Source organism: Gossypium arboreum, chromosome 7 (assembly GCF_025698485.1).
Source record: "Gossypium arboreum isolate Shixiya-1 chromosome 7, ASM2569848v2, whole genome shotgun sequence".
NCBI classification, from domain to species: Eukaryota; Viridiplantae; Streptophyta; class Magnoliopsida; order Malvales; family Malvaceae; genus Gossypium; species Gossypium arboreum.
The window spans coordinates 5,759,682-5,831,770 of record NC_069076.1 but is presented as its reverse complement, the minus strand read 5'-3'; the positions used below and the strand labels follow the sequence as shown (position 1 = coordinate 5,831,770).

Genomic DNA, 72,089 nt, shown 5'->3' with positions numbered 1-72,089 from the left:
AAACTCTTATGAAATACGGTTTTATATAAATTCAAATCATGTAACTTTATCCCACTCTAATATTGTATAAAAAAATGTGATTTCCTAGACTACCTCTAAAATAATTTTGTATCCAACATTATATTGGAAATGCCAAGAAATCAATATTTTAATAATTGGGTTTATTTTTTATTGATTTGATTGTATAAAATAAAAACTTTTATAACTTTAAACTAAATTTTGTAAAGACATCATAATTAACAAATACTAGTATGATTTCAAGAGATTATAATTTTGTAAAGACATTATAATTGAAAACTAACAATGTTAATTATTTAGACGGACTAAAAACATTACAAAAATATAAGAGTCAAATATTAAAAATTAAAATATAAGAATTAAATTTTAAATTTTGGTAAAAGAAAAACAACTATTATGATAGTAGCATGCATGCCAACAAAAAATAAATAAATGTCGATAGAATTTTAGTTTGATTGACATAGATATTGTTGTCAATATAGGAGGACGTGAGTTCGAGTGTGCTAAAATGCATTATGTTTCTATTTATGAGTTTGGGATGAATTATAGATAGGTTAAGGTCTTATGTCAAAAAAACAATTACAACCAGAATTTATACTGAAATTGTTAAAAAAACCTTGAAGTTGGTACTTTTGCTTGGATGACCCTCTGAATTTGATGAGGATTGCCATAAATGAACCGACCTTAGCAAAATCTTGGATCAAACCTAGCGTTTGGTCTCAACAAAAGAAAGTAATATGTTTAATCACATTAAATATTTGCCAATCTCCATGCAATTACCTACCCAACCAAACCCCATAATGTTGAGAAAATCTACTTAACCAAAAGCCCACATAGCCCCCACACCCACCCCCCAAAAACTATTTCTACAAAAGCCCACAAATCCCAAAATCACCGCAAGTTCCATCAAAACCCCGCCAATTACGCACCTTGTCCGTCGCCTACCATTTTTATACACTCCCCCTGCTTTAAAGTTAAATCCCATTTCACACATCTCAGACAAGAAATACAAATACCCATTTTCACCACCATCAAACCACATCCCACAGACATGGGTGCCTACGAAGAAGAAGCCGGAGGTGAAGAGTACTTGTTTAAGATCGTGCTGATCGGTGACTCAGCTGTGGGAAAATCGAACCTTTTGTCACGTTTTGCTAGGAACGAGTTCGACAATAACTCAAAGGCAACTATTGGAGTAGAGTTCCAAACGCAATGCGTGGAAATTGATGGGAAAGAAGTTAAAGCACAGATCTGGGACACTGCTGGTCAAGAAAGGTTTCGAGCTGTTACTTCTGCTTACTATAGAGGAGCTGTTGGTGCTCTTATTGTTTATGATATTACTAGGAGGAGTAGCTTTGACAGCATTAAACGTTGGCTTGATGAACTTACCAGTAAGTTTCAATCTTTATCTTCTTTCCCCCTTTTTTTGTAATCTTTATTGTTTTTTATTGAATCATTGTTTCTGCCGTAGCAAGAATGTAGAATTGAATTATAGTAATCATAGAGAGACTCTGCTTCAGTCAATAAAATTCAGATCTTTTTTCTCTGGAATGGATGTTTGCAGTCATATAGGAAGGCTCCATTAGAGAAAATTTCTAAAATTTCAGATCCAAGTGGGGATGGATGACCAAACCCAAATTTCCATGAAGTGTTCAGAATGACATAAAGTTCTTAGGGTTGTCAGTGTTTTTGAGTTCTGACTGTTACAAACTTTTTCTTAATGTCTAACTTACTTTTCTTTTGATTGGGAAAATCCGTTATAGTCACCATTGTTTCTTTTTTGAGTGATTGTGCCTTTGCATTTTGGTGGGGTCTGTTTGTCTAAATGCCCTTTTCTCAGTTTACAGACTTTTAATTCAGTTGGTTCCTGCAATCATCCCTAAAATGTAAAAATTTTAGCATTTACATTTTCTTTGTCTATTCTTAGATTTATGATCTTTATACCAAAAAGCTCTTTTTTTAGATTCTGTGCAAAAAGTTAGTACTTGCCCATGGTTCTTCTTGGTCTAGGGAAAAGAGGAATTGTTTAACTATGAGAAAAAAATTTATTCCTAGAAAAGTTTTCACTTTCTAGGAAACTAAATTAAATGGCATTCATTTGTTTAATTCAAGTAAAAAAAATTGAACCTTATTGTAATTAATCCTTGCAGCTCATTGTGATACTACATTGACAAGAATGCTGGTGGGGAACAAATGTGATTTGGAGAACATAAGAGATGTAAGTGTGGAGGAAGGCAAAAGCCTCGCAGAGGAAGAAGGCTTGTTCTTCCTGGAAACGTCTGCCCTCGAATCTACTAACGTTCAGACTGCTTTCGAGATCGTTATCCGGGAAATCTACAACAATGTAAGCCGAAAAGCCCTAAACTCTGATTCATATAAAGGTGAGTTGTCTGGGAATAAAGTCACCCTAGTCAAGGATGGGGCAAATGCTTCCAAGACGGGTTTCTCCTGCTGTGCCAGATGATCTCTGGTCCTCCATATTGCAGAGAAGCCACCTGTTTCCACTCTTCTAATCCTGGTGTGTCAATTTTGGAGCTTTCTCAATTTTATTTTTTTTAAGGTTTGTTATAGTTAAAAAATAAGACTGCATTTATGTTCCTATATATATACTCTTTTACAAGCCAAAAGATTTCCATGAAGTAGACCCAGGTTGCCCAGACATTGATGACATATATTTGAAGGATTATATTTTTCTATCTGAATTCGAATGTGTTTAGACACAAATGTTCTAAAGAACACCAAAACTGCATACTAAAACAGAAGCAGGCTTGAAGTCTGCATCAGTCCTGAACACAGTCGATTTCTTAAATTCACATCCATAACATTTCACGGTAGGAATTTATATAACAATTCTTAAATTCAGTTCTGGGCGGCCGTACTCCCAAACTATCCTCAGCTATTTATATGACCTATCTGTAGGAAGATCAGTATGTTCAAATTAAATAATATTTAAAGGATTAATTTTAGTTTTAATTAGGTCAAAAGAAAGATAATTTAAAATTTTAATTCCCATTGTAAAACAATAATAACAAATATTAATTAAAGAAAACAATGTTCTAAATGAACTTCATGGAGTTTTACTATGTAACCAATGATAAATTAAACACTCCAAATGTCAACTTTTTTAAAAAAAAAATTATCTACCGATTGAGTTTTAGGGTTCGTTTATTTGTATGTAAAATATTTTCTGTGAAATATTTTTATAATATTTCACTGTATTTGTTTGGTGGAAAATGAATTATCAAATGAAATCATTCTCCAAAAGATAAAAAGAGTAAAACTAAATTTTTTTTTAAGGAAAATGTCTTACCAATTTTGTTTCCTAAAACATTTTTCAAACCGACAAAGCTTTGTTCACCATTTTCATTTTTTTTTTTTTTTAGAATTCACTGTCTTCATTATTTTTTTTTTAGAAAATGAAAACACCAGTAAACATTAAAAAAGCTCTCCACAAACTACAATTTATCTCCAAAATCAAGATCAAATCAAAAGATACCATCCAAATGATGTTCTGAAGGAAAAATAAAAATAAACAAAATCTTGATCCAGCAAACTATATGAGTCCCATGCAGAGAAACACAATGACTAAAATGTGAGTTCCTAAACAAAGGCATTAGCTGCACTTGCAATCCTTGGCCATAGATCAGCACACTCTTTTCCAATTGGACCAGTTATAGCAGAACCTTTCATTTCTCCCTTTGGGTTCACAATGACACCAGCATTATCTTCAAAGTACATGTAAACACCATATCCTTTCTGCGCCAGGGCTTGCGCTGTCTCACAATGACAGCAGGCAAGACCTTCTTCCTAAGATCAGGCTTCCCTTTCTTGACAGTAGCCATTACCATATCTCCAACACAAGCTGATGGCAATCGGTTAAGACGGCCCTTGATTCCCTTCACCGAAATGATGTATAAGTTCTTAGCGCCAGTCTTATCAGCACAGTTCACTGTAGCTGCCACTGGCAGACCCAGTGACATCCTAAACTTGTTACCAGCTGAACCTCCACGCCCTCGCTTCGACATTTTCGACGGCTGAAGAGAAAACCACTGTTTTCATTGTTGAATAAATAAAAAAGGGAAATTTTTAGAGTAATAAAGGTGAAGCTCTCTTCATTGTCGAATGAAACAATCCATTATATTATAATTTTATATTATTTTAAAATTTAGTCCCTAAAATTTAAATTTTTATTATTCTACAATTTAATTCCTCAAAAAAATAGATTTTCTTATTCTATAGTTCAGTCTTAAACCTTGTTCTGTATAGTTTTTCAAAACAACCCATTTTCTAAAATTTTCAGATTTTATATTTTAGTCCTTACAACTAAAATTGTCAAAATTTCCAAAAATTAGTCCTTGATTTTTGAACAGTTAAACTTTCATATTTTATTTTTTAGAATTGTAAATTTTAGATAATGTAAATTAGTCTTAAAACTCAAGTTTTCACATCTTTACAATTTAACTCTTATAGTTTCAAACTTTACTATTTTATACTCAACTTTCCAAATTTTCATATTTCATAATCATATAATTTTGTTACTACATCAATGTTTCGTATTTCACTACTCAAACCCTTAGAATTCAAAATTTTATAAATTTTACAATTTGGTCCTTACTTCAATTTTTATTAAATTAAATCATTTTCAACTTATTCATCCAAATAATATTCAAAATAAATATTTACCACTTTCAACTTAATTAAACATAAATTTATATATATATAATTATATTCCCCAATGTACGAAATTAATAATTAAGCTTAATTAAGTAGATTAAGATTTATTAGAACTAAAACATGATTAATTAAAATATAAATAAACTTTATGAAATAAATTCAATTAAACAATGAAAAGATAATAAAATCTTAAATGTATGTTTGTTTCATTGAAAATAATTTTATGAAACATTTTAAGGAAATCAAAACAATGGAAAATATTTTATACAGATTCATTTAAACACTGTTTTTCTAGAAATTATTTTCTGGAAATCATTTGCAGTAAAACAAATGGAGCCTAAGCTCAATTGGCATGACATTATTTTCAATGCAGGAGGACTTGAGTTTGAGTGCGTTAAAACATATTATCCTTATATTTATGGGTTGAGGAGGGACTATGGTAGCTCTAGGCATGTTGAAGGAGCAAATATGATCAGAATCTATAATGAATTCTTAATTCATATGATATTTTTTTAAAAAATAAAATAAAAGTATAAACACAGTTAATATAATTGTAAATTGTATTTTAAATTTTGTTTCTTTAAATTGATTATTATTTTTATTTATTGTTAGTGGTCACTTTCATATGGAGTACAAAAAATTATTTTCGGTTTCAATATAAATTGGTCCACTGACCACAAGCATGGATTCATGACTGGATAGGATAGCAACATCATTTTGGCGAAATGGGGAAAACAGAGCATGATTCTTTTAGAGCTCATCTGCCTGGCGTGCCCCCAAAACACATGATCTTATATATAAACTTGAGTGCTTCTTCGGGTTGGCTTCCCACTATGCCTCTGCCCGGTTCGCATGTTTTGCAGTACCTAATCGCAAACCCTATGTTCAATGGTTGCCTTGAATTCTGCAATGGGCATCGATGAATGCTTTTGTAGTTTTACTCCTTTTCCTTTTTGTCTGTTTTCATTAAGAAAATGAAAGAAAGAATAAACTGTCAATTTCTTGAATTAAATTATAAAATACGCTAAAATTTATTATGAATCTTGTAGACCTTTCATTGGACTAGTTTGCAAACAATCCGCAACTCACATCTTGTGATGCACCCTTCGAGGGACCAGCAAAGTTTTATTGTTTATACAATCTCAAGGACAAAGATGTCAAAGAAGGATAATTTACGACATAGATAGGAGCACACAATGCATACCATGGTGACAATTGATCTATAACAATATTACTCGTTGGGCACCTGACCATTGACACTTGGTCAACCCGTACAACCATATAGAGATCACTATATAGGCTGTCCCACAGCACTATAACACAGGAAGCAACCTAATATTTAAGTTTGGGTATAGGTTCTTATAATTATTTATAGCCTCTTCTCAACCCTTAAATAGGAGGATAATGTACTCTAGCGCACTCAAATCAACATTTTTTACACTGGCAACAATATCGGTACCAATGAGTTAAAACTCAATCGACAAACATAATAGTAGTAATAGAAAGAAAAAAAATTAGTATTTTTCGTTGTTGCAAAAAATTTATGGTTGAAAATTAAAATGTCCTTTTAGACATAATAATAACAATAGAAAGTAAAAAATTATGGTTGAAAATTATATAATTTTTAAATAATTTAACATAATTATACATTAAATATAAAATTTAAATATTTTTAAGTAATTAATATGAATTATTTGTAAAATTGATGATATATAAAATATTTTAAAAATTAAATATAATAATAAATAATATTTAAATAATGATATATAAAATATAAATTAATCTAATTTTTATATACCTTTTAAATAGTTAGTATAAATAAAGGTTTTATTTATTTATAATTTTCACTTCTAAAATTCAAGTTTTTACATTTGGATAGAAAAACACTTTTTAACCGCATTTTTTGTGGTGGAAAAACAATTTTAGGTAAAAAGTGATTTTTCACCTCAACGAACAATGCTTCCTAAGAGATGTTTGCCAAGAATTTCCTATTGTTATGATGTAGTGCCAATTTTTTTAAAAAGAAATTATGAACAAATTACAAACTAACTAAATAACTCAATTAATAATTGAGATAATAATAAAATGAACACATTTTCTTCAGTAAATAAATCTAGATCCAGCCCAAATTATTTCAATGTCCTTTCACCTCCACCACCAGTAGCTTGAGCAGGCCGAATCAATTGAACAAACAACAAGTTGGGTGGGGGAAATCAGCATACAAATGTTGGCTTTGTGAAGAGTAAATTGGATCTTGGATTTTGGGCAATGATGAACCCTTTGCTTTAGCCTTATCTACTGATTATATTACAAAATCGTGACCAAGAAGTTAGAGAATTAGTTGAAAGATGAGAAGTTGTGAGGAGCTCCCACGAAGGTTAATTGAGAGAAGGGTCAAAAGTTTTGCCTTTTTTCGTGTCTTTCAAAGTGTAAGTAAAAGGGTTCTCGGTAAAATCATGTGAATGTAAAAGAGAGATATATTTTTCAAATATTTTATAGTGTGAATCATCAAAATAGTCACTTTTATTTGTTTTAAGTTACGTTTCAATTACTTACATTGTCGTTTTATTATAAAATGGCCATTCTACTGTTAAAATATGTTATCTCCCAAACGACAATCTAGCATAACAGTTAAAATGGGTTTTGAAATCATGTAAATGTAATAGGGATAAATATTTATATGCAATGATACCAATCAAATATTTTATTTGATCCAATGTGTTCACAATTAAAAGAACAAAAAAAAAGTAGGAAGTGGGTCAAAAGAATCTAATGCCAACCATCATGTGTTTTTGGTGGATTAGATAGAAAGAAAGAAGTCATTGAATGGTAAGTGTAAAACACACTTACATTATAGTAGTCGCCATTGACATTGACTCTTAGTTTACGGCAAAATCAAATTAGAACATGGGAAGTTTCATGTTTGGTTCTAGATGTACACTCGCACTCCCACCAACCTCCAACAAATTACTTCTAATGACTTTAAAGTCTGAATTCCTTTTCCTTTTTCCTTTTGTTTTTCTGCGAGGTTGCCAAGACTTTAGCCTATACGAAGGGACAAAGTCAAGTATCATGTAATGGGGAGATTGAGAAAAAATAAAAAATTTTAGGAGTTAAAATTTTTGTAGTAAAATAGTTTAAACAAAGAGATATAAAATTAGATTATTAAAAAAAAAATTTGTCAAACAACAATTCATTCAAGGCAAATAACAGAAATTAGAAAACTTAAATGAGGCGAGAGTGATAGGTCATTCTTGTCTAGAATATAGACCAAAGAAGAGGGTGGTTGATGCAACCAATCAAAAATACACATTTCCTTCCTATAATAAGAAGTCACCCAATTAGCAACCAAATTAATAGATCTCCTTGCAAACTCAAAACACACATGGGGAATCCTAGCCAAGACAGAGTTCAATTACTGCAAGATAAGCTTGAGTTTCCAACGACTACGCTTATCCCTCTTTAAAATCTGCTTATACACAATCAATAAGTCCGTAGCCAAAATAATTCTTAGATATCCTTGCTTCAAATCAAGATCACTCCCAAGTTGATGGCCAAGACTTCCACCATTTCAGGAGAGTCAACAGGAATCTTTGAGCCTCTCCCATTAACAAGAAAACCCATTTTATCCCTAGCAACCACACTAATTCCAACAACATTTGTCAAGTAGTCAAAAGAGCTATCACAATTAATTTTGATAACTCAAATAGACAGATAAAAAAATTAACTAAATCCTTGAATAACAAATGACTCTCGTTACTTAAATCTTTACAGATATCATATCTCAAGTTCAAATATGGAGAATTTCATATTAATTTCTTAAAAAAGTTGAAAATTTTAGTAGATATTTTAGGTGAAAAAGATAGTAAATTTAATATATTACATTCCTTTAATTAAATAAAATAAACAAGATTTGAAAAAATAATATCGTAGTATTCATTGTAAGTTATTATCTTTTATTTACAATTCGTTTATTTCATGGTTATTTATCTTAAAACTCATATATCTGTTATTCGTCTTATTATTGCCTGTTTATATCTGTGTGAGACTTTAGGCCTTTGAGAGTAAAGACATAAAAAGATAACGGAAGGTTTTAGGTACCAAAGATAAATTTCATGGAAGAAATTGATTGCCTATATAAAGATAAAATTTGCAATCTTGCTATGCATATTGACTCTAAAAATGAAAATGATATTTTAGCTCTGAGTAAAGGTTTTAATAGTTTAATAAGAAATTTTTTTGTGATGAACACACAAGAAAACCTTCCTTCGATTTGCCTAAGATTTTTGAAATTCATTTATTTCTCTCAGGAGTGGCTTGCTTTGGGTTTGGCGTATTTCATGTAACAGGATTGTATAGTCCTGGAATATAGGTGTCAGACCCTTATGGACTAACTAGCAAGGTCCAACCTGTAAATTCGGCGTAAGGCGTGGAAGGTTTTGATCCTTTTGTTCCGGGAGGAATAGCCTCTCATCATATTGCAGTAGGGACACTGGGCATATTAATGGGCTTATTCCATCTCAGTGTCTGCCCGCCCCAACATTTATACAAAGGATTACGTATGGGAAATATTGAAACCGTCCTTTCCAAAGAGTATAGTCTGCTGTCTTTTTGCGACTTTTGTTGTTGCCGAACTATGTGGTATGGTTCAAGAACTACCCCATCGAATTATTTGATCCTACTCGTTGCCAGTGGGATCAAGGATACTTCCAGCAAGAAATATATCGAAGGTTTAGTGCTGGGTTAGCCGAAAATCAAAGTTTATCAGAAGCTTGGTCTAAAATTCCTAAAAAATTAGATTTTTATGATTACATTGGCAATAATCCCGCAAAAAGAGGATTATTCAGAGCGAGTTCAATGGACAACGGGGATGGAATAGCCATTGGGTGGTTAGGGCACCCTATCTTTAGAGATAAAGACGGGCATGAACTTTTTGTACGTTGTATGCCTACTTTTTTTGAATGAAGTGCAATTAGAGATCCATTTTATTTTTTTGAAGGGTATCCAGATTAATATTTTCAATTAGAATGATTTATGGTTGGCTTGGTTGGACCGAAAAAATGAAGCATCCAGGCTCCGTTTAGAAAAAACCCAATTGGTAATACATTTTTGATTACCACCTATATCATAATTATAAATCTTTTTTATTTACAAATTCGAAATGGAAATAAGAACGATTTCAAACTATTAATCAATCGAATAATATGAGAAATACGTTGAATATTTGGCGAAAAACATGAAAGAAAAAGGAATTAAAATAAAAAAGGAAATGAAATCATAGCAAAAAGATGTGGTATTGGGTCATTTGTCCGATATGCGCAAATCAAAATCGGGCGGATATTTACTCAGAGTAGAGCATAAACCTAAAAAAATGAATAAAAAATTAATGAAACCCATTCAGGAACAAGAAAATGACATCGTGATTTGGATTGAATCCCAATGGAAAAAATAGATCAAAATGAAAAGTTTGTGCGATAAGTTTAGCGAATTTTTTCTATATTATAGATTATAGGAAAACGGGACAAAACTTATCCATTAAACTATTAAAACATTTACTCAGAGCTGAAATATTATTTTCATTTTTAGAGTCAATATGCATAGCATGATTGCAAATTTTATCTTTATATAGACAATCAGTTTCTTCCATGAAATTTATCTTTAGTACCTAAAACCTTCCGTTATCTTTTTATGTCTTTACTCTCAAATGCTAAAGTCTCACACAAATATAAACAGGCAAATAATAAGACAGAATAACAAATAAATAGGTTTTAATATAAATAACCATGAAATAAACGAAATTGTAAATAAAGATAATAATTTAAAATGAATACTACGATATTATTTCTCCAAGTATCATTACATCGGAGCTCTGATACCAATTACAACTAAAGAGGATGCGGAAGACAGTAGATAATATTTAGTAAAGGAAAAGTTTTTTACAAGGAGGGGATGGTAAATGAAAAGTAAAAAGAAATATTTCTAACCTATTTTTCGATGCGTTTTTTAGGCTTTTTCCTTCCCATTTTATAGGAAAATTATTGAACTCTATTTTATTTTTTTTTCAATCCCGCACAGTTTTTTGATAAGGATTATGTCTCATCACATCATGGTTGCTTCCATGTTGCTTTTCTTTTTTTGTCTTGTCACATCATAGTTTTGTAATGATTTCCTCCACGTTATAATCTTTTTTGTTTGCATCTGGATGTCGTATCCTTTAAGTTATCTCCTTTTGTCCATTCTTGAGTATTTGTTTTCTCGAGTTCCTTTTTTAGATGTCATCTGTCCATGTGGCTTCCTTTATCATTCTTGAATATTATCTAGATTCATTTCTTCTATTTCATCTAAATGTAGTGAATCCATTGACAGTCTTGGTGAGTTTCAAGTATCCCACGTGTATTTGATTTCTTCTATGATATGTGATGGGAAATCATCAATCTCCATGTCAACTATCATTTTTAATAGTTGCACAGATTCTTTGTCTCCATCTTCTTGGATGTTTCCAATTCTAGTATCATATGCCAATATTCTTCTTCCATCAGTCCAAAATTTATAAGTTTTTTGTTGAAGTAAATATTGGGCTTTGGTCATTAGATCTATCCTTGCTTGGATTTGATAATAACTGGGATTATTATAACACTTAATGAGGCGGGATTGATAGGTCATTCTTGTCTAGAATATAGATTAAAGAAGATGGTGGTTGACGCAACCAGTCAAAAATATACATTTCCTTCCTATAATAAAAAGCCACCCAATCTGCAACCAAATTAATAGATCCCCTTGCAAACTCAAAACGCACATGAGAAATCCTGGCCAAGATAGAGTTCAATTATTGCAAGATAGGCTTGAGTTTCCAACGACTACGCTTATCCCTCTTTAAAATCTGCTTATACACAATCAATAAATAATTCTTAGATATCCTTGCTTCAAAGCAAGATCAGCTCCCAAGTTGATAGCCAAGACTTCTACCATTTCAGAAGAGTCAGCAAGAATCTTTGAACCCTCCCCCCACGTTAACAAGAAAACCTGTTTTATTCCTAGCAACCACACCAATTACAGTAAATTTTGTCAAGTAGTCAAAAGAGCCATCAAAATTAATTTCGATAATTCAAATAAACAGATAAAAAATGAACTCAATCTTTAAATAACAAATGACTTGCGTTACTTAAATCTTTAGTAAAATAATGTATGTTTGTCTCCCATCCCACACAGTAAGTTGTCCACTCTCCAATTCATTATTTAGTAAAGTAGCACAATTTTGTCCCCTTCGTTGCCATTCTATGACTAAAAAGAAAAAGCAGTACATCAAAAGAATTAATTTATTATTTTATTCATCCCAAATAAATCTCATGCATGGTCTGGTTGGTAGGTTTTAAAATTTTCCCATATTTCAAAAACATGTTAAATTCACTTTAATTATATACAAAATTATAACTTTCTCCTGCATCCAACTCATCAACCCTAAATTTGAAGAGTCAATTAAAGATGTAGTACTACAGAAATTTTCTTTTGAGGGTGATAAAATGTAGTCGTAGATGAGTTTTGGTGAGAATTTTAATTATAATTATGGAAAGAATTTTATACCCTTTTGAGAGAACTCTATGAGAGTTCAGGCTTCGTTTTCAAGATTTGAATTTGTACGTTTAGTACATTTAAATTTATTTTTTTTCCATATTATATTCTCGTTTGTGTCTAATTTTTTCTATTCATCATTTTTACTCGCTGCTTAATTCAAATTTATCCCCAACAGTTTGGTACATCCTAAAATATGTTGAAGTTAATTATTTAATGAATTAAGAATATATTTTCATCGATTAAACAATAATTAGAATAAAATATGCAATTTGACGTCAAATCCATCCTAAATTTAGCTGCATGAATACTTTTGAATAATCTCTTATATGCACTATTTCATAAAACATGCTACATTTATTATTATTATTATCAATTTTCTTAATTTCATGGCCTGTAAGTGGTCCATATGATTAATTAATGAGGCACCCCACCATGGACCCAATGTATCAAAAATAGGAATTTTTTTTTCCTTTAAGGATTATAATTGGCTAATATATTAGATAAGCCCTTGAACTTTGTTCCTTTATTTAAATAAGCTCTTGTACCTTTTTAAATCCAAAATATATCCTTAAACTTTAATTGATATTCAAATTAATCCTTAATCTTTCACCTATATTTTCATTGTCTAAAACTGAAATTGATGTTTCTTTCTCATATTTTTATTTATTATATACCTTTAATTTTGATCTTCATGAAACTTATATGAAATAATCATCAATTAGTAGCTCTATGAGTAATTAAAATAGATATGAATATAATTAATAAATATTTTATAAAATTTTAATTATTCATTAATACAATTTATTTATATTTAAATTTAATTTAATATCTTTAATGGTTATTTTTTTAATTATCATCTCATCGCTACCGTTATGATTGAATCCAAAAATATAAAAGAGAATAACCTACTTAAATATAGTGGCTTAGCAAAGTGTAAGTGAAATATTAAGGGTTTTCTTTTTAAGAGATAAATGTATTGTCAGAGCTGTGTGATCTGAATTCTTATTAAAAAAAGAAAATACAGTGGCAAAACAAGGGGATCTGTGTAGGGCTTAAGGCCGAGGGCCGAAACTCCTCTTGTATCATTCGTATAGATGTAGAATCCGTATAAAACTATACTTCTTCTGTTTGACATTGATTAGAATAGGTTTTTTAACCTTTTAAATAGATGTAGTTGAAACTCTTCTTGTATCATCCATTTTTCAACGTTAATGAATTTCTTTTCATTTGCCTGTGGTTTTTTTCAAAAGGATTTTCACGTAAAATATGTGTATTGTTATTTTTCTTTATTTTTGCGGTCATTCTATTGTCATTATCAACATCTATTATAACATGTACTTTAACATTACACCCGATACTTGTTAATAATTTTAATTATTAAATCAATAGAGTAGAATGATTAAATTTCTGGATTTAAAAGGAAAGAGATTAAATTTCAAACATTTGTAGAAGAAAGGGACTAAAAGCAGAAATAAACCTTACCAAATCAAATTTGAAAAAAAATAAGAAAAGAAAACACTCAAAATATAAAATATAAAAAGTAGATTAATGATTATGAAAATAAAGTGACGCTGCTATGATGTAATATTAAAATATTTTTGCCAATAAAAGTAGAAAAAAGGAATAATTTACGTAGTCATCCTGGCATCATTATGACATATGGCCCAATTCTCTTTTTCTTTTACTGGGTAAACTACACAAAGAGTCACCCAACTATAAAAAAGTTTCAACTTAGGCACCCAAAATAACAAAATTTGTAATTTAAGAACTCACATTACATAGCTCAACGATTTTGGTCACTCCCTATTTTTCAACTGCCATATCATATTGCCTTTTTTGATTTTAACGGGAGTGACCAAAATTACCAAACTATATAACGTGACTGTTTAAATTACTAACTTTTATTTTAAGTACCTAAAATGAAAAGTTTTGATAATTTAGTGACTATCTGTAGAATTTACCCTATTTTACTATACTTTTCTTGTTGGGCGTACAGATAATGACTTCACTTTCATTTAAGACTACAAACAGTAACGCTTTGGTTTTGAATTACCGTCGCGGTTCCTCCTCTCTCTTCAATCAATCAATTCGTAACGCCTAGGTTAGGTTTTACCTCTTTCTATATTTTATTCCCTTTTTTTTTTCTTTTCTTTTCACACTTGAGTTGTTTTCAAGGCTCGGGTTTACTTGAATTTTTATTTTGATAATTAAGTTTACTGTAACTTTTTTAATAAATTTTTCTTTTTATACTTTCAAATTTAAAATTATAAAAGTTTGATAATATAAAATAAGCTTAAATTGACATATCATCAACTTTTGATGAAATCTAAGTTAAAAGACCGAGATGAATCTCTAAACTTAACACTTTCAACGATCCACTAACACTAAAAATATTAAAATATGTTGTTAGATTTTGAATTTTGATAAAATTTGAGATTTGATCCTTATATTTTAAAAGTTATTTTATTTGACTTGAAATTTTAGTCTAAGTATCAACTTTGGTGAATATGTTGTGTTGGGGAGTTGAAACAAATACGTGAAAGTGTCTAATTAATTTTATACAAATAACTTTTTTAAAAAACATAATATCAAACAAGTTTGAAATTAGATTTTAGACTGTAATCTTTTAAGAAAATAATTACATTGTGAGAAATTTTTGGTTTACAAAAAATTTATTATTATTATTATAAAATTCATGGATGAAAGCAAAGTATTCCTCGCTAAAAATAGAAAAACAAAATGAAAGACGGGTTCGTTTCAATATATACAGCTAGTACCATGTGACTGAGTTGACTAGAAATAGCTAAGCAAGATTCACGTTTACACACCTTTCCCTAACTCGCTAACTCAGACCCTTTTAGTGACAAATTTAATTTTTGTTTCTTAGCCTTTGCTTAGTTGTACACGGCAAACATTTTCTAAATAACTTCAAAGAGGCGTTGTGCATTGTCAATTCGGTTCACATGCACGTCAACTCAGCTTTAGCGACGGCGGCATATACTTAATTCTTAATACAATGAACTTATTTTTTTTCTCTTTTTTTTTTTTTTTAGTTTTTATGTGCAAAGGAGAAAAGACGGGCCAAGTGTGGGTCAATAGTCATAATCAAAGAACATCTTTAGGGGGTTTATTTTGTCAGTTTAGCTAATCTTCCACTTTTAGCGTCGTCAATGATCCAAGCAATATCCTACCGACTCTTTTCAATTTCCCCACAGTGACCGTTGCATTAAGATTTTTTTAAATTTGAATGCAATCTTGATTCTTGGCGTCAAAATCACGTTGATTTTAGTTTTATTTTGGGTTATTATATCATATGAAAATATGTAGTTGAATAGTAAAGATTAAGGTTTTGAAGATGTCGACATCTTAAGTCGTTCGAGTCTTATTTAGGTCAGTTAGATAGATAGTCGGAATGATTGTATATTAAGGTTGTAAAGAAAAAATTTAAAACTTGGTCACTCCCATCCCATGGGTATCTCACAAAGCAAGCTACCAAATGACCAAAAAGCGAAAGCAGTAGAGTCCTATAATCATGGAATAAGAGGGGGTCCCCTGTCTAAAACCACTTTAAGTCAAAACAATCTTTCAATTCCAATTACAATGGGGTTTGGTGACTTGTAATTTGGTTAGGTGAACATGGTGCGTATTGGTGTCTGTGCGCATACTAGAAACACACAAAATGATGGCTGAAATATTCAGTGGTATACTACAACTATATAACATGTACTAAGGATCGAGTGCTAAAAAAAACCAACATTTGGAACCAAGCAATTATACAAGACACTGAAAATAGGAAATAGAACATCCCAACAAGGATGAGAAAGCACAAGGGTGTTACAAAATCTGCAATTGGAGGCTTGCTGATGCCATCAACTTTGGCCATTGTTGTATCCGTCGCAAGGTTTGGTGGACTTTCTAGATTTTCTCTTCAAAACGACAACCCAAGTAATGGCTTCCAACAGCAATGAAATACCACCCAAGGCAATAATCACAATCATATAAGCTGTTTTCCATTTGTCTTCAGGTTTCAAGATATTGATACCCTTGAATACATTGAAGATGCCAAGGACAAGGATGGCGTATCCAAAGCTGTGGTGGTAAACGTTCCAGTAGAATCTATACTTGTGATCTTTCTTGGGCCTTATAAACAAGGCAAAAATCTAACAAGTAAAGACACAATAAGTTCCCAAGTTTCAGTGTCACACCACCATAATTAAACTTGATTCGCACAATTCTAAGAATGACCCAAAATGTTAATAGGGCATGAAAGATTTAGTAATTGAAGAAATACCTGCACAGTAGCCAGAACGAAAAGGGCAATTCCAATATTTCTGTGAGTGGAATATGTGATGCCTGAGGATTCACTTCCGAGCTTAAGACCAGTTCCCCAGCCAGCAACTCCTATGGCATAAGCTGATACTTGACAGAAGGCGTGGAGATAAAACCAGGCTGGATCTGCAGATTCAAAGGTTCTTATGTAGCGTGCAATAATGGCCCCAAGTGGAAACAATATTCCCCAACTCACAGCATTCAAAATCCCATGAATCTGGAATCAGTGAAGTTTTTTTTATTGTCAAATTCATCAAAAACCCAAATCAATCTAAACAACAATTTCTGGGTTTTTTTTTGTGGTTGTTGTAAAGCTTTAAAAAGATGATGATAATTTATAGAAAAAGGAAACTCACATTTTTCTTCTTGAGCCTGTCGTCTCCTCCAGAACTAGTGCTACTCTGTCCACTTTTCAAATCCAAGGTTCCTTTAGATTGCAAATTAGAGACGGCGAAGGCATGTTTGTCCAACCTTGCATCAGTTCCGACGCTGGGACCCACTTGCCAAACCTGATTAATCTTCCCACTCGCCGCTAAATCCGCCGGAACCTTAATTTTAGCGAAAATCGCCAAACTCCCGTCCCTTCTACTCTCAGCCGTCTTATCCCAGACCTCGAAGGACAGATCCTTGGCAACAATTGAACTGTAGGAGCTGATGTCATAGGTATGAACCTGGACGGTGCCGGTGGTGGAGTTCTTGTAGCCAACGAGGGATTGTGAACCCGCCATGCCGGTGGCCTTTGGATTTATGGCCCATGCGATCCAACCACCCGATTTGGAAGGTGTGGCGATGAAGGCGATGGAGAGAGTGGTGTTGGAAGAATTGTAAGAGAAGTGAAGGTAAGAGGAAAGATAAGGGAGGTCCAGGCAGTTGGAATATACTTGGTTATGGGTAAACGTCTGGGAACTGCAAGTGAGAGCAGCCGAAGGTGAAATCATCAGTGCCAAAAAGCTTATACAAATAAAAACAGCCCACGACAACGGCGGGGGCGACGACGGAGACATTTTCTTCCTCCCCTTTTTTTCTCAGACAAAACACAAAAGGCAAAAGAATAAATAACGGCTAACTGGCAAAGTTAGTGAGGAGAGGGTTGAAAGTTGGCGGAATAAATAGAAGCCATAAAGGCTTAACTAATCATGGTTTGACACGTGTTGCCTCTTTTTAAGGGAGACCACGCGCTAAAGTAGAGGAAATTTACCAGAAATTAATGAAAAGAATAATTTTGGTGATCAGTGGATTATCGGATCTTATCTCTCTTGTTTTAGGGTTTGTTTTACTCTAAACCCTCAACTGAACATAAACTAATTTACTGTCTTAAATCATTTTTATAAATATATATATATATATATATATAATTTTGAGGGTATTTGTATTTTTGGTTTAATTTATAATTTTATATATGAAATTTTGATTTAATTAATTTCTCATAAATTATCGACACGATTATTGGTTTAACGTCATTTTATATTTATATATTGCATATACAAATAATTATATTTATTCGATATAAAAATAAATTGAAATATTTATTTCTTTAAATATGTATAATTGAATCAAAATGAAAGTTTCATTTAATATTTGAACACAATCAAAGTTTCATATTTATAATTGCATCAAATCAAAGTTTATGTATCAAATTACATATTGAATCAAAATTCACGTATAAATTTGATATTTATCCCTTTTAACTAAAGTCACATTTAATTTTCATATAAATTTTATTATTGTTTATAAACTATTAGGTTAATTCCAGAAATTACCCCTATACTTTATTAAAATTTTCAATATGATATTGTACTTTTAATTTGTCCAATATGATACCTATATTTTTCTGCTGTTTATCACTTTGGTACTTTGATCTAACAGTGTTAATTTTTTACACAAAATTACCATGTGGCCCACTAATAGAATGTCACATGGTAGAGTGAGCTAGTTAAACCAATAAACCATAGGGACTTGCTAAAAAGTTTGCCCTTTCTCTTTTTGAAAATAATAATATTACTTTTCTCTTTTCCTTCTTGAAAATCGTTTGCTTCTTCTCCCTCGTTTTGCCCAATAATAGTGGCGATGTTGGTCCGAGATTTGCCATTACCTCCCTCCCTCTAACCTCTTTTTCATTTTTTTTTTTGTTGTTCATTCAATCCCTGTATATTTTCTCTTTATAATTTGTTGGTATGTTTTATAGGTATATTTATTGTTTTTGCAAGTAGTGATGTACAGACAACAATATTCGTTATCATTGAACCTATACCGACCTTAAGCAGTTTCTTTTGGAAAGCGAATTAGACGTAGATACTCAAATGGCTCTTCGTCAGCTTCTAGGTTTGTTTTTGTTTTTAAGAGTATTTTAGAATAATAAATAGTTTCATAAGTTAATTTAAACTCATATTGTCTTAAGTTTATGTTTATTTTTTAAAATATTTTTCTATTGTTTCATAAGTCTTTTCTTTTGAAAATTCTTGTCTTGTCTTATATCGATTTTTAGTCTTACTTTTGCAAGTGCATTCCTCTCCGGTTTGATTGATACTCGATTCTTTTGTTGATTTTATCAACCACTTTAGACCATTTGGGGTTGGTTCCCTCCTAGCAAGATAGGTGCTTGCAATCATCCAAAACATATTATAATCTTCTACCGTTGTTAGAGCTGAAGCTTTTATCACGTTGATGAAGTTTATTTTTCACCGCCAACAATGGATAATTCATGAAATTAATTAATTTTTCTTTTAAAAAATGATAATACAATTTTTTTTTTTTGATTTCTTAGGAAATCTAGTAGATTAAAGATATAGTGCCAACAAGCAATTTCTAATGGTTAAAAAAAGACACCAATAATTTGAGGCTTTGGAACTTCTAAATTTTCCGGTCGGTTTTGTTGAAATTTATTTTATTCAGATTTGGATCTTTTTTATTTTAATTTATTTATGTATTATTAATTTGTGGTATATTTATTATGTGGGTTAAAATATGTAATAAATGTATAAAAAAATCAAGTGTAGCTTTTGTTGAAATGGTAAAATGAACCTGTAAAAATTATGATTTATTGGGTTCAAATCTCATGATTCCTATAATCTGTATGTGTTTTCCTTGATTTATCAAAATGTAAAAGATATAAATACTTTTAAAACAATATTTGTTGTAGGAGTGAAGTCATAAACTTTTTTGGGGGCAAAATTAAATTGTATATCTTTATGATAGTACAAATACAATTTTTCCGTTTTAATAGTTTATATCTTTATAATTTTTAAAGGATTAAATCAAATTTTTATCATTTTTGAGGGGCCAAAGTACAATTTTACTATTACTAATTTAAAATTTTATAAACTATAAAGGGGCTTAAATGGAAAATTTTCTACTTTAAAGAAGGCCAAGACCCCTTCCAACCTCCGGCTTTGTCACTAATTTGTTGCTTTATAAAAGGAATAGAGTTTTAGTAATTACACAACTAAATTAGGACTCCATTGATGAGTAACTCGAATTTAATGATTTGATTTTAGTTTATAACATTATTTATTATTGTACCTGTAATTATATTTTTAAGGTACTTGTAATTATACTAATAAATTGTTATTAAGGTTTTTTTTGAACTTTTAAGAGTTTGAATTAAATTATTAGGGAGAGGGATTAGGATAATGAAGTAAATAATTTATATTACTTCATTTTTAATGTTGTTGAACAAAAAGGAGTAATGTTAATGAATGTTGAACTTTGTGTGTTGACCTGATAGTTAGGGTATTTATCATCTTAGATGTGATCTAGGTTCGAGTCGTACTAATCGTATTACTGTTAGGGCTTCATCCTCCTTTTATAATTCACTATAAAAAAAAATTACCAGCAAAAAAGTAAGAAGTTGTAATAAATGATAAACCTAACAATAATTTATGTAGGTTTGTCATATTTCATATGTTTTTTTTTTCAAAAGTTAAAAAACTTTGAACAAGTACATCTATTAATTCCATCATGCTTTTTTACATTATTTTTATATTGATTAAACATATCATGTTAAAAAAAAGTGATTATTTAGAACAACTATAAAATTAAGGAAAAGAGTTCAATTAGGTTTATAATTTACTCAAATCAAGTATTAGAAATAATATAAAATTCAACTTCCTTGATAGTTTGAGTTGTATTTAAAAGAATCAAACTAAAATCAACTCAATAACAAAATTGAGTACTCGAGAATTTTGAAATTTCAAGTTTGAGTTTCATTATATATAAATGTGTGAATTCTTTCGAATAAAATTTTCTAGTTAGTTAGAGTTAAATTAGTCATTAAATTAATTATTTAGTTTAATACTTGTAGTGGAGAAATTATTTTATGAACTCTTCCCACCATATCATCCATAGTCCCTTTCCAATTATTTAATGATATTTCAACAATTTTCTTCATGTCATTAACATATAATTTTGGTATTTTTCTACTTTGAACCTTGAATTTCAAACCTCAAACCTCAAACCTCAAAACTTAAACGTCAAACCCAAACTGTGAACCCAAACCTTGAACCTCAAACCCCAAGTTTAAGGTTTAAAGTTCGAGTTCGGGGTTTAAGGTTCAAGGGTCAAGATTCAATGTTCAAGGTCCAGAGTAAAAAAAGTATCAAAATTATGTGTTAATGACATGGAAAAAATTGTTGAAATATTATTAAATAATTGAAAAGAAACCATAGATGATGTGGTTGGAAGGGTCCATAAAATAACCTCACTTGTAATGGGCATGGACATTGCTGCTAATGCAGGAAAACGTGAGTTCGAGTTGATTGAAGTGCATTATCCTTTTATTTATGAGTTGAAGAGGATCTATAGGTAATTTTAGGCATTGTGTAAAAAAAAAAGAACAAATATAATAAAAACTTAAAATGAGACGGTTAAAAAAAATTACTTATAATCATCGATTATATCAGAATTATTGTAAGTAAAAAACAAACAAATATTTTAGTTTTACACCTTAGTTTTCTCTTACCCAAGATGTACACATTAAACCCAAAACAAAATTAACCTAAGGAGGACATATTTGTTTTGTTTTAGGCAAGGAGTCATCTAATTAGGTGAAATCAGGTGGAGGATGATGACTGTAATTAAACAAAAATTTACCGTGAGTGAACCGGCCTCGGTAGCCAGAGCTGTTGAATAGCCCAAGGACAAAGGAATTTTATGTTGATTTCAAAAAAGGAATTACTGATAGTAATACATAAATGGAATTGGAAGGTAAATAGTCAAAAAGTGGACACATTAGATTTACCTTGCCTTTTCATTCAAGTTAAATATATTTTGCAATTGGAACTAATTTAAACTTTAGTGGCCTTGCTAGAAAAAGGTACAATGAACTTAGACCTCAAACTCCACTATTTTCAATTCATTCTATTTACAACTCCCTATATTTTTTTTTAAAAGTTGGTCAACTAATATATATAATAGGGTGTGGTGTTAAAAAGGATGATTTATTAAGTTGTGTTGTTAGATTTGTAAAATAAATCTAAAATAAAATTAAATAAATTAGGATTTATCATGTCAAATCATCAAGAATAAAATTGAATGCGGAAGTGTACTTGAATCCATGAGTTCCTTGAAGTTTTACTGGATTTTGGGGATTTGATCTTTCAAATTGGCACACAAGAAATTCAAAGAATATCTGCTCTCTCTTTTAATTTGGGCTAACCTATCATGATAGTAAATAATAACATGTAATTACCCTTATTATATATGTGATGTCTATATTTTCCAACATGTGTTACTTTTAAAATCTGATGTGCCAAACATATTATCATATGTGTAATGCTTCGTCAATTTGTTATTTTTTACAAATTACTTGCTAAAAATTCAATTAATGGATAAATGACTATCATTTGCGTTGAGACTTGGAATTTCAAAATTTGAAAAGTATAGGCACTTCGAATAATCCATTTGGAGAATATAGACCAAATATATAACTATATGCATAGTATAGTGCTAAAATTGAATATAATCAAATGGATTTAACTACTATTGTATGTGCCAATATCAAAATTTCAAAAATCTAAAAGTACAGTAATTAAAAATTGACCAATTCAAAAAGTACATAGAATAAAATTGATTAGATTAAAGATAGGGACTAAATCTACAACTTTAACAAAATATAAAGCCTAGTAACAAAATTTAGCCTCCTATTTAACATATTACTTTTATCAAATTCAAAAATATATATATTTTAGTAATTACTTTTCTTTAAAAATAAATACTATCTTACTTAATGTCTTTGGGTATTTTGTTAACATCTTACTTCGTAATAATAACAATTTTAGTGAAAAATTTAATTGTATAAATGGATATATTATTTAGTAAATATAATTTTTTTTTTTGACAAAATAAGTAAATGATTGCATCAAACTAACATAAAACAAAAGCATTTCTATCAATATAGAATTCCAAGAGATGTGAGAGTTTCTCGGGAACCTCCTCAAAAATCCAAATGTCTTCCTTATTGTCAGAGGCCATTTTAGCTAACCACTCCGCAACTCTATTTTCCTCCCTCGGAACATGCCTTATTCTCCAATATCTACCCAAACTTTAACAGTTGAATAATCCTCCTTACCAAAGCTGAATTCGCACTTACTGGTTGGCTTTCTTGAATAATTTTAATCACCTCTAAGTTATCAGTTTTGATCAATACACTATCAAGACCCAACTTTTATAAGAGAATTAAACCATCCAAAATCCCTCAAAGCTTAACACACTAGACATACCCTAAATAATGATTATATTCAACGATAAAACTGATCAAAAATGGGTTAGCAAAATCTTTCTTTCTTTCTTTTTCTTTTTGTTCAAAGTTAGCCAGATCTTTCTTTGATTAAAAGAAGTAATCTAATACTATAAAAATCCTTTTGATGAACACATTACCTTTAGAAAAAGTACCATTGAATATGGTAAGGATCCCAGCAACTTCATTTCCAATTAAATCTCATATATATATATATATATTTGTTGTGAATATCGAGGCATATCCTTTTCTCTTTTTTTCATAACTTAACATTCCTAGCAAGCAAAGTATAGAAAAGAAAAGATATCACAACTAAAACTATAATATCCATAAACCCATATATTTCTTCTTTCTATTAAAAAATTGCATTAAAAGATGTTTGAGTCTCATTCTGTATAAATTAATTATAATTGTATTCTATTTTTTTATATAATATTTAAAACTACCTATATTTCTTCTCTTACCTTTAAATAAATAATAATATGTTTCAACGCACTTAAATTTATATCTTTTTGCACTGTCAACAATATCAATATCAATAAAAACAGCGATTTGCTAACTTAATCTAGAAAGAAAGTAATATAATGAAAAGTTGAGTTAAACAGGGGATTTGGTTCACAAGCGCCGTACTTAATTCCAAAGCAAGTCCCTTAAGTCATGGGACTACTTAGAGCCGAGAAAGCAACATTAATGGCGTTATCCCCCCAAATTTTTAATGTTTTTTTAAAGATGTTCAAAGTCAAAGAGTTATGCTTCAGTTATTGCTCCAATATTTTAATTAAACATTGAAAATCGTTGTTGGCAAATTGGCAATTCGGCTTCTTCTTCTTTTTTTTTTTTTTTTTTTTTTTTGTTGTTGTTGGATAGACAAATTCTTAGTTTGGGGGCACACAAACCCCACAACCCCACAATCCATTCGTCCAGTGTCTGTGGTGTGTATGTAGCAACATGTTTACATTAATGTGTAGTCAAGCTGGGATTTTTAGTTTTTGTTCATACTTGAATTATTTCAGTAGATTGTATGGGTAAGACTATATTCCATTGTTCATATTATTTATTATATCCATATCTATTTCCAGAAAGGAATATGAAAATTTAAAAAGATGAATGAGTTGGAATACGAGAGCATCCATCTTTGTTCTGACCTCGAATCTTATTCATTGTAAAGTAGTAAATGGAAAGTGAACGTGGGGTTTGCGTTCTTGGGCTTAATGCTTCACGTAACCCTAAATGCCTACAGTTTTAACTTTTAGTGGTAAGATTTCATATAATAAGGCCATTTGTACGAAAAAAATCACATTATATTCTTCAAAAATAACCTCAAATTTATGAAGTAGTAAAAGGAAACGACAATTATTGCATTATGTAAGACGCTAATTTCAGGGTCTACCTACTAGTACCAGTGCTTCGTACATAATAAAGATGAAAATATTTTCATGAATATTACATGATATGAAACGTATTTTAACTTCAATCAAGACAAGGAACATGATTACAGTGGAAAAAATGTCATAATACAAGGGAAGATACAAAAAGGCAATTGATATTTCGTGCTAAAATCATTCATTATGCCCCCTCCCCCTAACCCTCCCCTTTTTTTTTATTACTGTACTCTGCTTAAAATCACATGAAAACTATGAAGTAAATCAAACCCAGGATCCAAAATCCTACATTTAATTGGGTAACCCTCAACCCATATCCTGAGTTAGCATTAGCAACCTGTGGAGATGGTGAAGGGGATGATGGAGTGAGTTTCTCCACCAGCTGCAACTCTCCCACGGAACCCAGATTGGCTTTATCAAACTCATGCTTCATCGGGTGACCATCAGCAATCCCTGGCCCAACTTGCCACACCTGGTTCAACTTCTCCGCACTTTCCTCGATTTTCAATGAACCATATAAAATCATCTTCCCATCGCTGCCGGCTTCGGCTTCCCAGTCCCAAACATCGAAAGAAAGCTTCCCTTCCACAATGGAACTGTAGGAGCTTATGTTGTAGGTTTTAACAACCATAGATCCATTGTTTTTGAAAGCCAGGAGGGTTTGTGAACCTGCCATGCCTGTCCCCGTGGGGTTGACGGCCCAAGCAATCCAACCGCCGGCTTTAGCCGGAGGTGCTGAGAAGGCTATGGAAAGGGAAGAATTGGTGGCATTGTAGGTGAAATGGAGGGTTGCGTTCAAGGTGGGGAGGTGGGTGCAATTGGAGTATTGTTTTTTGCCACCGGAGAGTTTGAGCGATGAACAATCCGTGGAATGTGTGGGTGAGAATAGGGTAAGGCAAAGACAAAAGAGTGGAAGGAGAAGAGGAGGAGTAAAAAGAGACCCCATTTTCATTTTGGGTTTAGTGCTAAAATGGTCTCCAATGAAGGAAGATATAAAGAGAGCCAAAAGGGCTTTTCATAGACAATGGGTCCAATAGATTGGTGCCACGTTGGATTCGTAGTTTGAGTGTTGAACTTGGAGGGTTTATTGAGTGGTTAACAGTTCATCTTGACGGATTATCAGGGGTAGATCTCATCTCGTCGGGACAAATACTGAAACCAAAACGATAAATTATAACAAGAGAGATGAAGGAGTGGGGGGTAAAGCACGTGGGTGTTCAATCGATCAATGTTAGAATAAATAGGGGAAATGATAGTGTGCGTAAGCTGTCACCGACGAGACTGCCACAAATTATGACATGTTTTGCAATGTAGGTAGATGATAAATGTGTTCATTTTTGTTTCTCTTCTTCATTCCCCTCCAACAATGCATCTTATATTCAATTCTTCCTCTTTCGGTTTTGGGTGGATTTGGATGAGTAGTATGTTTACCTGCGGTTAATATAAAAACAGAAGTAACGGTGAAATTAGATATTGTAGTGTAAAACAAAAAGTAAGCTAAATTTATAACACTGTCCATCCAACCCATCCTTAATCTAGTCTTAATTATTATTTATTAATTAAAATATATATTTTAAATTTAATTATAATATATAAATATTATAAAAATTAATGTTAAATGAGTATTATGTTTGAATTTTCAAATCATATCAAATCGAATCACAACACGACTTAATTCAACTCATAAATAAATTTAGTTAGATAATTTGTTTCCATAATCTTTTATTTATTGTTAAATCTAATTTGTGTGCTTATGTAACAATTAAATGTTCAAACACAACTTCAATATAATTGAGAAAATAGAATGTCGATAATGGCAATGTATCGCAAAGAAAAGAAAGAAAAAATAGAACACATAGATTTTACGTGAAAACTCTTTTGAGAAAAAACCACGGGTGGAGGAGAAGAAAATTTACTATGTTGAATTCGAATGATTACAAGGAGTATAGACGGCGTGTATTTATAAGTTTAGAAAACCTTATTCTAATTAACATCTAATAAAAATAATGCAGTAATGTTGAAACACCTTATTCAAATTAATATCAAACAGATGAAGTAAACTTCTATTTGGGCCTCCGGCCTTCGCCCTCGTGGATCCCCCTATCTTGCCACTTATATTTTATTTTAATAAGAATTTGGGTCACAACTCTAACAATAACAAATAAGAATGTGGTATGAATTTTTAAATGTTTTAAAATCCTAAAACTCTTTTCAAATAAAACAAGGAATTACATCATATTAATTGAAGTAAAAGAACCATTAGCTTTATTGTGATGTAAGGCTCCTAAGACTTTATTAAGGACGTCATCAAACACTTGTAGATTTGTCTTCTAGCCTAAAGTCAATTTAGCCAAGCAATCAGTGACTTAGTTATCTTCCCTAGGAACAAACCTAATCAACCACTATCCCTCAATTCACAAAATCTATTGAACCCGCCTAAGTACTATAATACCTAAATTCACAGGCACACTATCTTGTAAAGCTTTAACCATCTCCAAGCGGTTAGTATGGATCATAACTCTATTGAATCCTCTTCTAATTAGAAGAACATGCCATCCAAAATGTTACATAATTTAACCTCAAAGACTGAGCAGAATCCTAAAATTTTGAACATTATATTTTTCACTTGTAACGTAACACCGCCAACATTACATTATATGTTTAAATACTTAATTTAATCTTCAATTATTACTTAGTTTTAAGTTTAAAGTTTGGATAACTCTTCTTTTCCCCCTTTTTTTTTAACAATTACATTAAATAGGAGGGTAATGCGCTTTAACACATTCAAATGCACAACTTTCTGTATTGACAATAATATTTATATCAATTGAGTTAAGATTAAATTGACTTTTATTTTTTTAAAAAATATTTATAGCTGATTAGAGATTTGCTTAATTGCAAGGAGACCCAATATTTTATATTGAAATTATCCAATTCATATAATGCAATTATTTATGTGTATATAAGCTTCATGTATTAGCTAAGAACAATCATAATAGATGGGAAGCATGTTCTATCAACAATATATTCAACGCAAGGTATTAAGAAAATAATAAGCATTGTTTATCCAAAAAAATGAAAGCATTAAATGTGTTGAAATTGCATGCCACATTTCAAGCATGATTGGTGATCTCCATGTCTAAATATTGCTAGTCAACTATTTGTAAAGCTAAAACAATGAACTAACAAATTAGATCTAAATCAAGATTTTTAAATAAATTTCTAACAAGTCAAAGAATTTATTGATGATTTGTGGAGAGATGATGCATGAACTTCCATCTTTTTATCAAGGACTTGGGTGAAATTTAGGATTGATATAATAATAAATGTAATTTTTAAAGTTTACATCGTTTGTAAAATTTGTGTAAATATTGAGATTAAATTTGTTAAAATTTTTAGAATCAAGATCAAATAGACAAAATATATAAACATCAATCAAAATTATGTACAATTGAAGGAAGACATTGACACCATAATTAATTTTCCTTAGTTGCTCGTTTTTTAAAATTGACAATAATTAAATTGCTACAAATTTTTTAAGAGGGACCAATTTGTTTAATGTCAAAATTGAGAGGGATTGAAAAGGTTTTTTTTACCACAACTTTTAAATTATACCCTTTTTCAAGTTAGGTACTTAAATTTTTTTGTCAAACTTGGTACTTAAACATTATGGGTCTCTACTATTATCTCTATTAAAAAACAACTTTAACTAATAAAAACTTGTTGTGTGTCATTTTTATCAGCATCATCATTTACATGAAATAAAAATATATATTAAAATTAAATTAAATTAAATTATTTTTTTATTTTCATTTTCTCTCTCCACACTTCTTTTTCTTCTTTTTCAAACCACCCATGTTTTTCCCTTTCTTATTAAGTTCTTGTTTTTTTTTTTTTACTCTCTTCCCCATAATTTTTCACATTCTTCTTTTTTTCTTTTTCATTAAACCTAGGGTTTTTCATGTTGATATCCCCCTCCCCCACAATTTTTATTTGGTAAAATAACTATTTGAAACTTGAATTTGATAATTATTTCCACATTAGGACCTGAATTTTATGGTTTTCAAGGAAATATCAATGATTAACTTGGACCAAGAAAACGTTTAGGTCCCAATATGAGAACGATTTCCAAATTTAGAGGCTAACTTGGACGAAAAAAAATTAGGCCTCATTGTTGGACTAGTTGTCAAGTTTAGACCAAAAAAGTGATTTAACTCTTTTTTTTTCTTTTTCTTTTTCACTTTTTCACTTTTTCATTTACACTAAAATTGGATTTTTAATATAAATAACCCAAAAAAATTAATTAATTACTAAAATAGCCTAAAGGAAAAATTATATACGAAAATGACTTGTTTGCTACAGTACCAGTCAGTGTCCACACCCTTTTCCCCCTAATCATGACCCAGTTATTAGTGTTTAAAAAAAGAATTTTTTTTTGTGCCACCACTGTGTCAGACAGCATCCATATGTATTTTTTGAAATACTTGTGAAAAATATGAGTATTCATGGTGGAGAAAAAAAAAAGAAAATATATTTTTTTAATGGGTGCCATCGGTCTGGCAAGAGGTACTGACTAGTTTTTTTTTTTAATTTTCTATCAGTGAAAAAAAAGGAAAAAAATAATTTCTCTAATTGGTGTAGTCGATGTGTTAGAAGGCACCTGTGAGGGAATTTTTTTTAATGGGTGCCGCAGGTGTGTAACTTTACCTTTACTAATTTAAAATTTTAAAAATAATTTTTTTCCCATTTTATGGGGGGTCAGATCCCTACAAGCCCTCCTAGCTATGCCCCTGGCCGTTGGTATGTCAGGCGACATCGGTGGCAGGTGATCAAGAAAAAAAAATAATGGATGTCGCCTATGTGTCATGTCAGGCATTAGTAGTGTTTTTTTTGGAAAAAAAATAACTATGAAAGGGAAAAAATGAGATAAAAATAATAAGTGATGTCGTAGACGTGTTATTATAATAAGGTTGATCATTTAGTTGATGTCAAAGACATTTGAAATTTCATTTCTGATGACACATTTTTAATTAGAGATAGTAGTCAAGACTGATATTTCATATATTTTGATAGTGAAGATAAATTTTTTTAGCTTAACAACGATCATTCTTTTTTGAGTGAACTGGAAAGTTTTTTTTTTTATAGTTATAGTAATTCTAGTTACATGAATAATGAATTAAAAAATGATGATCCCTAATATCATTTTAACTTGCATGATAAGATACTAACTATAGTTGGAATAATCACATGAAACAGTGACAGTTATGGGCCCCCATATTTTCTTCTTCTTTTTTTCCAGTTCTTTTTTCAATTATTTTTTTGTCACTCTACCCTTCCTTTCATTCTTCACTTTAATAACTACAACCATTGTCACATTGAGTCGCATTTAAGCTTGTTTCCATCGTCACTGTCACTTCCCCCGTTGCCAGTCTTCTTACCCCCACCTTTGACATATGTTTTAGATAATAAGGTTAAGGGTACTACTTTGATGAGAAAATATTGATTAACCCCCTTTTTTTTCCCCTATGTTTATGATCTCAAACTTATGTATAGAGTTTATAAAGCATTCTCTTTTGGTAGCATGAAACTTGACTGCATAACCACCGTCAATTGGTGAGGCTTTCCATGCGCAAGTTTGAACACTATATTTGAACCCGTGACCATATATAACTGTCATCAACTGGGAGCCAAAGTTGTAGTGCGACATCTTCTAAAGTGATGGTGCACTCCCCAGACGATAAATGAAATGTGTGAGTCTCTGAGCGCCACCGCATCACCATGAACTCAAGTATACATTAAAATTATCACAATTTTTCCTTAAAACACCAACACAAATAAATCTTTTTACCCAAATTTTCAACACCCAACATTAAAAAAAAAACAATTTTTTTCTTTTCTCTCATTTTTATTGAACACTAATTTTTTTTCTTTTTTTCTGTTTTCTCCCTTACTTTTTTTTCTTCTTTCCAACAAAAAAAAAACAAAACAAAAACTTCAACAAATACAAATTTTGCACCAAGGATGGGGTATATGTAACACCCCAAACCTCACTTGATTCGTCGTGTTCGGATTTTGAGTGTTACCACATAGTATACTTAACATTTTAATAATATAGTTTACAATTTTTCATTTCTCTAATTATTTTATTTGACATGTTAATTAAAAAACTTACTATCTAAAAACAAATGTAGTAATTTTCAAGCTGGGTACAATTATCTACAAAATGGAAGTTTATTTAAAACAGACACGAAAGACATATTCTAAGACTACGCCACATGTCCACTATATGCATAATAGCTCACTCCACCACCACTTTGGCGAACTCCTGGCGTTGTCCCTTCAAGCAAAGTCTCATTTCAAGTACTTGAAAAGTGATAATAAATCTTGTAAGTATATGAGTACTTAGTGAGCTTATTACAACAATACATTGATAGGTTCTTTGCAATCTTAGAAGAACTTGTTGTTGATGCCTAACACGTGGGCGACACCACTAATACATTTATTTCTTTCGTTTTTCTCTTCACAACTAATATTTTTTTAAATAGTGGTGGCACCCAAGAACATTATTTTTTTCGGTTTTACTTTTAATTGAATTTTGTTAAAAAAAATTGACTTGTGCCACTAGTCAAATGATAACACCCATTAAAAAGATAATTTTCCCTTTTTTTTCTCCATTGTGAATACCCGTATTTTTCATGGGTATTTCGAAAAATATATAGGGTGCCGCTTGACATAGTGGTAGCACAAAAAAAATTCTATTTTTAAACACTGATGATTGGGTCATGATTACAGGAAAAAAGAGGGTAGTGTCGTTGGTTGGTTAAGCAGCATTGGATAATACTGTAGCAAATGAGTCATTTTCGTATATAATTTTTCCTAAAAACTATTTTTATTAGTAGTTAATATTTTTGAATTATTTATATAAAAGTCACACTAAAACCTCTCTTTTTCATTTTTTCTACATTGAATAAAGAGAGAGAAAGAGGAAATACTATAAAACATAAAATGTCAAATATCAAATCTTAATTAATTGAAATAAATTTTTAAACAAAAATAATTGTATCAGTCCATAATAGTTACAAAAGTATAGTTTAGATATCTAGTTCAACCAAAAGAAATTTAGATACATAATTAAAAATACTATATAATTTGAGGACCTCTTATTAAATTAAGCCAAATAATAATCATCATCCTCTAAAAAAAAATCATCATCTATACTCCAATCTATCAGAATGATCCCACAAAGTTTGACATGTTGACAGCTGCCCGAAGCTTTTACCTGGGTTATATTATGGGGCTAGGCGCACAAGCTTCTACGAAGGCTTTGAGGATTCCACCAGTGGTTAAAAACTATTCTCATTTTTATCAAATTTTCATATATATATATATATTATTTTATTTTTAATGAATTTTCCAATTTTTTTAATATTATTTTTGAATTTTAATATATTTTTAATTTTTTTAAATGTGTCCCGAGGATCGGATGGAAGATGGAAATAAAATTTTGAATTTTAAACTTTTGAAAACTTGAATTTTTGAAAGTTAGAAAATTTTTTTGGAGAAAGTTTGCTCAAAGATTTTTGGAGTCGAGTCTACCTTTCATTACAAAATTGAGAATATTTTTATAAAGAGTTTTTGCTTCTTTACAACGTTTTTCTTTGGGAATATAATCCTTACATTATTATAAAGATTATACAATTGTTATTTTCAAGACTATTATTACAATTTGTAGAGAATATATTCTCTTATTACAAAATTTTTGCAAGGTAACTCTATTGTGTATCTTTGTTTTTTCTTTGTAGAGAATATTTCGTATTCATCTTTGTTTTTTCTTTGCACTGTTGATTTTCATCTTTTCTTTGCAGAGAATCACTTCTTTTAATCTTTGTCTTTGATTTGCAAAGAATCATTGAAGGTTGCAAATCCTTTCTTTTTTGCTCAAGACATTTTTACGTCATTAGTGATATGCTATGTCATGTCAATCATGTCAACAACTGACGATTTCCTTTAATTTTAGTCTTATTTAAAAAATATTTATAGCTTTATGGGTAAAATTAAAAAAAAACAAAAACATTAAGGGTTAAAGTGAAAAACTCGAAAGAAAATTTTACAATTATGCCTAATTTAATCATTAAGATATCATTTAATCTTTTCACCATGTTTACTAAGAAACCTTTGGCTGTCTACCTTAAATGAATATCACTAGCCTAGCAAACATTCAAAATGTATATCATAAAATTTCAGGATTTTGCAATATAATTTTATATAATTTTTATAAGACAAATTTACATACAAAAATTATGTAATTACAACATAAATAATTATAATTTTAAGTTTTAATTACTTACTTTTTAAAATAATATAATATGGTTCGTATCAACCTTGTAAACTACTAAAAATATTTAGTACCTTCTAGCCCAAAATATGTAGTTCAATAAATTGATGAAGTTAAGGATGCAAAGAAGCATGTAGAACAAATCCAAACGTGTATGATTCAAATCACTCCCTCCCAGCCATTCTTTCCCAAAATGTCCACTCACCGAGTTGCTTATCGTAACCAACACCGAGCTGATGAAGTACCCCATTGCCGTCGAGCACCAAGACAATGCAGTGCTCATACTTCGCATGGTATCCGGAGCCTCCGAGTAGAAAAATTCAAGCATTCCCCCGAGGGTTAACATGTCCGATACGCCGAGCAGCAAGTACTGCCACACGAGCCAGAAAACAGACAAGACGACATCGTCATTCGCTGCCTCACGCCTCTTAGCTTCGACTACAGCAGCGGCAGCCATAGACCCTGATGCGAGAGCTAACCCCAGTCCGATCCGCCTCAATGGTTGGAACATGTTCAGAATTCCAGGATGGTGGTTGTTCTTTGATCTGAACATGCGCACAAAATATTCATATATAGGTATAGAAGCCAGCATGATGGATATGGGGAATACTGATAATGATTGAGTGGGAATCTTGAAACTGTTAAGTGATCTGTTCATGATGTTCCCTTGTTGCACTGAGAATGTCATCAGTTGAGCTAAGCAGCAGTTCATCATAATGGTGCTTGCAAATATGGGGAGGAGGCCTATGAATGTCTTTGTTTCCTCAACCTCGGTCGATGCGACTGACTCACCCATTAATGCTTTGTTTAGAAACCTACATGATTTCAACATTTTGTGTCAAATTAAAGTGCATTATGATGTTATTAAAGACACCATGCTTAAACCAGATTCATGCAACCAGGGATAAAAAAGATCGATTTCTGACTTTTTAGTGCCAAAAATTAGATAATTTTTAAAAAAAGGCGTAATTAGGGCTTGAAGTTTGGCAACTACTTTTATATTTGGGGTTAGATTTTTTTTCGAACTTAGTCTTTGAACTTGACAGTTGTTCTCATATTAGGATTTAAATTTTTTTTGTTCCAGTCAATCTTTGAACTTGACTATTTGTTCTCATATTGGGGTCTGGATATTTTTTATCCAAGTTAGTCTATGATATTTCTTTAAAAATCTTAAATTTAAGTCAAATGTGAAAACAATTACCTAGTTCAGACCTCAATATGATAATAATTATCAAATTTAGGTATGAACTTAAAAATAATAATAATAATAATTCGGACCTTAATATGAAAATAGTTATCAAGTAGTGAAATAGGGAATTAGGAGGAACGAAAAGGATGACTGTTCCTCACCTTGGATCCACCTTTGCATGCAACCAATGTCAAAAAAGTAGTATTCAATACATTGTATATTGAACACAAACAATTTGTAGTGACATCATATGTGAGAAAGAAAAACTCTACGTTATATAAAGGCCAAAATCTGGCATCTATGTTGTTCTGCCCAATTTCCCAACAACATATTTTTCTAACTTTTCTGTTAAACTAATTGCATACCTGAACTTATCGTGGTTTCTCTTTTCACCATAAATTTGGGTATTCTCTGCCTCTGGTAGTGATGCTTTCCTGTTTGCAATAGCCGAAGCCAAGACCTTTATTAAGAAACAAAATTAGACCCACCGTTAAGCCATTGTGTTATCATAAAAGTAAAATCCAAATTGAACTTCATAAAAAGTTGTGTTATCCAATTGTATTACAAGCAATGTTGGGTTTTTTACCTTAAAAATTCTACTGAGTGGACTACCGCCGGGGCGTTTGTATCTATAAATGGGGAACCCCATGGAGAAAATGCAGAGTGCTACACTTAGTGTGACCACAGATATCTTAAAACCCCAGTTCCAGCCCAAGTTTTCTTGAATCCAGATCATGACAGTGGAAGCGATGAGGCCCCCAAAACATAGCGAAAAGAAGAACCAATTGAAGAAGGATGAGACGACACGCTGGTTGCTATGGTCAAGTTGATCAGCCCCATGTGCAGGCAAGGCAGCCTTAACGCCACCTACGCCAGCTGCTGTTGCGTAAAGACCAGTGTAAAGGATAGCCTCTTGGGTCTTGGAAGGCTTGCTGTTTATGGCTGGCAGCAACCGACTGTCTTGTGCTTGAATTGTCAACAGGATGAGTCCCTAAATGGCAAAAAATATAAAAAAACATATGAAACATTGCAAGGGGAGGGGGAGAGGGGAAATGAAGCAAAGCAAAGCAAGTATATTTATATTTACCAACAACTCAAGAGTGCAAAAGATGATGAAGGTCTTGAATCTAGTGAGGAAAGAATCACTGACGAAACCTCCAAAAATGGTGAGCAGAAAGGAGGTTCCCATGAAATTAGTGACCATGTTTGCAGATTCCGCGGCGGAGTAATGCATTGACTTGAGGAAGTACTCGACGAAGTTTGTAGCGTTGGACAAGAACACCATGTTCTCTAATACCTCAACAACTGCATGACATTCACAACAGTTAATTCAACCCCTAACTTAATCCTAAATGATCAAATCAAGTGGTGGGGTTTCATTTTTTTCATCATTTTAGCAGATTGTAATTAACTTCAAAACTCTGAAAGCCACCACTTACCGCAGGCAATACTTGAAGCTGTAACACCGCCATGCTTTGCAGGATCTGCCTTTGACCCTCGCCAATCCTCGAACTCTCCATTTTCAATGTTCATTTCTACAGCCTGTTAACATTCCAAGGATAGATTAAGACTCATATATAAATTCATAGTCAACAAGAACGAAGACATCAATATCATACGCATCTCCAGAAAAAAAGATAAGAACAAAGCCGTTTCATTAAGTTCCTTCTTGAAGATTTTAAGCATGATAAACAAAAAGAATCAAACTAGAAAATAGAAATACGTGAAAGATATGAAAATGAAGAAACTAATATAAAGAAAGCCTTACGTATACTCGGTTTTTTTTTGCGAGCTTACCATGAAAATATAACTGTAGATTCTTTTGAGTTTTCTTAATCACAAACGAAAACCCTTTTTTTGGTTTATGAAAATGAAGAGCGAGGTTGAAGGAAAGGGATGCAGTTGACTGAAAAAGAAATACATGAATTAGCCACTTGCTCTATGTTTGGTAATATAGAGGAGGATTAAGAAATATTAAAATTCTAGTGTAAAAAGAAAGAAATGAAATTGGTGATATACATGCATGTGGGTGAGTTGGGTTTGGCTTACATTTGTGCTTAAACAGCAAGGTTGCCATTAATGCTTCTTGGATTGACGAGGATTTTCAGGAGTCTCTTGCATTTCAACACCACTTCCCTATTGTTGTACCAAAGTTTTTGCATTATAATTTTTTTTTCTTTCATTTTTAAACTTAAATATTAGGTCGTAGATTGAGTATTAATTGATTGATATGTGTATTATATAAGAAAAAATTAGATACAATCGAAACCTATAAAAGAAATATTGGGTATACCCTGATGTGAACTGACCATGTAAAAAAGCAGTAGGTAAAATAAATAAATAAAAATTCTGAACCTGCCATTGCCCAAATAGCCCAATTGGACTTCAAAAATGAAAGTCATGCGTTTCTGAGATTCAAGTAGATTTTATGACTCCTGAGTGCTGTCGTTTTTCATGTTTCTCTTCTTAGTTTCTTAGTTAGGTAAAATATAAAGATAATGAAAATAAATGTGTTCAGATTTTAATATTAATATAATTCGTGTAAACATATCGTGTTCATTAAGTTTGAGTATCATATTTATTATATTGATCACTCGAATATGTGTGTATAAACCACATATTTAAAATATAAATATAGTTTGAAATTAATAACATTAACACATCAATATATACGAAATAAAATATACAATATGAATGGATAAAATTTTTGTTTAATAATATTAAAATATACAAAAAAATATCTTTTATTGGTCCTATTTAAAGTATAAAAAATAATTTTAAATATGTAAAAATAAATTATTAATTTAGTCAATTAAATTAATATTTGATCAATTCGTGACATTTGTTATATTGTTTTGGAATTTACTTTAAAGTAGGTCTTTTTATATGGTAACTAAATCTTGTTAGGATTTTGGATGTCAGTTTTATGCAATAGGTTTAACCATGTGAAATGCAATGCAATCACCTATTCTCATGATTTTACAATTAGGGTTTAAAAGGTGTGGTACTTATTTTTAGGGTTTGTTAAAATATAAATATAAAAAATAATTATTTATATATATATTAATGGATAATTTTTTTTGACTTTATAGACGGGTTAAGAAATTGTGTCTATTTTTTTAAATATCAATAAGAATATGTGACAATGTCTTACAATTACTTACAGAATTCAAAAACTCCGACACTAATATATCGAAAGATTATCGTAAAAAAAGACCTTATATTATAAAATAATTTTCATAACCAAATTTTCCTGTTTTCCCCTTTATTTAATTTTAAAATAATTTTTTCTTCCTCCTTTTTCCCTTTATTTATTTTGTTGTTTTCTATGAATTATGAACCTCTTTATACAAAGATAACAACTTTGTTTACCAAAAGGAAAATAAAAAGACTTGTCTAACTACAAATTCATTAAAAAAATTGACTTTATGAGTAATGGAATTTTAACTTCCAATTTTCTTTAAGGGGAAAAGTGGGGGTGTTTTGGAGAATGCGTGAAGCCAATGTTTTCACGTACTATTATCTCTCTCTCACACGCACATGCTATAAGTAATTAATTAATTTTTTTAAATGTAAAATTTAAAATTATTTTAAAAATTTAAAATTATTAAAATTATTAAAAGTATAAAAATATATTTGAAAAATTAATTAATTGTTAACGTGGTTTTCTCATGGACTGCCACGTAATAAAGTTAACAATACTAACTTTTTATCTAATATGGAGTGATTTAACAAATAATGTAAGTTTAAAAGGTAAAAGTGACGAAAAATTAAATGAATAACTAAATTAACTTTTCTATAAAATTGAAGGACCAAATAAATTATTATGCCTTTAAAAGATAAGAAGTTGGGAAAATCAATATTAAGAGCTGCTAAAATTGCTAAGATGCTAGCTGTCATTACTTAAATTATATTTTTTCTCAAGTTGATATTTTTATTAGTTAAATTTTAAAATCTATTTTTAAAAGATTTAATTCATAAATTGATATTTAAATTATACATTTTTTTCATTTTGATAACTAAATATTTTTTTGTAGTAAGTGGTACTTAAAATATTATTCTATTATTCATTTAATATAAAATGTTATATTGTTAAAAAAATCCAACTAATAATAATTTGCTACACCATATGAATTATTTTATTTTATTTTACATTATATATTATTTTTCTATTTCCTTTTTTTCATTCTTTTATAATATATGATAATACCAAAGCAATACTTCAATTTTGCCCTCCTAAGGTCAAGATATTACAGATTAATTATGTTTTTGAATTTCCTCGCCTACTTGCTTGATGAGATCGAAAAAGTTACTTCATCAATCAACACAAATGTTTTCAGAACCAAGTCGGAATGGTCAGTTGGATCAATTGGACCGAGAATCGATTGGGTTACCAGTTCGGAGATAGGGATTGAATCAATTGACCCACAAATCGATACAAGCCAATTAAATCAAGCTAAAAAAATAATTGAACCGATTTTCTCTACTTTTTAAATATATATTTTATTTTTATGAACTTTTAATAAACTATTTGATCGAACTAGAAGAACTAATCAAATTGAGAATCGGTGGCCTAACCGGTTTGGCAATCGGTTCGGTTCTAAAGAAACAAAAAAAAAGCAATATATATATAAGAGAAAATAATAGTTTTTGTTTTTTTGTCACATGTCAATTTTTAATTAGTTATTTTTTTTTACTTAGACTGAACATTTTAACTAACGATCGAACTAACAGAGATACCAATTTGGGAAAAAAAGGTAGTTTAAATACCAGTTGTAACAAAAAAAAATGTTTAGGTACCAAAATGGAAAAAAAATACATAGTTTAGGTACCAAAATAGACTTAACGATTTGACTAATGGAGGTACCAACTTAAGGGAAAAAGATAGTTTAGGTATCACATGTGACAAAAAAAAAAGTTTAGGTACTAATATGAGAAAAAAAATTAATTTAGTTACCAATTTAAGAGTTAAGCCTAAAACAGTTATAAATTTGATATTTATGGTTTTTTTTTAAGTATTATAAGTACATAAACTATGTAAGTTATCACAAAATAGAATCAAATCATAACAACACAAATAAATTAAGAATTGGCATAATCCGGACTAAAGCCAATAAATTAGACTAACTGAATTAAAACCCACAAATAATACTTGTATACAATTATTTTATTTAATTATAAAATATAAATTTGTTAGATTTTTATTTAATAATAATTTGGAAAAACTTATAAATAGTTGTGAATTAAAAATTAAAAATGTTTTTAATACTTTCTGAATATATATATGTATACTCATATGAAATCATAACTACATATCATATAAATTTCATTATCACAATTTATATAACAAAATAATTTTTAAATTTAAATTTAAATTTATACCCATTAACATGGCATGATTTTTTTAAAACGAAAACGATGTCTTTAAAACAAGTAAATTATCACCAAGAGAAGTGCCAATAAGAGAAGAGAATGAATTTAAACGAGAAAACTTGTTAGCTCGATAAATCAACAAAAATAGTCAAAAAGGGGTGAATTGACCTTTTAAAAATTTGTTGAAGCAAGTATGAAAAGATAAGAAAAAGAACACAAGAATTTAGAGTGGTTCAGCCCTAATTGTCTACTTTACTACCTTAGCTTTCCACAACTAAAAATTTTTCCTAAATTCACTAATTTGATCAACCTTTGAGAATAAGGTTTAATCTTATAATTTCTTTAAAATTTCTTCCCAAATCTTAATAGTTAAACCCTCTCAAAATAGTTAACAAATGAGCAAACAAAGAGACAATCCTTGTAAGATTAGGATGTTTGCTAATTAAGCACTCAAACAATAAAAATACAAAGAATTGCTCACAAGTGTTTGTAAGAAAAATATGATGAATTGAAGCACAAAAGGTTCATAAAAGAATTGTTGATCTTTCTTGATAGATTTTAATCTTCTGTAATCTCTTTTATTGTTGTAGAAGTTTTGAAAGTTGGTATTTATACCTCCTAATTGATTTCCAACCGTTTGAGTTGGTTGAAAATTGAATAGAGTCGTTAGAGATGTAAGAACCACCAGTGCATTAACGTCTCTTGTGACATGTATCGATACATTTGACGAGGTATCGATACTTTGGGCATTTAATACCTAAATTTAGTAATCGTTAAAGCCTATAGTATCAATACAATAGAGGAAATATTGATAGTTGTTATGAGGTATTGATTCCTTAGGGAGGGTATCGATACTTGGGCAATTTTTCTTTAATTTTTCAAAACATCGAACCTTAAAATGGTATCGATATTAGGAAAGGTATCGATAAATTTTGAAAGGTACTGATACTTCATTAAGGGTATCAGTACTTTTGATTTTTTTCCAATTTTCCAACATATTGAAGCTCAAATTGCTATTGATACCGGGCAAGGGTATTGATAATTTTTGCAAGGTATCAATATGTTGTTAAAGGTATCGATACTTTTGATTTTTGCTCGATTTTTTTGAACTTTGAAGCTCAAATTGGTATCAATACTTGGTATAAGCGATCTGCCTCAATTCATTGTGGAAAATTAAGGTCTTTCCGGCATTTAACTTATAGCATTTTTAGATGTTTTTAGTTCGTTTTCAATTTTTATTGCTTTATGTTTAAATTATGCAAAATAAGTGTTTTTATGTAATTTTGAGTTATGTAATGACTTAATGGGTCACTATGGGCCTAGGGATGATCTAACGGCTCTATCTAGTGTGTAGGACACTATTTTCGAGCTTAGAAGGTGAATGATGACTGCAGCATCACCACATCGGAGAGTGGTTTCGCAACATCAAACTTCGAAGCCAAAATACCTAGATTTTGAAGATAATGTTGCGACACCGGTCTTATAGTGTGAATAATTTGCTGCTTTACATGTTAAATATGAGTTTAGGAATTATTGTATCTAGATCCATGAGTAGTTAATTTCCTTAGGGAGATTAACGAACAAATGTGTGAATAATTAACGAATGAACGAGGGTTGAAATCTGGGTTAGTTGGCTTAAATTATGTGCAATTAACCCTAGGAAGTAATTTAGGTTAAACGAGATCGAGAGATAAGTTTACCAAGTACCTCATACTTTATTTCGGTTAAGAAAGTGAGGCCGAGAGGTATGTGTGTATTGGTCGATTTGGTAATTACTTAGACACCGAGAGGTAATAACTAGTTAATTAATAGCTAACTTGATAAAATCTAAGTTCTGAAGTTAATTAGGATAATTGAAGTGAGATAAGCTCTTGCCTGTTTTATTGAATTTAATTGGATTGTTTAATTGGTTGATTTTTAGTTTAATTCGATTAATTGATGTTATTTTGATTTTTTGTAATATAATTTTAAATTAGGACTATTTAGACTTATTTGTGTAGAGAATTAATTTAGGTTTAATTCAACCTCCCTTGGGTATGATTCTCGAAATGCTTTCCCGAAATATTTTGTTGTAACATTAATCTATATTACAATTTGACCCATATACTTGCGGACACCGCTGCTTAATTTTATATCTTTTTGTTGCAGTATTTCCAATCTAGACATTCGCATGTCTAGTGGCGATCAATACATATCGACACTTTGAGTCAGGAAGCAATTTTCACTTGTTAAAAAATGTATGAAAATTTTGTTACACAACTTGAACTTGTTCAAAATATTTTCTAAGTGTATGAAAAGTAATTTTTTAAAATTTTATCTCTTAGAAATATTTTGAAATAAATTGTCCTTTGAAATTCATCAAGTTTTATTCAAAGACGTTATCTTTGTTATATTAAAACATTTATCAAATAAAACTTAGTTGAATGAAGTTTTTTCCATACACTCGATCTTAGGTTTTTGTTTGCCGACGACATTCATGTTTATAACATCCAAACTTAGAATGGGGATAAAAAAAAATCCAAAGGCAATTCCTAAGTTGAAAAATTGGTATATTTGAGAGCAACCTGAGCCAAAGAATGTACCACCTTATTGTTAAATTCAATGGTTGAATTGTTAAAATATTAATCGCACAAAAAAATACAGAAAGGTGTAAACTATTTTAGTATTATACTGATGTAAGTGGATTCTTCCTCAATTTAAAATATACGATAGCAACATTTATTTTAATATTCTGTTTAATATAATAATAATCCACCTTTCAAATAATGATAATAATAAGCCAACAACCAAGGGCGGAGCCAATAGGGCTGGCTGTAACACCCTTAACCTATATCCGTCGCTAGAACGAAGTTACGAAGCATTACCGGAGTTTACGAAACAAATACATCTAATTCATGGAATTTATTATTTATATCTAAAACCAATCATACTCAATCAAATTGCCCCTTAAATGGACCCTCGAGGCCCAATTTATATGTTAGAAACAAATTGGAACTAAATTGAAACTCAGAGAATTTTTCGCAAAATTTCAAAAATTTTCCTAGGTGCAAGGGACACACGCTCGTGTGGCTTACACACACAGAAGACACGTTCGTGCCTTAGGCTGTATGGGCATTCGATGTGAGGCACACAGCCTTGTTCCAGCCCGTGTCCATACCCGTGTAACTCTTTAACTTGGGTTACACGGCCAACCACATGCCCGTGTGCTAGGTCGTGTGCAAAAACCTGGGCATTCTGTTTCGAAATTTCAAGGTGTAGAGGACACACAGCCAGACCATATTCCCATGTGCTCGCTGTGACACAGGCCCATGTCTCTGCCCATGTAGACGAAAATAGGCCTTTTTAAGGCCACTTTTCTCACTCAATCTTAGTATCAACCTATGCACAACAAATTTTACACTCACAAATCATACAAGACCCTTAATTCAAGCTAATACCAAGTTCTTATAACTAACATATCATCACATATAATCAAATATCTTAACTTACCAAATTAACAACTTACACCTAGGTGTATATGCAACCATGCCTCAATAGACTTATAATTGTCCATCATCTAAACATTTCAAACATGCTTCATACTTGATTTATACTTACTCATATAAGTTAGGTTGAAATGTAAACAAAACATAACTCTTAATATTTACACAGACCATTATTACCCTATACATGCCATATAAACTAAAATATACATTGCAAAAACTACCAGAACAAGTTGGATAGTGTGGCTCGATATGTTGATCCGATTCCCCGACCTCACGTTAATTTACAAATACATTAAACAAACACAAGTAAGCTTAATGAAGCTTAGTAAGTTCATTGGTTTTAAACATAAATCTTACCGAACATTGAACATACTATAACCAAATCGAGTAAATAAATCATTCAAATTACATTTCCTGCCAACCACAACTTCAATTTATGAATTCACTTAATTCACATTAAAACCATCAATAACTTTCAGTCCTTATATACTAATTTCATATGTCACTTACCAACCTTACCGAATCTGAGAACGACTTACAGATATGAGTACATCGTATACAGAAGTCTGAAGGTTGCACAGAAGCACACAAGTGCTAAACGGAAACCCATAAGGGTTGAACGGAAGCACACAAGAGCTGAACGGAAACCCATAAGGGTTAAACTGAAGCTCAAAAGAGCTAAATTGAAACCTATTAGAGTTAAATGGAAACTTATATGAGTTAACTGAAGCTCATGAGAGCTAAACGGAAAGTAAACACGAAAGTTCGCAACAAATGTTAAACCTTGGTTTACTTGGGTAAATTGCTGTCAATTCTTCCTTTGCCACAGAACGATCATACTTAATCCCGCATTCCATTTTAGCTGGATGTTCATTCCAATGCATAATACAACAATATATCATTTTTATCCAATAATATATTAAATACATAATAAATTTAACAACATTCATCAATTTTCATATAATTATTAACCTTTAACCATATGAACTTACCTAGGTCAAATTGTGGAATTTGTAGTAGTTTAGGGACTATTCTACTAATTTTCTTTTTTCACGATTATCTTTGGTCTCTTGATCTAAAATATAAAATTATTCATTCATTAGCATATAATTCAGTTTCAGTTCACTTCACAATTAATACCCCTCAAATTTTGAAATTACATAATTACCCCAACTTTTATAGTTTTTTGCAATTTAGTCCCTCACCAATTATTCTATCAATTGAACTAATTTTTCTCAATTGAAAATTTATCTAATTATTCTAAGCTACCATACAGCCTTTGATAAATATAATTTATTAACAAACCCTAATATCTAACATTTTCACAATTTGGTCCTAAAATAAATTTTCTATTGAAATCACTTGATAAAATCATCATATAAATAAATTAAAGCTCCAAATCCATGTTAATTCATCACAAACATCCAGAACTCATCAATGGTAACTTTCAAAATTACCCATAAAATCAAAAACTAATGGCACAAATAGTTGGACTTAATTGTAAAAGTTTTTAAAATACAAAATTTCAAGAAAAGAGCAAGAATTAGACTTACATGAAAGTAAAAATAATTAAAATTAGCTTTAAACTTTCTCCTATGGCATTTTTTTGCTGAGAAATTGAAGAAGAATAGCCTAGAAATTGAAGTAAAAATAATTAAAATTAGTTTAGTGTTCGGTGCTAATATCCTCTCTCCCTAAACTATAACTTAAGTTTTGATTTTAAATAATAATAATAATATTAACTTAAATTGCTTCCTATAGAGGAAAGTCTTCAACTTGCTTTCCCCAAAAAAAAATTACTCTACAATTTATTTATTTATTTTAACATTAATTTTATTAAAAGTTGTTATCATATATGTTCTTTCTGATATAATGTTTAAAACTACCCATAACCTCTCTTTAACCTTTAAATAGGAGGATAATACGCTTCAGCGTCCTTGAACCCACGTCCTCCCAACAATAATAACGATACCAATTGAGCTAAAAATCAATCGACTATTTATAGAAATAAGACAAAAATATTTTATTTTGAGAAATAAATATTATCCTTCTATTTGATAAAATTATTTAAAATAACAACTTAAATGGCATCCTAACAAGAGAAGTCTTGAACTTGCTTTGGGAATGTCCCAAATGTTTTCTATTCTAAAATTATTTATGTTATTTTAGGAATAATATAAATTTTTTATTCTGAGAAAGAAATTATTGTTCTATTTGATAAAATTATTTAAAATTAAAAATTGCGTTGAAGTTAGGTTCATCTTTAGTTTTTCGATTGGATTTTGACAGATAAATTAATATTTAATTTAAATTTAGATTACTAATTAATACTTCGACTTTTTTAACTTTTTAAAAAAGTTCATATTTTGATAAATTATAATTATAAAATAAAATTTGAAGAACAAACATGATGAACATAACTCGAATAATTATGATGCTCTCACATAACATTCAAAAGAATTTACATTTTAATGTTGAGATAATGCAGGACTACCATTTTTCTTTAATGTTAAGAAATTTGGGCCAGGCGACTTTATTAATTAAATAATTAATTACGTACATAACTCAAAAACGTAATAATGAGGTTCGGGCCAATTTAGCACATAGGACCATTACTACTCTATAGGTGAATAATTAATTTATTAAAGACTTATTTCATCTTTTAATTTATTAAAATATATTTATTTTAATTATTCATTTGATTTTTTGTGTTTTAATTTTTGAATTTATATTTTTGTCAAACCACCTCAAATTAGATGAAAAAATTAATGTTTGTTAAATTTGCTGAAATTATATACGTGGAAGACACATAAGTATTTAATTAATTTTAAAAATTTAAAAAATTACAAAACTATTTCAAAAATATAAAAACTATTTTTTAATATTTTTAAATTTTAAAAATTAATTAAATCTTGATGTGTCATCTACAAAGTAATCTATATGTATGCCATGTCAACAACGTTAACAAACAGTAACTTTTTTCATTTATTTTAGGGTGATTTGACAAAATATAATTTCAATGGCTAAAATAGACAAAAAATTAAATAGAGGGCTAAAATAACATTTTGTGAAATTAATAATTTTATTTAGATAAACAATAGAAAGAAAAAGATTAATCGTAATAATTTTTTTATAATTATAACATTTTTTTATATTATCTATTTCCGTTTTACTGTCCATATTTAGGGTTCATGATTGTCCCCTCTAACAATGTTACCTCCAAGGTTTGTACCTACATTCTTCCTTGGAAATGTAACGTGCTTTATCATTGCAATTAACCACTTGTTGGATAATAAAATCTGTCAAAAACAATATTTTTAAAAAAATCAAATTTTTATTTTAAAACGAAAATGAGAGTCGCCACTAGTGCTTTTTATATGAGGTGTGATTGGATCACCTCGAAACTTGATCTTTTTAAAAGGTTTAATTTATTAAAACAATATTTTTCGGTCTATAAAAATCTAGCGGGAGTCGGTTACGCACGAGGAAGGATTAGCACCCTTACGACGCCCAAAATTGGTACCTAGTTGATTACTTGTTTTAGTGTCTAAAATTAAAATTTTGAAGAATTTAAAATACGATTCCTCTTTGTATTAATATATATATTGCTTAAAAATTGCTTGAATAAATCGAAATAAACGTTAAAGACCCTCTCGTCTCGAGGTAAAAAAATGTCACATCCTGTAAGTTAGGACACGACACCTTGAACCTTTGAGAATAAGGTTGCCTCTATTTTTTATTTGAAATCTTATGTACTTTAATTTTGAAAGGATATTCGGTTATTCAAGTTCAACGAGAAAATCGAAATCCCGTAAGTTAGGGTACGATTTCTCGAATCTCCCAAATACCAAATATTACCTATTTTTGAAATTTTGTTTTGAATAATAATAGGTGTAATATTTAAACGATGTGTATAGATCTTATTCGGAGTATAATATAAAAACGACTGTTATATTTAAATTAGGACATGCGGTTGTAATGATGAAATAATATAAAATAGTTATACAGGGATAATATATAAAATAAATAAACAAGTGAATGTTATAATAAAATCATTATAATTATAAAATATTAATTCGTGATATTAATAATAAAATAAATAAAGTAATAAAAGAAATAAAATGCGAGATGCCTCAAGAGTAGTATAAAGACGATAAAAAATGATAAAGTAGCAAAAAAAGTTGAAACATGCAGATATATACATATAAAAAGGTAAAATGTAAAAAAATATAACAATCTTCGAATATATAAAAAAAGAAACAAGCGATAAATAAATAAATAATAGTAGTGAGAAAATAATACAAACAACAAATATTTAAATAAAGAAAATATAAACATTAAAATTTCTAACATATATAAAGAGTATAAGATGACAAATAGATAAATTAACACAACACATAATATATATATATATAGGGTTGAAATTAAATAATTAAATAACCAACGGTAGATTGCAATTTAAACAAAACTTTGGGATAGATTTTAAAATAAAGAAAGGAAAGAGCAACTTGAAGGACTGAAATAAAACGTGCGTAAAGGTGCAAGGATTAGATGGAAAATTATTCCTAGTCCTCTGAGTGCACCGTTTCAATGTGGACCAAAATGAAACAAAGATAAAATTATGTGGCAAAATTAAAAAGAAAAAAGAACTAAATTGCAACGTGTCGCAAAAGTGGAAGGACCGCACGAGCAAATAACCCATGGGCTAGAAAACACGCGGATCCTAGCCTTGCGGGTCGGGTCCGCGGGTTGGATTCTGGGATATTGTTAAAACGACGCCGTTTTGACGCTTGAAGTTTAGGCCCAAAACGACGTCGTATTAGTCCTAGTATAAATTATATGAAACAAAAAAAAAATCATTTGAATGGCCCTTTTTTAAAAAAAAAAAATGCCCTTTCTTTTCTCTCTAGGTAACCCAGAATCCGACTAGGCTACGACGAGCCTCTGTTATGGCTCTGCCGTGGCCAGAGAAGACTTTTCAAACCCTTTTTTAAAAAAAAAAAATCCTTTAAAACCTAGATCTATGATGTAATTTGAAATTAAAAAAAACAATAAAAAGGACAAAGAAAGAGGCAAATTGCGAAGGAAAACCTTCGTCTTCGTTCGTTACTGTCCTTCGTCGGAACCCGAATGGGTTCTATGACATTTGGATTGCCGGAGGTTCTCGACGACGACAGAAGGCGAACCGAAGGTAAAATTTTTATTATTTATTTATATATTTATTTCTGTAACAGCTAAATTTTTCAGTGGTGTCGGAAATAGTGATTCGAGATCACTAAATCCGACGAGTAAGTTTAGAAATTTTAACAAATAATAATTATAGGCCAAGCGCGAACTTAAAAGAATTATTTTTAATTAGTGAATTTTGCGATTTTAAAAGAATTAATCAGGTAAATTTGGTTGAAAACGAGGTATCTAGACCTCGGATTTATAAACCAAGCCATAAATATTTTATAAATATTTATGGAGTGTTATTAAGTTAGTATTAAAGTTTAGTTAGAAAATTTTAACGTTTGGTTAGTCAATTAATTAAAAGGACTAAATTGAAAATAGTGCAAAATTTATTAAATTGTGATTAAATAGTTTAAGTGATTAAAAGGAGGGATTTAAAAGGCAATTGGACCCAAATTGTATGGGCTGGACGGTTGGGCAAGAAAATCAGCAAAAAAGACAAGGAGAAACAATGGCAAAATGAGAAATTTTGCAAATTAAACATATAAAACAAGACAAATTTGAAAAATCTAGAGATATCATCATTTTTCTTCAGCAAAAACACCATGGGAGGTCTGAAAGCTGCTGGTTTTTCATACTTTGACATATGTGAGTTCAATTCTTACCCTTTTCTTTGAGATTTTTATGTTTTGTGACTTTTACAATTAGGTCCAAGTGTTTAATTCATTAGTTTTGATTTTATGAACAAAATTAAAAGCTATCATTGATAAGTGTTAGCTTTTTATGATGAAATAAAAGGAATTTGAAGCTTTGATTTTGTTGTTTGATGATTTTATCAAGTAATTTTAATAGATATTGATTTTAGGACCTAATTGTGAAAAAGTTGTGAATTAAGGTTTAGTGTTAAAATTCTGATTTTCAAAGATTGTGTAATAGTTTAGAATGATGGAATAAAATGTTAATTGAGAAAAATTAGCTTAATAGATGGGCTAATTGAGCAAGGACTGAATTGTATGACCTTTGAAATTTAGAGGAAAAATGGTAATAAACATCTTGAACTAAAACAATATTGGACAGCAGAAGTAGACTAACTTTGAAAAATCACCATAAATTGTATAAATCGAATTAGAATATTAATAAAATATGAAATTAAAGCTTATTGAGTCTAGTTTTTCATAGAAGAAACGGTATAAGCAATGGATTTGTAAATTATGAGATATAACGAATTTTGTGAGACAATGTTAGAATGAATTCGGGTTCCCCTGTTTTGACTTTGGAAAATCACCAAAAATTGGATAAAATTAATTAGAGTCTCAAATGTATATGCTTAGAATCCTTAATGAGTCTATTTTCAATAGAAATCAATGGGAACATTATCCGAGTTTTGTACTGTGATATAATTAATTTTTAGTGAAGAGAGGTCAGAACTATTGGATAGCGAAACAGGGGAAACTTAAATGAATAAACTGTACTAATTGGCTAAACCAAAAATTCTTAAAATTTTATGGTGGAACGATATGTGAGTCTAGTCTTAGGGAAAATTTATGGATTTTAATTTTGAGCTCTGTAGCTCAAATTATAAATAATTGAGTGACTATGACTCGTGTGAACAGATTGATGTGAGCATTAATAAGTAAATTGTAAAATCGTACTTACAAGAATGTTATATACATTAAGGTTGTGGAATGGAGAGGAGGAGGAGGAAAAATATATATGAATATTCAGTTAGCATGGCTAATTTGCATGTTTTAAGCTCATGGACTAAATTGAATAAAAGTAAAACTTTAGGGGTAATTTTGTAAAATGTAAAAATGACTAAATTGAAGGAATAAATTGTTTTATTATCTAAATTAATAAATTGAATGAAATTATCAATTTAAGATTGGGTGAAATTTGGGAAAATGGTAAATTGCCAATATGCCCCTAAATCTTGGTATTTCTGTAATTTAGTCAGGTAGGTTCGGATACCTTGAATGAGCATGTAAATATGATAATTTAAGTATTTTATCATATTTTATATGATATTTTGAATTGAATATATGAAAAGGATGTTACATGAAACATGAAAATGAATACTAAATAATATAAATTAATTGAAATTATTCTGAAAATTTCGGTAATGCCTCGTATCCTATCCCGGTCTCAGGTACGGGTATGGGGTATTACATTTAATGGTATCAGAGCTAAGGTTTAGCCGGTTCTCGGACCGAACGTAGCATATGTGAAGTCTAGAAATATATGCCATTATATAACTTGTGATAAGATAATGTAATATCTTCCAATTCTGATGAGATTTATTTTACTTAAAGATAGAGATACTTTCCCAACCGAGCTAATTACGATAATGATAAAAGCGATACTCAAATATATGAGCAAAAGTAGATTATGATGAGTCGAAACTCATAAAGGTATGAATAAATGTTATATTTAAATTTATGTGTATAGTAAGTAAAATTTTAAGATAAGTATTAATATTGAATTGAATTTGTATGGATATATGTGATTGATGTGGAAATAGAATTTTGGATATATGTTATATTTGAAAATTTTATTGATTGGGAATGTGATGAAATTGATATGAATATGTGATTAATTGAAATGTGTATTGATTGGAAGCTGGAAAGTGAATTGAATACCCTATTAACTGCATTCTGGATCGAGTCGGATATAGTTGGCATGCCATAGGATTTTGAGAAGGATTTGGAGATGAGATTTGGATATGCTGATGTTTATATCCTTGGATTTATCCGAAGAGGCACTTTGTGCTATTCTGGTGTGTTTTGGATGGATTATATTATTCTGGTGTGTTTTGGATGGATTATATTGTTCTGGTGTGTTTGGGAGGATTATATGATACTGGTGTGTTTTGGAGGATTATACTGGTGTGTTTTGGAGGATTATACTAGTGTGTTTTGGTTGGACATTTTGGTGTGTTTGGATGGAATCCGTGTATCCGCCAAAGTCCGAGTCTAGTTAATAGGGGTAAATATGAATATTAAGTGAAATTGAAATGAGAATTGAATTCCCTATTAACTTGTCGGACTAGTCGGATATAATTGGCATGCCATAGGAACTGGAAGTGTACGGGATTTGTCGGCTATCTTGATCGGGCACTTTATGTGTCGTATTTCGTGCACTGGTGTGTCGTGTCGGACACCTCATGTGTCGTTTCGTGCACTTATGTGTCGATTCGATCGGTACTATGTACCGTTTTAGGCACAATGTGCCTTCTTGGTGTGTTTGGTTGGATCCGTGTATCCGTCGAGTTCGAGTTATGTTAATAGGGTTGAGTAAATGAAATGAGAAAATCGAATGAATTTGATCGAATAAACTATTGAAAGTGTGAAAAGTGGAATTATGAAAAGAAATGTGAATTGTGAATTGAAATAGAGATATGAGATTGAAAGCTTGAACCAAAGGTTCATGAATTGATTAAAGATAATATAGATGGTATATGATGCTATTTGATGAAAGACTATTGCGAGATATGAAATTAAAGCATAATTAACACATATGACTTATATTGTTACATGTTTGATGTCTATTATTTATTATAGTATTTATAATTTGAATTATGGTAATACCAATTGAGTACAAACATGCTCAACATATGATTATATTATTATAATTCAAATTATTTATTATTATTAAGTGTTAAATCCTATCACTCCATATGGGATTCAATTCTATTATGTTTGGAAAAAGAAGTCGATGGTGAAACTTACATGAGACTATTCTTACATCTCTTCGGTTTTCTCGAGAAATCATTTGGATATTTATTATTATTTTCGTATGAGTTATGTTCTCGGATTTCTGGTATGGTATCGTATTTTGGAGTTCTTTATCTCGGTTTTCCTATCACTCTTATTTCGTAAATTATCGATCATGATTTATCCTTAAAGTATGTTCTTTGGTTTATGATGACTATGTCTATTATGATAAGACTATCCGTGTCTGTTTGGCATGTCTACGATGTTATGTGCCCAACATGTTTGATTAAGTAAAATTTATTCAAAACTGAATAAGTGTGTGTTTATGTACACTTGGTTGAATAAGTATGATTAATAAGTTCATATGGCTAAATTTAATGTTGTGATATGAAAATTTCATGAATGATATAGTATATTATTGCATATGAATGTCATTAAACTGTGATAGTTGTAAAATGATATTTGAATAAAAGTACAAATTAAGTGGAACAACGAATTTGAGTACTTTCGTTCAGTGGCTAAGACGAATTGACGGAAAAGACCATGGTTGGACCATGGCATCAATGTGATATGTGATCTGTGTAAGACCATAGCTGGGCTATGGCATCAGAGATATGTGATTTCGTGCTTCCGTATAAGACCATATCTGGGATATGGCATCAGTGTGATATGTGATTCGTGTAAGACCATGGCTGGGCTATGGCTACGGTGTGTGATATGTGACTATGTGCAAGACCATAGTTTTACTATGGCATGATGAAAACGAAGTACTCAATTCCGAAATGGTTCCCTAAATTGATTAAGAAAGGTAAGTGATAAATGGACTTAAAAGATTGAAATTGATTAATTGTTGATATTGAGCTAAACTAAGTGAATTCATTGTTTGAAATTGTAAATGGCAGAAATTATTGATAGACTATATAAGTGTATAAATTTTCTTGAAGTGAATTATGTGAAAGCGATGATGTTATGTATGAATGTCAAGTCATATGTGTGTAGTTATGAGAGTTAAGTTAGAGGCTTTACGACCTCACCCCCTTACCAGAGTTGTAATTATGAGGGAATAAGTGAGATTTTGATGATATGCTCCGACACTGTATGCTACAGTCTAAAGGTTATTGGGAAGAGATGTTTGAGATTAATTCGGTTGTGATTCTGAGAAATTTTGTGGAAGTTTTTCATTAGAGTTGAAAGCAACTTTTTCTGGTAAGATTTTCGGGGACAAAAATCCCTAAAGGGGGGAGAGTTGTAACAGCCAAATTTTTCAGTGGTGTCGGAAACAGTGATTCGAGATCACTAAATCCGACGAGTAAGTTTAGAAATTTTAACAAATAATAATTATAGGCCAAGCGCGAACTTAAAAGAATTATTTTTAATTAGTGAATTTTGCGATTTTAAAAGAATTAATCAGGTAAATTTGGTTGAAAACGAGGTATCTAGACCTCGGATTTATAAACCGAGCCATAAATATTTTTATAAATATTTATGGAGTGTTATTAAGTTATTATTAAAGTTTCGTTAGAAAATTTTAACGTTTGGTTAGTCAATTAATTAAAAAGGACTAAATTGAAAATAGTGCAAAATTTATTAAATTGTGATTAAATAGTTTAAGTGATTAAAAAGGAGGGATTTAAAAGGCAATTGGACCCAAATTGTATGGGCTGGACGGTTGGGCAAGAAAATCAGCAAAAAAGACAAGGAGAAACAAGGGCAAAATGGGAAATTTTGCAAATTAAACATATAAAACAAGACAAATTTGAAAAATCTAGAGATATCATCATTTTTCTTCAGCAAAAACACCATGGGAGGTCTGAAAGCTGCTGGTTTTTCATACTTTGACATATGTGAGTTCAATTCTTACCCTTTTCTTTGAGATTTTTATGTTTTTGTGACTTTTACAATTAGGTCCAAGTGTTTAATTCATTAGTTTTTGATTTTATGAACAAAATTAAAAGCTATCATTGATAAGTGTTAGCTTTTTATGATGAAATAAAAGGAATTTGAAGCTTTGATTTTGTTGTTTGATGATTTTATCAAGTAATTTTAATAGATATTGATTTTAGGACCTAATTGTGAAAAAGTTGTGAATTAAGGTTTAGTGTTAAAATTCTGATTTTCAAAGATTGTGTAATAGTTTAGAATGATGGAATAAAATGTTAATTGAGAAAAATTAGCTTAATAGATGGGCTAATTGAGCAAGGACTGAATTGTATGACCTTTGAAATTTAGAGGAAAAATGGTAATAAACATCTTGAACTAAAACAATATTGGACAGCAGAAGTAGACTAACTTTGAAAAATCACCATAAATTGTATAAATCGAATTAGAATATTAATAAAATATGAAATTAAAGCTTATTGAGTCTAGTTTTTCATAGAAGAAACGGTATAAGCAATGGATTTGTAAATTATGAGATATAATGAATTTTGTGAGACAATGTTAGAATGAATTCGGGTTCCCCTGTTTTGACTTTGGAAAATCACAAAAAATTGGATAAAATTAATTAGAGTCTAAAATGTATATGCTTAGAATCCTTAATGAGTCTATTTTCAATAGAAATCAATGGGAACATTATCCGAGTTTTGTACTGTGATATAATTAATTTTTAGTGAAGAGAGGTCAGAACTATTGGATAGCGAAACAGGGGAAACTTAAATGAATAAACTGTACTAATTGGCTAAACCAAAAATTCTTAAAATTTTATGGTGGAACGATATGTGAGTCTAGTCTTAGGGAAAATTTACGGATTTTAATTTTGAGCTCTGTAGCTCAAATTATAAATAATTGAGTGACTATGACTCGTGTGAATAGATTGATGTGAGCATTAATAAGTAAATTGTGAAATCGTACTTACAAGAATGTTTTATACATTAAGGATGTGGAATGGAGAGGAGGAGGAGGAAAAATATATATGAATATTCAGTTAGCATGGCTAATTTGCATGTTTTAAGCTCATGGACTAAATTGAATAAAAGTAAAACTTTAGGGGATAATTTTGTAAAAATGTAAAAAATGACTAAATTGAAGGGAATAAATTGTTTTATTATCTAAATTAATAAATTGAATGAAATTATCAATTTAAGATTGGGTGAAATTTGGGAAAATGGTAAATTACCAATATGCCCCTAAATCTTGGTATTTCTATAATTTAGTCAGGTAGGTTCGGATACCTTGAATGAGCATGTAAATATGACAATTTAAGTATTGTATCGTATTTTATATGATATTTTGAATTGAATATATGAAAAGGATGTTACATGAAACATGAAAATGAATACTAAATAATATAAATTAATTGAAATATTCTGAAAATTTCGGTAATGCCTCGTATCCTATCCCGGTCTCAGGTACGGGTATGGGGTATTACAATTTCAAATAAAAATAAAAATAAATAAAAGAGGCACCTTTTGAAACTTTCGTTCTTTTGATTGATTTCTTTGTTTTTTGTTTGATATCGCGTAAAAAATTACATTGATCCTTTCCTGGCTCTTATACTCGGATAAATACAATATATTTTGTTTATTGCTTTTGATTGCTATTTTTTTTATTGTTCATTTGCTTCGTTTATGCTTTATCCTTCTTTTTGATTGTTTGCAGGCGTTGACAAAGGCGGAGAAGGGACGTGCTGAGGAATACTATCTAAGGGTTGGGTAACTGACTCAGCCCGACTAGGGTCAAATTTGAATAAAGATTTTTGCAACTCGAATTGGATCAATTTAAATACAATTTAAATAATAAAAAATTTAAATTTAAATTTAAATTTAATTAGAAAAATATATAAAATATTAATTAAAAATATAATTTTTATTATTTTATTATTTTTTTAAATAGTGAAATGATTCTTTAGGCGGGCCGGACTTGACAAAAAATGGGTTTGTACTTGAATTTTTATTTTTTTTGAAATTAGGCCTTGATCGGCCATGGACTCATTTAGTAGGACATAGGCTTTCAAGTTGTGAGAGATTGGTAGATACTTGGGGAAATTTTAATTTTTTTTCTTTTAATGAAGTTTGGGTTTTATAGAGTTTTTTTTTTTTAAGTTTGATGTGTGTTTGTATTGGGCTTATGCTTTATGTGCCCAACTTTAAAGAAAATTATTATTTTTATTTTCATTAAAAATTATATAAATTATAATAATACTAATACTAATAATATTAAAACTACTCATTAATTAGATTTTAAAATTTAAATTTTAAAATAAGTTTTATTTATTTTATTATTGTCAAATGCCAGCAGGTCAAATATTTAATATCTATACTTATAATTTTATATTAAACTCTGATGAGCTAGTGGCTAGTAAATTGAGCACCATTTTAATTGAGAAATTATTAAACTATCGTTACTTTGCAAATTAAGAAATATTAATTTAAAGATTTTTTTTTCTTTCCGTGTTTTCTTAGTAAAATAATATTATAACAAGATTTGAATATATGGTTTAAGATCATTAATATAACAATGTATATTATATTAACTTAGTCACATATAAGGTTAGACGTTATTACTAATCTACCTTAACTATATAATGTTAATTGTATATAATAAAATCTACCATAAAGTTAGTTACATGTAGGGGTGGTGATATTGGTTCGTTTCGATCATATTTTTAGGAATTTTGGAACCGTACATTATAATTTGGTTCAACTTATTTCAATTCTCGACTTTCATGTTAATTTTTGTTTTGAATTTTCAAATTTTTTTTGGAAAATGAACTTTGTTTTATGAATTTTGAATATTATTTGATAAAATTTCAAAGTTTTTTCATAAATATTTAAAAATAATAATGATTTTTAAGAACTTTAAAAATATTTTAACTATTTTAAATATAAAATATTTAATTTTATATAATAAAAATAAATATTAATTATTTATGAAATAAAAGTAGAATTCGATTTGGTTTAGGGTAACCGAGATTTTTAAACTTACATTTTGTAAACTGTCCAAATACCTTGGTTCGGTCGGCTTTCAATTTTTTTGCTCAGCCCTTGTAAAATGTTTTAAACTTTAAGTTATGTATCATTCATAAAAAAATGCACATTGTAATATCATAATAGTATAATAATTAATTTATACATTCATAATTTTCTTCTATAACAGTTAATATATTATATATCTTTAGATGTGTATGTTATGTATATTATTTTAATAATATAATATGCGCTAAATATATTATAAAATAATTTCATTTGAGTTGATTTAATAAAAAAAATCATAAATTTAGAAATTTTGATTTTTATATCATTGTTTAGTTAGAATTTTATATCATTGATAAAAAATATTTAATTGAATAAAATATTAAAGAAGATATAATTTTCTTATGAAAAATAAATTTTTTAAATATTATATTTATTATTTTAAATTTAAAAATATTTATATTATTTTTATAAATTATTTAGTAGTTTATGTATATTAAAATTAACTTGAATATTAGCTTTGGTGGTTAAAATGGTTAGAAAAATGTTAGAATTCTTATGTCCCAATCCAAATATCCTATCATAGTATTATTTTACTAAAAATAAGAAGATAAAAACCCTTCAGATTAACATATATATTTTTTACTTTGTAAAAGTAAGAGTATTTTAATAATTTCTCAACTAAGTTGGTGATTAGTTGACTCTTGACACTAAACTTAGTTAAAAGTTAATAAAAGTGTAGATGGCCACTAGACTGAGCGCGATCCACACCATGAATGGTGTAGATAGCCGCTAGGATTAATGGTTCGAGAAGGTTAAGGTGATACTAAAGCAAAGTTTTGGGCTTGACACTTAGGGTGGGCTTGGGTAGGTAGTGTGTTTACCTGCAGTTAGTGTAAAAACATCGGTGGCTGTGAGATTAGATACTGTAGCGATACTGTAGCGTGAGACAAAAAGTAAACTAAACGCACCGCACCCCATCGCTCATCCAAACCCACCCTTAGTTTTTATTTATTTGCTTCTTCTTGGAGAGGGTATTTCTTTATGGAGAAGGATCCAGAGTGTTCTAATAAAAGTAACAGTATTTTAATAATTTTCCAACTTAGTTGGTGACTCGTGGACTCTTGGCACCAAACCTAGTTAGGAATTTAACAAAGTGTAGAGGGCCTCTAGAATGAGCACGATCCACAGCATGAATGGTTCAGATAGCTGCTAGGTTTGACGATTAGAGAAGGTTTAGGTGATACTTGTAACACCCCTTACTCGGTCCAGTCACCGAACCCAAGTAATGAGATGTTGCAAACAAATTACCAATCAAAATCATACAATTTAATTCATACAAATCTCAGTTAAATACTAATTAATAGCAAACTAGCATTTATAAATGCATTATTCAATCTATTTCAGATAAATATTAAGTAAACATAAAGTTACAAACGATTTGAGAAAGAATAGGGATCGATTTGAATCGAAAAAGAAAAAGTTGGAATAAAAACTAAAAACGGGGGACACATGGCCTTGTCTCTTGCCCGTGTGAAATGGCCGAGGTCGAATGGATGGCTCATATGGCCGTGTGAGCAAACTGTGTAACAGCCTGATGTCGTGTGAAATTAGGGTCACATGGCAGTGTCGCTAGGCCGTGTGACAAAGCTTATCCCGTGTGGCTCAAGAACATGGTCGTGTGGCCAGATCGTGTACAACTCAAAATAGGGTCACACGGTCATGTCACAAATCGTGTGCTCGACCGTGTACAACCTGCACCGAAAATTAAATAGGTCACATAGCCGTGTAGGGTAATAGTGTGTGACATACGACTATGTGGTAGACCGTGTCCTAAGCCGTGTGCACCTAAAATAACCTTATAATCAAACCATTTCACCTACCATTGCTTGGTCACCAAGCCATACCATTTGCACCTAAAATTTCCCATTTCAAACATACTAAATCATGTCAAAACATACCATAAATCACCAAACCTAATTGCCTAACAAATATGCCCACAAAGGCACCTCAATTTACAATTCAGACTCAACCAAAATGAATATGCTCAAACATACCATTCAAGCAATCTAACAAGTCATCCACCAAACACCATTACCTTCTCATATATACACTTATAAACATAATAATCAAGACCATGAAGATATAATATGCCATCAAACTACAAAATCAACATTTTAGACACGATTTCCTAGTTACATGTCAAAACCAATTTAAGAGCATCACCAACACTTGAGTTTGAGATTGTCGTTGGATGCTGACTCGACGTACAAACTGAATTGCACTTCACTTGCGCACGGGAAAACAAACTGTATGCTGAGTATAACTTAGTGATATTTTTATAATCGAAGAATAAAACATGTTATAAAGGTTATAATGCATTTTAACATGACAATATACTATTCCTATAACATCACCTAATTATTCAATATATTTACATATCTTAAACCGAGGTTATAAACTAATATCCACTATTTACCCTATATTTAATTTCATTATACTCAATTTCTCAATTCTACAATATAATTTCATCAACCAATTATTAAATGTGACAACATAATTCATCACTAATTGAACTCAATTGCACAATTATATTAATATATCATATTTTTAAATCTATTCAATTTAGTCCTTATCACAAACAACTAATTTGAATCAATTTAATTCAGCTCATCCAATCATTTCCAACTTACCTTATGTTATTAACATGCAGTGCAATTTGTGAATGCAATAATTGAAAAGGTTCGGGTTATAAAAATACAAAGCATAAACTCCAAGCTATTTGTCGATGACTTTATCTTTTCCTTTTCGTTTTAAGGAATTCGGGCCGACGTTAGCTACGGATTAACATAAATATGCTAAATCATCAATACACAATCATTTTCTCATTCAATTTCTAATTTATTTATCTTTTTATTTTTCCAATTTATTCCCTAAAACCGAGACTAACATAACTTTCAAATTAAACCTCCAAATTTTATACCAATTTCACTCTAGGCCTAATTTAACTTCCTATTTTCATTTTTTCCAAAAATTTTGAATTTTTTACAATTTAATCTCTATTGCAAAAAATCATCAATTGGCTTTACAATTTAGTCCTTTTTCAATACTAAACATAAAATCTATCAAATTGGTCCCTAAAATTTCAATTACTCAATAATGGTAACATCCAAAAACATTAACAATAACGAAAAATACAACATAGGTCAACTAACTTGAGTTCTCGAGATTTTGAAAACATAAAAATTTTAAGAAAATAGACTAAATTGACTAACCAATTGAACTTCAAAACTCAAAAACCCTTATGGTCGTGCTTTCTCCCTTCTCTCTTTTCTTCTCACGGTTTGCATGAAAGAGATGATGAAAATGTGCTTATTTCTCCACTAACTTGTTTAATTACATTTTAATTTATTTTGTTTTATTTTTTATTTCATATTTTATTAAATAATTCCTTACATATTTCCATTATTTCAACCAAGCTACCATCCACTAATGATTTAAGTGGTATATTTACCACTTAAGTCCCTTCTACAAGATTTAATTAAAGATTCTCCAGAAATTGAACTTTTACAACTATTACAATTTAGTCATTGTACATTAATTAAACACCAATTCATTAAAATTACCTGTCCAAAATTCAATTAACTTATAAAACAACTCTTTAGATATTTTTATTAAATATTTACGAGCTCGATTTATGAAAACAATGTCCCGATACCTCATTTTTCAAAACCACTAACTTTCAATACAAACCACTGGTACCTTGATTAACTGACTAATTAATAAAACTTATAAAATCGAAATTCACAATAACACTATATCTATCTCATAAATGTTATTTAATAATGTTTATGGACTCGACCATCAGATAATAGGGTTCCAAAATCACTATTCCTAACAGTACTAACTTTCGGGTCGTTACAATACTAAAGCAAAGTTTTGGGCTTGACACTTAGTTGTTACTTATTTACTTCTTCTTAGAGAGGGCATTTCTTTATGTAGAAGGGTTCGAAGTGGATTTTTATCTCATTATTTCCTTGTAGAGTCCAATCTTACAAGGTATGGGTATTGAATTGCTAGACGTACTCTCACAAGCTTTCCCCTTCCTTTTGTCTAGTGTGGAGGTTATTTGTTGTCAAAATGGTGGTTGGAACGATCGACAGGTGCCAACCCAGATCAACCGTTCGCATGACTAACCACACGAGGTACAACATCCCTCCACTAGGCGTTCACACACCTAGCCCGGTGTTGTCGATAGGGTTGGTCGAGACCCCTAACAGGCTGTTCGAACAACTTGTTGCCATGGTCAGGGCACCATCAACTATGTAACACCCCGAACTCATCTCCGTCTTTGGATTAGGGTTACTGAGTATTACGACACATATTGAAACATTTAACATCACTAAACCATTGAAATATTAATTTAAATATTAAAATTAAAACTAAATATTATTCATAGCATAAATATATTTATAGGCCTAAAATTGAGTTTAAGGGCCCTAAAAATAGCTTTGAAACAACCAGAGAATAATTTGAATCAAAATAGAAAAACATGAAAATTTTGAAAAATTTTGGAAATAAGGGTCACACGGTCGTGTGAAAAAAGCCATCCTGTGTGGCCTCAAACATGGTTGTGTGGCTACTCCACATTCTCGTGTGCTCAGACCATGTAACTAACTATGACCGTGTGAAAAATCCTGCACCTAAAATTAATAAGGCCCACGACCATGTGGCCAGGCTGTGTGTGACACACGGCCGTATGGCAACTCGTGTCCCAAGCTGTGCGTACCTTAAAAAACTTTCTAAAACAAGGAAAACTTTCATCCAACACTTAGGTACCAAGGGAAATCAAAATCAATCATTTTCATACTTTAAAAATACATTCAATCAAGCTTAAAACATGTCAAAACATTCAACCTATGTGCTTAACCAATGTGTCCTCATTGACACCACAATTCAATTATCAATCTCAATTTACATGTCACACCAAACTAATTTGCATTCAAGTTCATAAGTTCATACATAAAACTCAAGCCAAACTTACCACTGTTTCTTATTCATTCATACCATGATTCAAACACTTCCAAGAGGCTTAAACCAAATGGCCAAAACAAATTTACAAGAACATATATATACAAAAGGCAAAGGCACATACACAAGCAAGTTCAAACAACTTTACACCAAGCTAAGAGTGTAACATATGAAACAAGTATCCAAACATATACAAACACACCTATTACATGCCATATAACCCAAAAGTAAACAAATCAAAAACTACCAAAAAATATCTAGATAGTGTGATCTTCAAGTTGATCCGATCGTCCGATTCTACAACATGATATCTACAAGAAAACAAAAAAATGACTTGAGTAAGCTATTACGAGCTTAGTAAGTTCATAGGTTGAAACATTAAAACTTACCGCATAACCACAATTTAATAATTAGCAAAATCATTAATTGATATTAACCCTGTCAACCACAATAATTCAACAGGTGAGTTTCGTAATTACGAGTCATTTTAATCATCACATTTATATAGTTTCAACCATTATCAAGTCACAATATATTATCGGAAACCATGAATACATATATATTTCACTATTGAGGGATCATAACTAAAAATCAAATACATATCAATATCATGTCATTTAACCATTAAAATTTTTAGCCCGATGAACGATATAAACACATACGGATACGCGATTAACAAACCAATTAAGAACACACTTGGCACTAAGTCCCTAGCCTGAAGGCTAGCATCCCTCCAGAATACACCTGGCGCTAAGTGCCAAGCCCATATGGTTTACATCCACCCCAATAACACGCCAGAATCATTATAAATAGAACACGATAGTCCTCAATAAATGTTGGACTTCAGTATATTCAGTGGACAGTAACAAATCAATAATCACCATCTTTTCACAAGCCAAACTCGTACCACACACAATATAACCTATTTGCATGTCAATTTATCATATCCTAAATTCATTCAGGCTCGATAAAGGTAATCGTATAACATTTTACAATTTAATTCATTTTCTCACCTTGAATCATCTTTATGATTATTTCATTATATATATAATTATTCAAAAATCATAATTCACAAGTCCATAAAATATTGGAAATTATACTAAATTAAACAGTATGAACTTATCAGGGCTAAACTATAGAGATAGTAAAATTCAGGAACTATTCAACAACTTTTCCTTTTTCATGATTTTCTATAGGTTCTTGATCTATATGATATTTTATTTCAATTATTAGCCCCAATTATTTTAAAATAATATATTTTAAAGCATATAACTTCTTAGATGAAATTTTTACACAATTGCCTTCATTTTAACATTTATTTAATTTAGTCTCAAATATCATCAAATCAGTCTTATTTTCACAATTAACCCAAAAACCCAAATTGCTGAATTTTTAGCCATCTCTACACAGCCCTCAAATTCTAAAATTTCTCTAGAACACCCTATCAAAATTTACATACTTTCAGTTTAATCCTTAAACTTAAAAACTATACAAAATCGCCTAACAAAGTAGTCCTAAAACATTTCCAAGCTTCAAAATCTTCCATTTAAAATCAAGAACATCCAAACATCATCAATGGTAATTTTAACAAACTTTAACAATTTTAAAAACAAAGATACGAGTTAATCGAACCTACTTACAACGATATCAAAAACATAAAAATCATTAAAAATGGGTGAAAGAATACATACCTTGCATACCAAAGAGACTTGGCTGAAAGCTCCCCAAGTTTAGCATTGGATTTTTTGGTTTCTCCACCAAGAAAATAAAGAAGATGATAGTTGTTTTAATATTTTATCTTAGCTTTTTTTTATTTAATTACCAAAATGTCATTAATTAAACATAATTTTAATCTAAAATACATATATCTACCGTCCACTATCTTGACTATGGCTAAATTTCCATAATGATCCATTCAATTATAATTTTGCACTCAATTAATCCTTTTAAATTAATAGCAATTAACTTTTATGACTTTTATGATTTAGTCCTTTTTCTTAATTAACTATTCAAACATCAAAATTTCTTAATCAAATTTCAATACACCTATATAAACACTCTGTACATATTTAATAAAAATATTTACGGGTTCAATTTACGAAAAGAGATCCCGATACCTCATTTTTCAAAACCACTAGACTTTAAGGACAAACCACTTGTACTTAACTATTTATTCAATTAGCAAAATTTATTAAATTAAAATTCAATATAATATTATATTTGACTTGTAAATATTAAATAACTAGTATTTATAGACTTTCACGTCGGAATTGTGGTCCCGAAATTACTATTTCTGGCACAACTGGAAAACGAGCTGTTACAAACTAGACATTCGAATGCTTGGCTGGTGCGACAACCAATTTGGTTGCTCTGACCAATCTAGTCCAGCCACCAGTTGAACTGTTGGCCCAGTTTCATACATCAAGTCCGGTTCAACCAATTTTTGGTGTTGGTCTCGGTTTTTTTTCTTGACTCCAATTTTTTTTTATCTTGGGTCCAATTTTAAAAATATTATATTTATTTTAATTTATTTGATTAATTTAATTTTACTTGATGAAAATTACTTTTCTTAAAATCACGAGATTTTTCAAATTAATTTTTTCAAAAAAATTATTTAATCAAATTATCTAGTTGAAAAAATCCTCATGACTGTCTAATTTAATACCCGATCAAATAAATCGACTCAATTAAATTATTTCCAAAGTCGTAGAATTTCTTCTGATTCAAATGCAGTCCGATCGAGCTTTGTTGAGCTAATGGAGGGGCCAATCAGATGTATACAATTATGCTCGTGTAATTGCAATTATGTCCAGAAGCATCATTTTGATAATTTGCAATTTACTTCATCATGAAGTCAGTCCACAAAAAGTATCATGATTGAAAAATCTTTATTATATACTTTTTACGAAAACAATTTATCCTACTACTTTGTCCAATGACCTTGTCATGTGTGTGTTACCTTCATATGATACACTTGATTCATTTGAGTCAAATTTGTTCACTCAATACAATCCTATTTTATCTCATTGTCACCATTGTGTCTTGTTAATAATTAATATGATCACTGTCAACTAATGATTGTGATAAATTGCTCTTTCGAGAACAAGTAAACTCATGGCCACGTTCCATATGTATCAATCCACACAATGTCAATGATAGGATATTGTTAACTCTTTAATCGAGCTATGAATTCTATTATTGCTAGTAAAGTCATGTACCAAACATACCGGCTATCGACTCTATCATCTTCAGAGCATAAGCCTCCACTTATATCAAAGCACATGAGTTACATACACATGGTCAGTAACTAACTCAAGATTTAGGTAAGTCATACAATGAACGTCACAAGTGAATCAATTCACAAACAGATTTAGAATTAATTCAACTTAGGTCCAACCCAATGTATCATTCTTCCAATGAGTACATCTACGTCTCTACCCGTGGAGTTAACTGCTCCTATAGCCAAGACTAGCCATTTCTCTAATTGGAATTCTAGACAACATAATAATCCTTTTAAGTATTTGAATCAAATGCTCACTTTGATTATTTTACGGGATTACAAACTCATTTAGATTATCTACTGAAGTAAGTTGTCTTTCTCACAATGTAAATATTCTTACAGTGCCACTTATCATCAGTTTGAACTCAGACAATCAATGATCTAATATTTGCTTGTCACAGTTTCGCTATGTATGCAAAATCTGGCAAACAAAAATACAAAAGATATAATAGTGAAATGTGAAATTAATTTTATCTATTTATTCATTGTTAAAATATATAGAAAACAGTTACATGTTTACTGCAATATGGGCACATTTCCCAATAGTTTGTTGTGCATATGGTTTAAGAGCTTGAGGTTCTCATGATGCACATCAAGTATAGTACATCTCATTTTTATCCCTTTTCTACTGTATTTTGTCTATAACATCACAAATTTCTAGTTTTGACATGTGGCACTATTCCGGTAGAATATAGTGAATTATTGAGAAATTTAAAAATTTGTCAAATAAAAGAATTCTCATTAAGATTAAGTGATTTAAGAAATGGGATTTAATGAAAATAATTTTGAAGGTGAAAATGTGATGAAATGACTAAATTATAAATTTTAAAAATTAAGGACTAAAATATAAAGTCAGTCAAAAAGGGAAATAAGAGTTTCTATTGCCTATATGACATGGGAATAAATGGGAATATGAATTACTATGGTGAAAATCACTTTTGGGACCAATAAGGAAAGATTAAAAAGTTCAAGGACTCAACTAGAGAAAGAGAAAAGATGCAATTATCATCATCCAAAGATTCATATTAAGTTTACTAGTGAATTATAAGGTTTGAGACTAACAATTTCCATTGTTAAGAAGAAATCGTGCAAAAAGTCGAAAAATAGATAAAATGGTAATTTTGCCATGAAAAGTAATTTGGTAAACTCTCGAGACTTTTATTATAGGAATAGTATTTAAATATGATTTTTGATATTTAAAAGTATTTTTAATTGTTGAGGGTTCGAATTAAAGAATCATACCACAATTTGACAAATTAGACTTAAATAGTTTAACATGGGCCTTGGGCTAATTTGTTGGTATTTGTCTAAGAGAAAAGAACCTACCCCCCCCCCTCGTTCTCTTCTTTTTCAGTTGGTAGCAACCTCCAAGGTTGATCATCTTCTTCTTTTTCATTTTTCTCACTTTTTCTCCATTTTCCCTTAAAAGCTTTGCCTTCCACCTTAAGATTTTGTTAAAATCTTTATGGATATAATCTCCTAAGCTCAATTCTTCCATCAATTTCTTTAATGGAAGCCTAAGGTATATGGAGCTTGAATGAGAGAAATTGAAGCTACAGTGAGAGTGCTTCAATAAGGTAAGAAATGACTTCCTACACCTCCACAAACTTGACAGTTGTTGTGAAATGTTATGAGAAGGAATTTATATTTATTTTTGGATTATATTTTTGAATATGGAAACTGAAGAAATGATAAAAATGGAGTTTACAAGCTTGATTGAGGACGAATTAGAGCTTATGAAGGTAATGATTAAGTGTTTTAGAGCATCCATTAATGTAAGTACCATTGGATACTCTTACTTTTCCTATACTAAAATGCTTAGGAAAATAATGAATTTAAGTTGTTAATATAAAAATAGTGTAATAAATATGATATTTGTTATATGAATATATATTAAATGTGTTATAATTGGGTGAATGCATTTAATATGACACTTGAATTACTTGGCTATTAACATTTGCACTAAAACAGTTTTGGGACAGAAAGAGTAGTGTGTCTTTGAAAATTCATAAAAATGGTAGAAATTGAATTAGAAGTTGAGCCACATATGGTTTGAAAGCTTACGAGTCTAGTTTTATTGGAACAAACAGAACTTTAATTCGAATTATACAATAAGAGATAAATATGTATAAGAGATAAATATGGTTGAAACTATTGGTAGCATCCCTTTTCAAATTTGAAAATTTGTTAGTAATTGTATAAAATGAATTAGGCAATTAGCTTTATATGTATAAAAATATTATTAAGTATATTTTCTAATAAAAGTAATGGTGAACTCATCCAAATTATATTTTAGAATTAAAATATTTTTAAGTGAAAAGAGGTTAGAGTTGTTTGGCAACAACTTTGTCCCGAATTTAAAAATTTTCTAGCATGTGTGTTCAAGAGTAAAAATTTTGGAAATTATTTTGATTGGAGGTGCAAGAGTCTAGTTTCAAGAACATCAAACGGATCTTGATTTTGAATTTTTTTTGTATTGAGAAAGAAATAGTTTAGTGACTACTACTCAAATAGAAAATTTTGTTTTGACAGGTAAAGAATAATAAAAATATGACTCTACACAAATTGAAACTATTTAAAGTAATGGAAATATGCACATGGCCTAAAGAAATGTGGAAATGCGTTTGAAAATGTAAAGCACCTATGGTGCCTTCATTCGAAAAATGAACATGCCTGTAAATAGACCTGATTATGGGTTAGGCCACTCATCTATGTCCAAAGGCCCGTTCGAAAAGTGGGAGAGTTTGGGCAAAAATATTTTCCCAAAAAATGGGTTCGGACAAAAAAATAAGGCTCGTTGTTTAGTCAGGCCTTGAGTAAGATTTTTTGGCTCGGCTCGAATTTGCTTAAAAAAACTCACTACTATTTACTATTGTTTGTTGTTGTTTGTTGTCATATTGATGTTGTTTTGTTGTCATTTTGCTATTATATTGCTATTATTTCATTGTTATTATTTGGATATTGTACAATTCTTGTTTTATTATTAATTTTACTACTATTTTAGAAGAAGCATTTGTTTGATAAGTTGCAACTATCTTAGTGTTATTTAAATATAAAGTCTTTTTAATGTATTTTTAATTTATTGGGAAACATTTATTTTAATATTTTCAGTGTATTTGACTTTTTTTTAAAATTTTTTTATATAAAAAATTTAATATCAGTGAGTCGGTTCAGGCTCGAGTTTAGCATTTTTTATTTGGTTCAAGTTTGATGCAAAATTTTAGGCCCATTTTTTTTGCCAAGTCAAGCCCGAGCCTATATAACGAGCCTAAAATTTTGTATTGGCTTGACGCATGATCAGGTCTACTTGCAAGGCCTTTTATTAATATGGATTTGATTATAAGTATGTGAAATCACTCAAAGTGCCATTATATGGGTATATGTATGTGTTAATGGCATTGATAAATATATGTTAATTATAATTGTAAAGTGCCCTAATAGACTTAGTGAAATGTAAGGATACAGTTGACATGCCAATAGAGATTATTAGTGTGCATAGAGGTTATATGAAGATTTAAAGATTGATTATATTACCTTAGCTTGACATTTTAATGTGGGTCAAATCGACGTTCTCCATTGAGAATGTGATAGCCCAAATTTCAGCGATGTCGGAAATAATGGTTCGAGACCACCAAATCCAAAAAATGAACTCATAGATTATATTATTTAAAATTTATGAGCCAAATATAGCTTTTAAAATATTTTTGAAATAGTAAATTGTGTTTTATAAAGATTTATTTGGTCAAGAAATTAACAAAAAAAGTATCGAGATCTTGGTGTTATAAAGCGAGCCATAAATATTTTTATAAATATTTACAGAGGTTTAATAATGTAGTATTAAAATTTCTTTAGAAAATTTTGACGTTTGGGTGATTAATTAAATAAAGAGGACTAAATTAAAAAAGGTGTAAAAGTTGCTAGAAGGATTAAATAGCTCAATTGTCAAATGAGGAAGGACCTAAAGTGCAAATAAGCCTAAAGGAGATACTTTGGGAGACACAAGCAGAGAAAAATTAGGAAAATTGAGGAAATAAGGGCAAAATGGGAAAATAACAATATTTACTATATAAAAAAGGGGACTAGAATGGAATATCTAGAATTTTCTTCATTTCTCTTCATTTTCATCAGCTTAAAAACAACCATGGAAGAGGTTTCAAGCTGGTTTTCATACTCTAGCTTCATGTAAGTTTATTTCTTGCTTTCTCCTTGAAATTTCTAAGATTTTGGACTTTTACAATTGGGTCCAACTTGCTATGTCATTAGTTTTTCATTCCATGGCTAACTTTTAAAGTTGCTATGGATGAGTGCTGGAAGTATATGATGAATAAATATAAAATTGAAGCTTTAATTTTGATGTATGATGATTTTATCAAGTAAAATGGATGGAAATTGATTTTAGGACCTAATTATGAAAGAGTTTGGAATTAAAGTCTAGTGCTAAAGTTCTGAGTTTCAGGGGTTATGAATGTAATAGCCCAAAATTGGGTCTAGTTGGAACAGAGGTTTTAGGACCACAAAATCCGAGATAGAAATAATTATTTTATGATTATTTTGAGGTCTATGATATGATTGCATGATTGTGTGAAAATTTCGTGAAGAAATTCTATGCATAAAGTGCTCAATTTGAAGTTAGGGACTAAATTGAATAAGTTGCAAAACTTGCATTCTAGAAGTTTCTAGTATGAAATTGCTTTGAAATATTAATTAGGAGGTCTTAAATAGAAATTTGACCAATTTCTAACTGATGGACAAAAATTGGACATAAATGGAATTTTTGAAAGTTTAGTAAGGAAGGGCATTTTGGTCATTTGGTAATTAAAAGAAATAAAAAGAGAAAATAAAGCCAAAATTGACTCATCTTTCTCATGGAGGCCGAAATTAGCATGGGGGAAGCCATGGCTAGGGTTTTCAAGCTTTACAAGCTCAATAGTAAGTCCGTTATAACCCCGTTTTTCAAGTTTTTTACATTTTTAGAATCCCGGTAATTTGATTAAGCTTATTCTAACAATAATTTAAGCTAGCGTTCATATTTGGAAAAATACCAATAGGTGAAATGTGTTTATTTTTCTGTTTTATAATAAAATATGAGGTTTTAAATTATGTTAGACAACTTGTGCTACTCGGTTTTGAGTGAAAACGAGTAAAAGGGCTTAATCGGTAAAAATACCTAATAGTAATAAGTATATGTTAGAGTGAGAATTTGATGTTTCCATAGAAGGGAAAAGTTATCAGCATGTCATAAAACATAAGAATAAGGAATGAAGTTTAATTCCCGAGCCTAGGGGCAAAAGTGTAAATATGCAAAAGTTTAGGGGCAAAATTGTAATTTTTCCAAATTTTGAGTTAAGGACTGTTTTGAATAGTACATTAATTAAATAAGTAAAATATGATGTTTTAGATCCCGGAAAATGAGATTTGAACCTAGAATGAGAGAAAATCGAAAATTGGGAAAGTTGGTAAAATGGCCGTTTTAGTATCGAGGTAAATTCATATGTATAATAAGCATTAATTTATGCATGTTTCAATGTAAAATTGATATATTCATTATGATCTCCGAGGTGTTGAAAGTATGTAAGTTGGTATGATAATAATACAACAATAATGTTGTAATTTATATTTGAAAGTTAAATTTAGTGAATTAATTGAATTATATTAAATTAAATTATTATGGTGCCAAGTTTATGAATTGATTTAAAAATATGTCTATGGTACATGAAGTGCATTGAATTGTCATACATAAATGTGATTTCTATGATTATGGATATTATGGGGAATTGTAAGTTTATATGATTTTTAATAAGGCAATGTGTAATTTAATGTTATTGCCTTGATATTAAATGAGATGTAAGTTTATATGTAAGTAATACATCAATATTACATGTATTATGATATTTTATAATAATATTGGAAATATGTTTGTGGATAATTACTTGATTGGTGAAATTGTTGGAAAAGAGAGAAATCTCGGTTGAACCTTGGAAAGATTGGATGATCTGAGATAGTATGTAGCTAGGTCACATGTATGGTCTTGAGTGCACATCATGTGTACAAGAGAGCTACAAGACATTATGATGTAGCTAGGTCGCATGGGTGATACTATGTGTACACCATGTAGACAAGAGAGCTACGGGATATATGTAGCTAGGTCACATGCGTGGTTCCAGGTGAAGGACACCATGTAGACAAGAGAGCTACGAGATAAATTGGCTAGGTCACATGGGTGGTACTGAGTGTTCACCATGTGTACAAGAGAGCTGAACTATATGATGGGTGGAGCTATGTCCTGAAACCACCAAGTATCGAGGATTGATCCGAAGTGTTCAACGGGAGACTCTCTATTTATTGCTTTGTGAGTTTTGTGATGAATAAGTGCAGTAACCTGATTATGTGAATGATGTGTTCATTAAGTGACCAGGATGTGGTGAGGTTATAAACAAGTGAGTTATACATGAGGATGATTTTATGGTGACCTTGTGATCATGGGCCTATACTTGTGATGTATGAAATGTGGTGAAAATGATTTGTGATATGTATGTTAAAATGAGGTTAATACAAAGAAAGTGTGAAAGAGTGAATTAGCAATAAAACTGTTTTGGACGGTAGCAGTGATGTGAATTTAAAAAATCAACAAAAATAGTATAAATTGAATCAGAGACTGAATAAGATATCAAATTAAAGCTTAATGAGACTATTTTCATATAAAAGAAACAAAGAAAGAAAAGGAGTTCTATATTTTGAGATATTTATGTTTTTGCAAGACTGGTTCAGAATGATTATGTGATTCCCTGTTTTGACTTTGGAAAATCACAAAATTTTGGATAAAATAATTAGAGGCTTAAACTTATATTTTTAAAATCCTTAATGAGTCTATTTTCAAGATAAATCAACAAGAACAT

General features: G+C 30.2%; 4 protein-coding genes and 1 pseudogene across 6 annotated transcripts; 1 reads left to right on the top strand and 4 right to left on the bottom strand.

Annotated features, from left to right (window-relative positions):
- The first annotated feature begins 884 nt into the window (after positions 1 to 884).
- On the top strand, positions 885 to 2,720 carry LOC108457362 (ras-related protein RABA5e-like). The gene is made up of 2 exons (XM_017756383.2): positions 885 to 1,409; positions 2,169 to 2,720. The coding sequence occupies exons 1-2, from the start codon at positions 1,070 to 1,072 to the stop codon at positions 2,480 to 2,482; spliced, it is 654 nt and encodes a 217-aa protein (XP_017611872.1). The 5' UTR covers positions 885 to 1,069; the 3' UTR covers positions 2,483 to 2,720.
- Positions 2,721 to 3,416: 696 nt separating this feature from the next.
- Positions 3,417 to 4,069, bottom strand: LOC108479370 (60S ribosomal protein L23-like; annotated as a pseudogene).
- An 11,761-nt stretch (positions 4,070 to 15,830) lies between these two features.
- LOC108454083 (cytochrome b561 and DOMON domain-containing protein At3g25290-like) lies at positions 15,831 to 17,702 on the bottom strand. The gene is made up of 3 exons (XM_017752402.2): positions 16,950 to 17,702; positions 16,556 to 16,810; positions 15,831 to 16,424 (listed from the first exon to the last, which is right to left on the bottom strand). The coding sequence occupies exons 1-3, from the start codon at positions 17,595 to 17,597 to the stop codon at positions 16,134 to 16,136; spliced, it is 1,194 nt and encodes a 397-aa protein (XP_017607891.1). The 5' UTR covers positions 17,598 to 17,702; the 3' UTR covers positions 15,831 to 16,133.
- Positions 17,703 to 24,625: 6,923 nt separating this feature from the next.
- On the bottom strand, positions 24,626 to 25,890 carry LOC108454092 (auxin-induced in root cultures protein 12-like). Its single transcript, XM_017752413.2, has one exon. The coding sequence runs from the start codon at positions 25,658 to 25,660 to the stop codon at positions 24,950 to 24,952; it is 711 nt and encodes a 236-aa protein (XP_017607902.1). The 5' UTR covers positions 25,661 to 25,890; the 3' UTR covers positions 24,626 to 24,949.
- A 7,056-nt stretch (positions 25,891 to 32,946) lies between these two features.
- On the bottom strand, positions 32,947 to 36,340 carry LOC108484560 (protein NRT1/ PTR FAMILY 4.2). Of its 3 annotated transcripts, none has more exons than XM_053031112.1 (6): positions 36,001 to 36,340; positions 35,672 to 35,774; positions 35,320 to 35,537; positions 34,819 to 35,223; positions 34,598 to 34,692; positions 32,947 to 33,858 (listed from the first exon to the last, which is right to left on the bottom strand). In XM_053031112.1, exons 2-6 carry the CDS (start codon positions 35,763 to 35,765, stop codon positions 33,111 to 33,113), a joined length of 1,560 nt encoding a protein of 519 aa, XP_052887072.1. In that variant the 5' UTR covers positions 35,766 to 35,774; positions 36,001 to 36,340; the 3' UTR covers positions 32,947 to 33,110. The 3 variants fall into 3 exon arrangements, with proteins under 3 accessions (XP_052887072.1, XP_017643873.1, XP_052887071.1); XM_017788384.2 differs by having other exon boundaries at positions 36,030 to 36,332; XM_053031111.1 differs by lacking the exon at positions 36,001 to 36,340 and adding an exon at positions 35,852 to 35,992.
- Between the last annotated feature and the right edge of the window lie 35,749 nt (positions 36,341 to 72,089).

What these genes read in the sequence shown, in the direction of transcription:
- LOC108457362 (XM_017756383.2), top strand. Translation starts at nt 1,070, where the DNA reads ATGGGTGCCTACGAAGAAGAAGCCGGAGGTGAAGAGTACTTGTTTAAG. An exon ending in TTGGCTTGATGAACTTACCA is followed by an intron (nt 1,410 to 2,168) that starts GTAAGTTTCAAT and finishes TAATCCTTGCAG; the next exon opens with CTCATTGTGATACTACATTG.
- LOC108484560 (XM_053031111.1), bottom strand. Translation starts at nt 35,890, where the DNA reads ATGAAACGGCTTTGTTCTTATCTTTTTTTCTGGAGATGC. An exon ending in CACTCAGTAGAATTTTTAAG is followed by an intron (nt 34,693 to 34,818) that starts GTAAAAAACCCA and finishes TTCTTAATAAAG; the next exon opens with GTCTTGGCTTCGGCTATTGC. An exon ending in AGAAACCACGATAAGTTCAG is followed by an intron (nt 33,859 to 34,597) that starts GTATGCAATTAG and finishes GAAATCATGTAG; the next exon opens with GTTTCTAAACAAAGCATTAA.
- LOC108454083 (XM_017752402.2), bottom strand. Translation starts at nt 17,597, where the DNA reads ATGTCTCCGTCGTCGCCCCCGCCGTTGTCGTGGGCTGTTTTTATTTGT. An exon ending in ACAGGCTCAAGAAGAAAAAT is followed by an intron (nt 16,811 to 16,949) that starts GTGAGTTTCCTT and finishes CACTGATTCCAG; the next exon opens with ATTCATGGGATTTTGAATGC. An exon ending in TCGTTCTGGCTACTGTGCAG is followed by an intron (nt 16,425 to 16,555) that starts GTATTTCTTCAA and finishes TTTACTTGTTAG; the next exon opens with ATTTTTGCCTTGTTTATAAG.
- LOC108454092 (XM_017752413.2), bottom strand. Translation starts at nt 25,660, where the DNA reads ATGAAAATGGGGTCTCTTTTTACTCCTCCTCTTCTCCTTCCACTCTTT.